We start from the raw sequence: 72089 nt of genomic DNA on the forward strand, positions 1-72089 counted from the left end.
ATACACAAATGTAAACCTCCATTTTTTCTACATAGCTACCAGAAGTCACTGTTCTGTCCATATCCCAGATACGTAAAATGTGTTAGATGGAAATTGAAGTATGGTAATAAAACCATTCATAACAGGGTTTAGTGTCTTTATAATGCTGTGCATTAATAGCTGAATTTTGTTTTGGCCACATAACTTTTAGGACCTTTATTCTATTCCATCTTAATATGTATACTCCACTCTCCCCTTGTTTATAAGTTATAGTGAGGAAATGTGTTGCTTGAAAGAATTATGTGGAATATTTGCTATTCCTGGGAAATAAAGCCATGGCTCTAGTAAATTAATTATGAGATTTGTAAATGGATAGTGTAGATTCATCTTTTTTTCTACTCAACCATTCCTGTCTCTCTCTTGAAAAATACTTGCTCTCTATCTATCATTACACTAAGGCTTAGTAAACATGCAGAGCAGGAAGAAAAACAGGGGGCACCACATATCTGTATTACCAACCTGCCATTATACAGGTGATAGCTAAAAGCAGCCAGAAAACAAACTCATGCATAATAACAAATGTAGAAAATAATACATGGGGTCCCTTATGTGGTGTTTAAAAATGTTCATAATAAAACTATGCTATTACAACATATCATAGGATGTTTTAAGTTTATTACATTCTGAAACATGAGAACCAATGAGGAAACAAAACTGTTTTGTGCCTTAAAATAGTAAAATATGCATCCAACTATAGATTCCTACATCCAAGCTGAAAAAGAGAGGGGTGTGTTTGTTTTTAATAACTAAATCAGTAGATTGGGAGCAGGACTCAGGTTTTATTTCTATCTTAGTGACTTGTGAGGTTGGGTAAGTCTCTGTTCCTCAGTTTACCCATCTGTAAAATAGATATACTAAATTATTATGGTACCTATTTCAATGGGGGTGTTGTAACAATTACTTTTGTAAAGCACCTTGAGAGACTCAGATGAAAAGTGGTATAGAAAAAATACTTCCTTCCTCGCCAATCTACAAGTGAAATGGAGCTATGAAATAAATAAATAATATGCAGCTAGACCAAATTTCTCCTGGACTAGTAGCTGAAGACAAAGGGACAGATTCTCATTTACATTAAGGTTCCTTTACACCACTCTGGCAATTAGTACAACCTCCCCCCAGAACTGTGTCTTAGGACAAGGTAAATTACTTTGCGGCACCTTTATCCTGCCAAAGTGGTGTAAAGAGCCATTAGTGTAAGTGAAAATCTGGGCTCAGAGTGTTTACATTTGACTTTCTATTGCCAATTACCTATTTTTAAAAAGAGCAAATTGAAAACTGTACACTATTTTGGGGATTTGTTTGTTTGCTTTTCTCCACCCCCAGCCTGATTTCAGAGTCATCAATATACATTTTCGGTACAATTAACAATCCATTCTGATAGAGGGACCAGGATTTTAGAGGATTTGAACTGGAACCTTTTTTCTCCTTTGGTCAGCCCCAGTGTAAAAACACTGATCCCAGGCAGTAAGCTGTAGCCATTGCCAGTCAGCTGCTGTTTGAACTAAGCCCTGACCGCAAAATCAAAAGTGGGTCCAAAGAAAGCTGTAAACAGTGTGCAATGAGCCTTTTGAAGGCAGCTGATGCCTCATTTGGGGTGACATGTTGTGGCTGATGAGTGTGGATGATGTGGGGTTTTCGATAAGTGCCTCATCAGTATCCTCATCATGATCGTGTTGCTCAGCCACGGCGTGTGCCCTGACTTGATTGTAATTGCTTGAATCTGCTCCTGCTGCTCAGGAGCGCACAGTAATATGCAATAAAACAGCAAGAAGTGAATGTTAACCATCTAAGTTCTGACATGGCTGTTTGCAGTTCAAGTTCTCCATTAAGGACAAAAAATTATATATACATAATATTATACATAATGAGCGTGTGTGCGTATCTCTATATATACTGTTATAATATATACACACCTGAACTTTTCTCTCTAAAAACTGAAGACTGAATGGAACAGGAACATCAGCATCATTCTTAGGATCTGTCTTTGTGAACTTAAGTGAGATCCTGAGGTTAAACATCTGTTTAGCTTTTCTGAATCTTAATAGTAAATGTGTATACAGACTGGAGGGCTTTTTTTAAAAAAATGCATTTAATCTGTGTTGTGTGTGTGCGCGTATTTATAGACACACTGTATAATATGTGTGTGTGTACATATATAATGTGCATACTCACATTTTGTACAATCAGATTAGCTCTTTAGAAAATATGACCAGATTTTGTTTTTACATTGTAATTGGTTTGGATTAAATATACTATCAACTTTCTGAAAAAAGTTATAAGAATCTTGTGTTTATTGTTCTTTATTTCAGTGTTCTAAAATACAAAGTGTTTGTCTTGTACATAGATTGTAAGCTTGTCAGGGCAGAGTCTTTTTGCTCTGTTTGTGTGTGGTGTCTAGCAGAGTGGTACCCTGATCCATGATTGGGGCCACTAAGTACTATCACAATACACATAAATAATAACACTTCTGGTTTTGCAGCTAGCCAGTGGGAGAAACATAGCTTAATCAATGAATACGGGTTATGCTGATATTGAATTCACAGAAAAAACATAGAAAGTGGAGTGGATCTTTTTCCATACTAATGTTACTATACTATGCCTATTCTAGGAAAATATTATCAGCTTTAGTTGGCAGAAAGGTAATAAAACAAATACTTAATTTATAATGTCAGCCAAGTTTTCAAAGGGGACTCAACCTATCATTCATTTTCTGGAATAGCAGTGTGTGACCTCTAAGGGTCTGATCCTGCAGCACTGAAGTCAGTGGGAGCTTTGGCTTATAAAATGCAACTTTTTTGTGTGTGTGGGTGTTATCACTTGTACATACAAATTATAATATTTCCACATGCAAAACCCATTTGCACTCAATTCATGTCTTGTGTGAACACATGGGATTCATATATATAAATTTCTATTATTTGAGCATAATGCAGAAAAATGTGTAAGCAAAGATGCACAGACAGGGACCACATTTTGAAACTTTGGCCTTTACTTTTATTCCCATCTGTTACTGGCATTTATGTAGCGTTCTGAATGCCTGTCACCTTGTGTTATAGGGCACCCTTGTAATGAAATTCACAATTGTTTTGCTATACTAGCAAAGAGAAAGGTAGTCTTAAAGGGAAAAGCAGGGGAGACAGAATGGTGTTTTCAGACTGGATATTCATTTACTTATAAAGGAAATATTTTGAAATCATTCTTAAAATATTCCCTTTCCCTAATTATTATTCAGACAAAATTTGCCTACCTGGAAATGGCTTTGTCTTTATTTTACAACAACTGAACAATATAGATTTTGAGCTCTTAGTTTTGAGAGCTAAGGACATTTGACATAATTTTAAACGTTTTTGTTCTAATGTGTGTTGAAATGTGTTCTCTGTTGTAAGTTAACCATATTCATCCCAAGTCCTTTTTCCTATCGATTCTATGCAATGCTGATGAAACTACACCTGGAATTCTGTATTCAGTCTGGGCTCCTCTTTATATTAGAAATATTTAGGCAAACAGAAGGGAATTGAGAGGAGAGCAGAAAAAATTATTAAGAAGCTGGAGGGATTTGCTTATAAAGAAAGATTACAAGAATTAAACATGTAGCTTAGATAAATAGGATGCACTAATTAAAAACTACTCAGTCATGTAACTTCTATAATTTCAGTATATGGAACTCATCATTTATATTGCCTCAGCTAGGCTGCATTCTCGTATCTTGTATATCTGACAACTTGTACTATCAACAATTCTGGTTTCCTTTGTTTTAAAAAAAATCTAAATTTGTTCAGCATGGCCAAGAGATAGCACAGGGGGATGTAACTCAAAGAGGGAATGGGCTTCTTTAGCATAGTAAACAGAGAATAATGATAGACAATTTACAAAAAGGAAAATTTAGGCTGACCATCAGCAAAAACTTTGTCCCAGAGTCAGCTGTAGATTGTGAAATATTTTTCCGAAGGGAGTGCTGGAAACTCTGTCCTGAGAAACACTGAAAATTAGACTAGACTAAGGACTGGAAAATAGTATATTGTAAAGTACAGTCCTTATAATTTAATAGAACTTTTCCATCTCTAACTCTATGGTTGTGTTCCCTAATTAGGTAATTTTAAAATAATTAATCAAAGAAAATACTGGTTGGGCCTGATTCACCATTATTACAGTTGTTAATTATTTATACTAAAATAGCACCTAGATGCCCCATTGAAGGTTGGGGCCTCTTTGTGTTAGGGGCTGTACAAACCATTTAGTAAGAATCAGTCTCCATCCGGAAGAGTTTTTTCACCAATTTAAATTGATTGAAATAAATGGCAGTATACTGGCATAAACTAGAGTAATGCAATGGTGAATCAGGTGCTTTGTGTCAGACCCTTCTGAGATGTGAGTACTCTTAAATCCAAGAAAAATGGGGCCCTGAATGAACCTGCTGCTTTGTTAACGTTCTGGGTTTAATGTATTTTCTAAAGAAACTTCTATTTTTCTTAACTATTGCACTATTAGTGTGTGTGTTGGAAGGGGAGAGGGAGGAGTAATTCAAATTGCAGCTTCCACTTGGAATCCATCCAGATGGAATTTTATTTTATCTTTTGGAATAATTATAAGAATCTGTTTTTTAACATAAGAAATACTTCCATTCAATAATGATTAAAGAGATCACACAAAAAGTCATCATATACTCATGGTGAACTGATTGTATATATGCTTTTCCTGGCCACTTGTTCAGAACCAAATACACTGGACCAAATCTTCAGCTAGTGTAAACTGGCATAACTCCATCTAGTCCACTAACTTAAAAGAAACTTTGGGAGGTTGAGTTTTGCCAGAATAAGAACTGCAGGATCAAGGCTAAATGAGGAGTGAGAGTGACTAATTATTAATTAAATTAATTCCCCATTGACATTGTGTAGGAAAGAGTGGCAGCAGACCATCTTTTTTTTTTTTTTTTTTTTTATCTAACAGTAGTGTAAGAAATCATTCATAGTGTCATACAAATGTAACAGGGTAGAATAAGGACATCTAGAGAGCAATTTGTTTTGGGAAAATGTTTTAAATTGGAATTAAATTCCAGAATAAAAATCAGTGTTAGTCTTTGGTATGGTCTTCTTTTGAGTGTTGGGAGAAGAAGGAACCATGATATATTCCAAGAAATAGTGGGCCAGATTCTGCTCTCATTTGTATTAGTATAAATCTAGAATGGCTCAATGTAAGTCAGAGGACTATGTGGTCTAGCTTCTTTTAATTTAGTTCCATGTTCCTGCCTATTTTTCCACATTCCGTTTTTCTGTTCAGAATACAAGCCACATATACAACATGTCTGAATCTCAATCCTTCTCACACCATCGCTTAGGGCACCAAGATGGCTCCACCATCCTTGACTATCCAGAGACTCTCTTTGCATCTTCTTTACATTAAGTACCGTTGTTAAATTTTCCCTTTAAGGAATTTAATGGTGGGATTATTATGTTCAGATGACTCCTCTTACGTGTTCCTCCAGTTGCCCAATGGCATGCTTCCCATTGCAGACACTGGCTTCATTCTTAACACAGCCCAAATATTTCCATTCTGTTTTCTGGATAACTTTAGACAAAAAGAATTATTGAACTCTGACAAATCTCTGTATTTACAGTGTATATCTGCCAAATATATGTGTGATTAAAAGTCTTTATTCAAATGTTACCGCAGAACCTATTGCTGTTTGTTTGCATTATTATAGTCCATGACCTACTTTGCTAATCCAAGATCTTGATCAATGTCACTAAAATATAATTTTAAAAGTGCACTCACTTCACTTCCCAGCAAAAATTTAATGGAGTGCTGTAGTGAGGTCTCCATTTACTGAATTTTCACAGCTGTTAAAAAAAAAGATCCATTTATTAGTTTGCTATGCAGTATAATACAGAATTCAAATTAAACTTCTTGTTCAAAATAGAGAACCCTTTGTGATGCAGTATCCTTAATTTTTTTAAATTTGCAAAATGATTGCAAAAACCAGGTAAAAGTCCATGGCTCTCCAACAAATACTACAAGTTAGCAAGGGTTCTACTGTGTATATTAGAATAGATGAAAGAAGTGTTCAGCTTCTACCTTGTTCAGCCTGTGAATCAAACATATTTTTTTCAGAGGGGGCAAAGGGGCAATCATGCATACTTTGGGGCAGATTCTTTGCCGTCTCCATTCCCTTTGTATCCCTCAGGTGGCACAAAAGGAGCAGAAACAATCCACATGTCCCCTGTTGGTGATGCCTTTGGCATAGGATAGCAGCCATCTCCTATGGCACAGGTGATGTGTTACAAATCAGGACGGAGAGTGGCTGGAGTGACCAAGCTCTAGCTATCCCAAGCTGGTGTCTGATTTATTGGACCAATTAAAATTCAGGGAGCTGTAATTAACTGTCGATTTATAGATTCATCTCCTTCTCTCCTGGTTGGCTGTGTGGGACACGAGGAGCCTCCATTCATTAGGCTCAGACAAAGCCAATCAAGTTTTTATCTTGTTGCCCACAACTGCTACTCATATCTTTCTCCCATGTAATACAGCAAGTGATGAGCAGGGGAGCTGCTGAGCAACTATGGAAGGGAAGAGGCAACAGTTGCTAGGAGCATTCCTGCTTGTACTGGAGCTGCTCCTGGTGATGTGGCTGGAGGCAGTTGAGAAGCAACATCCATAAAAATAGGGCTGATTCAGACACTCCATTGTAAAAATCTCATTTTCTGTTCATAATCAGATACATTTTTTTTATTTCACACAGTTGCCCTCAAGAGCCAAAAGTGGCCTCTTGGCCACAGACTGGACAGCACAGGCCTACATGCATCAAATATGCTTGTAGATGGAAGAGTATTACGAGAATCAGCATTATGGGAATAGGCAACAGGGGATGGATCAATTGATGATTACCTGTTCTGTTCATGGCTAGATGGAGCTTTGGTCTGACCCAGTATGGCTGTTCTTATGTTCTAAAAAAAAAAAAAAAGGAAACGTTAGACCAAATTTTTAAAAACTGGATGTTATTCTGACAATTTAGGTTAATATTAAAAGCAAATAACTTGATTGCTATGGTGGAAAAATCCATTATTACGTAATGTCTTTAATCAGTAATGATGTTTATGAAAGTCAGTGATCAGCTTGCGTGTCAGTGAATTTCGGATGTGAGGACTCAGGTTGTGAATCCGATATAAGTGGCTGTGTGTGCAAGGTCTGCAGAATCAACAGCTTATTTTATAAGGAATCCTGGAAACCCTTCAGTAACATTTCAGTATGTTGCTATGGGCACCAGAGGGAAGCTTAATACCAGGGAAGCTATCTTAAGAAATCATGGGGGATGGTGATAAACATAACAAATCTGATATGGTAACTGGAATGTTCCTGACACTAAAAATAACTGTATTTTCACATTTTATTATAAAGAAATTTTGTTAACTGCATTTTTAGTGTCATTTGAGAAATAACTAATGGGAAAATACAGATAATACTTTTATGAGTTTATTAAAGTTAATTATAGGTTAATTAGTAATGCAGTTTTATAAGAAATAACCTAGTTTGAGATATGGATGCTCCTGAAATGATTTCTCAGCGTATCAGGTATCAAAAAATGGAGGGGGGGGGAGAAAGGAGAATGGCAGTTTCCCCAAATGTTCATGAATAAAAATTTGTTCTCTCGTCAAGTGCAGCTCCAAAGTTTAGGCAAAAATCAGAATGGGAAAGGCCCTGCTTTTATTCAGGACTTTGTTCCCTCCATTCTAACTGTTCCTCCACCAATAGAGGTTACTTAAGGGGTGAGGGGTGGAGGGGGGAGAAACCAATGTAGAGTAACTGGAAGTGTATCTCAAGACAGACAAAGGGAATGTAAAATTAAATTCTTGATGTGAAAAGGATGGGACAATGAATCCTTCTCCACAAGATACCTTTAGAGAGGAATTCAATTTCAGGGCTTTCTTTTGCTCTTGCTTGCTTTATTTTTTCATAGACATACCCTGGAGAAAGCCTGAAAGCCTTTTATTATTTCTTATTTTCTTTCTCTTTTTAGTATGTGATATAAGTTCTTTTTTTATTTTCCTCCCAGTGTTAAAGCAGTTCCCATTTTTCTAGTTTGTTTCTGACACCTAGCTGTGACCAACAAAGCCTCCCATTGAATCACTTCTTTCATCTATTCAGTGTCTTTTATTTCCTTCATCTCATCTCCCCCTTCACAAGCTTACCTCTCATTAACCCTCAGGGTTCCAAACATATTGTATCTCTCATAAAGATACATATTTTTATTCAGTTATAAGCCATTTCTGCTTGCTAGACTCAGTTTTCATAAGTCCATAATGCAATACTTAAGTGCGCAGTACATACTCTTTACATTACAGTGAACAATAAACCCAGACATTAATTTATACCGGAGCATTGTACACTATTCTATTTTGCACTGCTTTTCTTTGCTAGACTGATATTCATAAGAAAACACATTCTTCTCCAGATAAAATATATTTCAATCCACATGTCGGAAATTTGCTTACCATGAAAATGTGCCTGACATACAAAAACCATACAGTTAAAGAGGAAACAAACCACATTTTCATTTTAAAATTCCAAGATAATAAATGTTACATTAAACTGGATTTTCTACTAACAAAACAAGCACTGTTTTTTAGGAGGTGAAGTAAATTTTATCCTGTGTATGACAGCGGTACATTTCTGTTCTCATTTACAGATGTGCAACCACATTGGCTTCTCTGATGATGCATAAGATGTAAGAAAGGGCAGAATTTATCCACATTTTTAAGTATAATCTTTGTGTATCAACAGATATGGAAATATGTCAAATTACTTTTGTATATTTCTCACTTCACTAACCATTGAAAACTGATTATATGTGTGGGCCCAATCCTGCAGTCCTTATTCAGGTGAAACCCACACTGCTTCCTTGGAGTTTTGCCTAAGGACTGAAGGATCAAGTTCTTTGTGAATAGGAGCTTTTTGTTAATTCATCCAGCTCCTTGCCTTCTTTCACTTGTTAATGTTTAGAAGTCATAATTCTCTGTGGCTTTGTAGCTTGTTTACAAAATAGAGAGTGACAATTAAAAAAAAATCTAAAAAAAACCCAACAAAACAACCGCTCTGGCTTTAAGGATTTATTGTCATAAAATACACAAAGTGAAAAAGTAAAACCTTCGAAGCAGGGCACATCAGGTTGCTACCAATGGTGAAAACTAAAAAGGAAAACAAAATTAAAAACTTAAAGACTTAACTCTAACACACTAGTCTCATTTTAAAATGTTCTTGGCAGCAAACCCAAAATTAAGGAAATCCACTGAAATTTGTCACCTTACAAACATATAGCCTGATCCTGCAAACACAGTCAGTCTGGTGTATTACTTATTATTATTATCTACTAGACTGAAAGTGGTTTGGGCAGGGACAGTCTTTTACTATAAGCCATTTCCTCAGTTAGTGTAAACTGGTATATCCCCATGGATGTCAATGGAACTTTTATACCAGCTGAGAAGCTAACACTATCTCTATGTTTACAGTTACTGGGGCGTGTAGAGTATAGACACTGCATGCTCAGCAAACATGGGTATAAACAGCAGTGTAGACATTAAGGCACTGTAAAGACACACCAGCACCCTAGGGTATATACCCTACTATATCATTCTCTCCACACCGCAGCAGTGCCTCTCATGTCTATACTGCTCTTTTTAGCAATGTAGGGTCCTTCTGCCTCCCAGCTGCCAAGAGACTCCTCCCACTGCAGTGAAAGGCTCTGGCAGCAGGAAAGGGCTCTGGCAGGGGAGAGGAAGTTAGGAAAGGCTCCGGCAGGCAGCTCCCCACTGCTCTAGCCTTTCCCCACTGCCTCCTTCTTTCACTGCCATATATAGCTACACTCCAAAGTGTGGGCACAGTCTGCTTTACACTGTGGCATGTAGCTACACATACCCTACATGCCATGGCCAGTGTAGACAAGGCCTATGTGTTTGTACAGCACCTAGCACAAGTGGGCCCTGATCAGGTTATGACCATAGAATATCAGAGTTGGAAGGGACCGCAGGAGGTCATCTAGTCCAACCCCCTGCTCAAAGCAGGACCAAGCCTCAGACAGATTTTTGCCCCAGATCGCTAAATGGCCCCCTCAAGGATTGAACTTACAACCCTGGGTTTATCAGGCCAATGCTCAAACCACTGAGCTATCCCTTCGCCAGGCAATAAATATATATATTGTTAAAAATACAGTGAGTAGGCTCATTATTCATTGCAATAGGAAATACACTAGTAGTAAGCATTTTCAGAATTCAATCATTAATTCTTTGTGATGCAAAAAATTAAAATTCCACATTTAAACCTATACATTAAGAAAATTTGAGGTGCATATAAAAATGGATATGAAAATCATCATGGAGGTAAGTAAGAGGAAACCATATTTTTTAAGTTTTCTTATACTGTCTGTTGTTTGGACATTATTACTGACAATTGCTCTCAACAGGGAAAATTTAACACTGATGAAAAGTTTTGCTTCATTAATTGACATTATATACATGTATACTGAACAAGATGATATTTTTATGTAGTATGCTAAGAAATGTTAAACTGAGTAAATGGACTCTCATCACTCACATATTTGATACTTAAGAACTAATAACTTGGGTGAATCAAAGTTTACAAAATATTCTGTTACATTTAATTATTCAAAATCAAGACATTGTTATTAATATCCTATATTTTTGTTGTTTGGTAGCATTCATGTTGAGTTTTCTTCCTCTAATACTAATTTTTGAATTTATATAGACCCTTTCACCAAAGCACTTTACAAACATTAAATGAAGCTTTTTTTCTTCTTTCACCTTACCATAGATTTCAGATAGCTGAAATAAATTTCTTTATTGTCAACTTTCCTCATATTAAACTGTTCTTACAAAAAAATGCCCATATGAAATTCTAGCACATACATCATGCATTCTTATTAGCATAAACAAATTAAATTACAAATGTTATAAAAATAGCTTGTATGTCCCTAAAAATATTATGTTCATGTAATTAAAGTATGAATTTATATTGCTGTATAGTTTCAGTGTAATCTTCATTAGTCTAATTATCACAAGCTATATCAGTTTTATATCATTTATAATATGTTAGCTTTATACTATATGAACCCTAATTGCCACAATAAAGGTTTACTTGAACTCATTGTAAAGTATCATGGTTGTGACTATAAAATCATGCATCTGCAGTAAGTGTGCATTTATAGAGGACTTACAGCTTTAAACTTCACTTAGGAAAAAGCCTGATACTTACTTTTCTGCAGGTCTTGAATGCAGATTTACTATAAAATAAGTGAATAATAATACTAGGTTATTTTGGAAAGTGTTCTTTTATGCAATCACTGCATTTAATAGAATCACAAAATGGCAGCCCAACAGGTGGTCTTTTCATAGTGTTAAGCCACAACAATCAGAACAAAAAGGACACCAGAATCTAATGTTCTTCAGAATTTAAAAAGCTGTTCACTTTCTTTTGTTAATTTTTAGATTTAGCCATGTTCATTATTGTTGAGTCACAAATGAAGGACATTCTTTTTTGACATTGTGCCATAAATAGACACTGACTGAGGCTGACTAGCCAGCTAGCTGTTTTGTCACATGCAAGCGGAAGCTAATTATTAACAATGAGTATGCATTCTTGGTACTTAAATGGCTGAGGAAAGTACTGGTTTTGACATGCTGCAAATCTGGCAAAGTCTTGGTTAACAAAAGTAGAGTTGACAAAGGATGAAGTTTCTCTTCCTATATTTTCCCCAAAAGTAAGTATTTAATTCTGGCCTAATGAATTTGCCTGGAAGATTGTGTGTCCATTGACGACCTATTGAATGTCTGAAAATATACTTTTGCATTGTGGATTACCATTCACCAAGCCTTCTTCGGGAGTAGCTATTATTTAACCGGTAATTATGAACTTTAGGGGGAGAAATAGGATAAAATATTTGTTACTCAGTATTTTAAAAGTGGCAAAAGCTGTTCAAGTGATCTCAGACTCAACATATATGACAATAGATGGATCCAGTCCTCTGAATTCTTAGTGATGCATGTAGTTTCTACTTGTAGAAGCAATGTAAAGCTGTTCAATAGGACTGCTCACACAAGTAAGGAATAGGTATATCACTAAGGGATCACAGGATTGGGTCCATGTTTTACAACAGTCTATGACTAAATAAATAAGCTACAAGGTCTGCATTAAGGCAGATGTAAAACAAAGCCTAAATTATTTTTATAAGTCTGTTATTTTAATGTGAACTTCTTAAGGTTCAATGTACTGAGTCAGATCCTCTTCTTCTTTGTGCCACTTGGCAGGTGTAAAGCAGGCCTGAAACCATTCTAGCTGGTCCTACAGAGGATGTCCTGTGTGCAAGGGGAAATGCCAGTGGTTCATACACTCCCTTTTCCTGCAACTGGGGAAACAGGGTATGACCTGCTGGGTGAGTATCCCTGTGTCTGGTTGAACCCTGGTTGCCAAAACAGCCCCTTGGTACTGTTGGTAATTGGCACAAGTTAGTAAGGCATTCATGCTGTTCTCACAGGACTCTGACCCTAAGTAGAGCAGCCCTGTAATCAGGGGACACAGAGGTAGCTTGCCCTTGACCCGTCCTCCACAGCTGTGCCTAGCACTCTAAGGCTGCAAATGAAGATCTGATGCAGTATGTGCAATGAGTGTGCCTTACTCTACAAATGTATTCCTACATATAGCATATGATTTCTCGGTTTAATGGACTTTCTCCTGTCAAAGGGTCTGATCCACCTTCTACTGAGAAAAGTACTTACTCCTGTGTGCACTTCTGTTTCCGTGAATAGGGCTATGGGTCTCAACCAAAACCCAGTGAAGTCATGGAAAGCCTCCCACTGACTTAGGTGGGATGTAGATGAGACTCCATGAGCTGAAGGAATCACTAAGCTTGGTTTGATGATTTGCAATTAGCTCCAAAGGTAGAACATAACAATGTTAAAATCTTTAATATCTGATACCTGTAGTAACCTATTTTTAGTAGAAAATATTGACTGCCCTGAAATGCCTTATTAAAAGTATATGTTGTTAAATACAAATAAAAATGTAATATTTTAACCTCAAAATATATATGCTTGCAGCAAGAAAATTTAGTTTTGACAGAAAGATAGACCTTAACGATAGGGGGAAAGTATTTGATACTATTTCTATTCTTATTCTGTTTTAAATCAGCACAATATGCTATTGTCTTTAGGACAATGTATCTAACTTTAATAAACCTTTCAAAATAGAGCTGTCACTCTGGCCAGTGCTCTGAAGATGTCAAAACACTGAGTAAAATTAGGCTTTTTTTAACAGAAAAGTTTTCTTACAAACGATATTTTTTTCTAATCAGGCTCCAGTTTTGAAGAATTAAACCTCAGCTCTGGTTAGAGAAAAATAAAGTGAAGGCTATCTGTTAGGAATAGCCTCTTTGCAACCATCTGGATCTTCCCAAGCTGACGTGGCTTCAGCTTATTTCCTGGACAAGTGACACCTACTTCACTTTAAACTGAAGGTAAAAATGATTCACAAGCCTTTGATACTGCAGTGTCCTTTCTTGCTTCTTTTAATGCTTATAATTTTAAAAAGTAATTTCAATTAAATAAATATAGATATACAAGTTATATATATATACATCACCTGCTATTTCTTCCATTCCTACGCAGTCATATTAAGTTGACAGAGTGACATGACTAATGTGTTCTGATGAGGTATATTTGTGGCAGTAATACCACTGGTAAAAATGACATTTCCTTTACCTTAGCTAGTAAAAGATGATTTTTGTATAGGTTTAAGAAATTAAATTGTTAAGAAAATATTTTTATTCATACTGGTCCTTGAGGAAAAAGTGGACAAAGTCATTATCTTTTGTACTGCAATAGCACCCAAAGGTCCCATTCAGGATCAGGGTACCTTTGGGCGAGGTGGTATGCAACATATAAGAAGATATGGCTCCAGCTCTGAAGAGCATCCAGTCTTAGGCCTTGATCCTGCAGTCAAATCCACAAAGACTGAACCTAATTCCCGTACAGAGCCCTGTTGATTTCAGAAATTGTGAGGATCCACTGCAGGATCAGTCCCTTATGTGATAACTTGCAGTGGACCAGCATTTACATTGTAATTAGGGCCCTTTTTATTCTGAAGCACACCTAAGAACTACATTCTGTGAGGAGACACACTGATTTCTATGCCAAACTGGATATCCTGTGGCAGCATGAGACACAGAGAAACTGTCAGAAAATGGGTTTTATTCATATCTACATACATGGCTATCACCACTATAGTACCTGAACGCCTCACAAATGTGGATGAATTTATCCTCACAACAACCCTGTGAGAGTGAGGTGGTATTATCCCATTTTACTGGGAGGGAACAGAGATACAGAGAGATTAGGTAACTTGCCTGAAGTCATACAGGAAGTCTGTGGGTGTTGTAGGAACTGACTCAGCATCCCAAGTGCCAGTCCAATGCCATAGCACTAAACCATTCTTTCTCCCCAAAACATAACAATATCGATTGTTTTATTCATTTGATATTTAATTAAATCCTTTGTTTTTAAATGTTTTCTTCCATCCATTTCAAGCTTCTACTAAAGTTCAGTTTGTCACAAGATCCAGTAAGAATACTAAAAAAATCAAGGTGCCTCGCTGCAGATTTTAGGGTCAGTCTATCACCCTCCAACCCATCTGTGCTGGGAGCAGATAGGGTGGGGGGGGGTGTGCCTTTCCTTAGACTTCATCTGGCTTTTGGGAGGGGTCATGCAGCAAACATTCATAGCAATAGAAAGTAAGGGTGGTGGGGTGGGGATAACAAAACGAGGGAAGTAAGTGGGAGAATTTTGATGCATTGCTTTTTAAATATTTCAGAGAATGATACCTTGTGATCATCTGTGGTCTTTTCCCTCTTTGCTGTCTGGATCATGCAGCACTGATAAATTGTGCCAGTGCCCTTAAACACTCCCAACAGATGCCTTCTTTCTGAGTCCTACAGTTTCTCATTCCTTTTTGTCATATTCTTCTCCTTCACTGACTCTATTGATGAGGTTGCTTTACTGCAAATATTCAGCTGAGCATGAGATTTTCCTGCTGCACTTGTAACTGAAATATATTACACACAGTAGAATTTTCTTAATTGTGACATCATAGTAGACTGTCTATTCTATAGGTTAAACCACAGTTGCAGTAAACCAAAGAGGCCTTAAAAAAAATACTTGGAACTGGTTAAATCATAGAATCATAAAAATGTAGGGCTGGAAGGGACCTTCAGAAGTCATTGAGTCCAGCCCCCTGGGCTAACATAGCACCAAGTAAACCTAGACCATCCATGACAGGTGTTTGTCCAACCTGTCCTTAAAAATCTCCAGTGACAGGGATTCCACCACCTCCCTTGGAAGCCTTTTCCAGTACTTGACTACCCTAATAGTCAGAAAGTTTCTCCTAGTATGTAACCTAAATCTCCCTTGCTGCAGATTAAGCCCCGTTACTTCTTGTCCTAACTTAAGTGGACATGGAGAACAATTGATCACAGTCCTCTTTATAACAGCCCTTAACGTATTTGAAGACTCTTATCAGTTCTCTCCTCAGTTATCTTTTCTCAAGATTAAGCATGCCCAGTTTTTTTAGCCTTTCCTCAGAGGTCAGGTTTTTTTAATCTTTTATCATTTTTTTGTTGCTCTCCTTTGGACTCTCTCAAATTTTGTTCACCTCTTTCCTAAAATGTGGCACCCAGAATTGCACACAGTATTCCAGCTGAGGCCTCATCAGTGCTGAATAGAGTATCTTGCATATGACACTACTGTTAATACTCCCCAGAATGTTGTTAGCCTTTTTGCATCTGTATAACATTTTTTACTTGTTTTCAATTAGTGATCCACGAGAACCCCATCTTCTTTTCAGAAGTGTCTAGCCACTCATTCCCCATTTTGTAGTTGTGCGTTTGATTTTTTTCCCTTCCGAAGTGAAGTACTTTGCACTTTTGCTGCATTTCATCTTGCTGATTTCAGACCAATTCTCCAATTTGTCAAGGTAGTTTTGAATTCAAACACTGTCTTCCAGGGTGTTTGCAACCCATCCCAGCTTGCAGCTGCAAATTTTATAAATTCTCTCCACTCCAATATCCAAGTCATTCATGAAATATTGAATAGTATTCGACCCAGGACTGATCCCTGCGGAACCTCACTAGACATGCCCTCCCAGTTTGACAACGAAACATTAATAACTACACTTTGAGCATGATCTTTCAACCAATTATGCACCCACCTTATAGTGATTTCATCTAGACAGCATTTACCTAGTTTGCTTATGAGAATGTCATGTGGGTCTGTGTCAAAAGCCTTATTAAAATGAAGTATATCATGTCTATTGATTCCCCACTATCCACTAGGCCAGTAGCTCTGTCAAAGAAGGAAATTAGGTTGGTTTGGCATGATTTATTGCTCACAAATCCACACTGGCTATTTTTTATAATCCTACTATCCTCCAAGTAGTTACAAATTGATTGTTTAATGATTTGTTCTAGGATCTTTGCCAGCATCAAAGTCAGGCTGACTGCTCAATAATACACTGGGTCCTCCTTGTTCCCGTTTTTAAAGATAAGTACTATGTTTGTCCTTCTCCAATCCTCTGGGACCTCACCCATCCTCCATGAATTCTCAAAAATAACTGCTAACGGTTCCAAGATTGCTTCAGCTAGTTCCTTAAGGATCCTAAAATGAATTTCATCATGCCCTGCCAACTTATATATATCCAACTTACCTAAATATTCTTTAACCTTTTCTTCCCCTATTTTGGCTTGTGTTACTTCCCCCTTGTTAATATTAATGGTGTTAAGTATCTGGTCACCATTAACCTTTTTGCTGAAGAACGAAGCAAAATAGGCATTAAGCACACTTGATGTCATCAGCTTTTAGCACTTTTTCCTCTCTAAGTAAGGGCCTATACTTTCCTTTGTCTTTCTCTTGCTCCTAATGTATTTAAAAAACCTCATCTTATTTTTGGAAAGTGTAGGGGTCAATTTCCTGGTGCAAGTGCTGGAGTAACCAAGTAGGAGCAGAGCTCTTCTTGACCTGCTGCTCATAAACAGGGAAGAATTAGTAGGTGAAGCAAAAGTGGATGGGAACCTGGGAGGCAGTGACCATGAGATGGTCGAGTTCAGGATCATGACACAAGGAAGAAAGGAGAGCAGCAGAACACGCATCCTCGACTTCAGAAAAGCAGACTTTGAGGTCCTCAGGGAACTGATGGGCAGGATCCCCTGGGAGAATAACATGAGGGGGAAAGAAGTCCAGGAGAGCTGGCTGTATTGTAAAGAATCCTTATTGAGGTTGCAGGAACAAACCATCCCAATGTTTAGAAAGAATAGTAAATATGGCAGGCAACCAGCTTGGCTTAACAGTGAAATCCTTGGTATGCTTAAACACAAAAAAGCTTACAAGAAGTGGAAGATTGGACAAATGACCAGGGAGGAGTATAAAAATATTGCTCAGGCATGCAGGAGTGAAATCAGGAAGGCCAAATCATACTTGGAGTTGCAGCTAGCAAGGGATGTTAAGAGTAACAAGAAGGGTTTCTACAGGTATGTTAGCAACAAGAAGAAGGTCAGGGAATGCATGGGCCCCTTACTGAATGGGGGAGGCAACCTAGTGACAGAGCAAGTTTGCAGATGACACTAAACTGGGAGGAGTGGTAGATACTCTGGAGGGTAGGGATAGGATACAGAGGGACCTAGACAAACTAGAGGATTGAGCCAAAAGAAATCTGATGAGGTTCAACAAGGACAAGTGCAGAGTCCTGCATTTAGGACGGAAGCATCCCATGCACTGCTACAGCCTAGGGACCGAGTAGCTAAGCAGCAGTTCTGCAGAAAAGAACCTAGGGGTTATAGTGGATGAGAAGCTGGATATGAGTCAACAGTGTGCCCTTGTTGCCAAGAAAGCTAATGGCATTTTGGGCTGTATAAGTAGGAGCATGGCCAGCAGATCGAGGGACATGATCATTCCCCTCTATTCGGCATTGGTGAGGCCTCATCTGGAGTACTGCATCCAGTTTTGGGCCCCACACTACAAGAAGGATGTGGAAAAATTGGAAAGAGTCCAGCAGAGGGCAACAAAAATGGTTAGGGGGCTGGAGCACATGACTTATGAGGAGAGGCTGAGTGAACTGGGATTATTTAGTCTGCAGAAGAGAAAGATGAGGGGGGGATTTTATAGCTGCTTTCAACTACCTGAAAGGGGGTTCCAAAGAGGATGGATCTAGACTGTTCTCAGTGGTACCAGATGACAGAACAAAGAGTAATGGTCTCAAGTTGCAGTGGGGGAGGTTTAGATTGGATATTAGGAAAAACTTTTTAATTGGAGGGTGGTGAAGCACTGGAATGAGTTATCTAGGGAGATGGTGGAATCTCCTTCCTTAAAGGTTTTTAAGGTCAGGCTTGACAAAACTCTGGCTGGGATGATTTAGTTGGGGATTGGTCCTGCTTTGAGCAGGGGGTTGGACTAGATGACCTCCTGAGGTCCCTTCCAACCCTGATATTCTATTATTCTATGATTGCCTTTTACATCGCTTGCTAGGTGTAACTCATTTTGTGCCTTAGCCTTTCTGATTTTGTCCCTACATGCATGTGATACTCTTTTGTACTCCTCCTCAGCAATTTTCCATGTTTCCACTTTTTGTAGGATTCCTTTTTTCATTTTCAGGTCATTAAAGAGCTCCGGATGGAACCATAGTGGCTTCTTCCCTATCTTTCCTTCACATTGGGACAGTTTGCAGTTGTGCCTTTAATATTGTCTCTTTGAGAAACTGCCCGCTCTCATGAACTCCTTTTTCCCTTAGATTTTCTTCTCATGGGACCTTAGCTACCAGTTCTCTGTGTTTTTGTTAAAGTCTGCTTTTTTAAAGTTCATTTTCCTTATCAAGTCTTAAATTCAGCTGGAGCTGTCTGGGACAGAGCTCTGATAAATATTTTCAAACCTATCAGAGCTCTGGTGAGCAACACCCCCAGTTCCTTCCCTCCCCTTCCTGCACCCCGAGGGGCTAAAGCCCGAACCCCAGCGCCCTACAGCTGAAGCCCAGAATGGGGGTGGGGGACTCTGGGAAATAATCTCTGAGACTTTAAGCCCTGGTCCTTATTCTGTTGCTCTCACTCTTTCCTTTCCTAAGTGTTTATCATTTCATGATCAGTTTTACCCAAAGTGCCTTCTACCTTCAGATCAACAAATTTCTCCCTGTTATTCAGAATCAAGTCTAAAATGGTTGTCTCTCTGCTTACTTTCTCCACCTTCTGAAACAAAAATCATCCCCAATACATTCCAAGAACTTAATGGACATTTTGTGTTTTGCCAATTACTTTCCCAACAGATATCTGGGTAATTAAAGTCCCTCATTACCACAAGGTCTTGAGTTTTGGATATTTCTGTTATTTATTCTAGAAATGCTTCATCCACCTCTTCTTCCTCGTTTGGTGGTCTATAGTAGACCCCTACTATGACATCACCTCTATTTTTACCCTTTTATTTTTACCCAGAGACTTTCAACTGGTCTGCTTCACATCTACTTCTGGACCTCAGAACAAGTGTATATCCCTTCTTATCCTTCTTGAACAAGTTATACCCTCTCTACTAATATTCTAGTCATGAAAGTTATCTCACCAAGTCTCTATTACACCAAGTGTCATAATATAGCGTATGGACTAATACTGTCAGGGTTTTTTGTTTATTCCCCATACTCCTTGTATTGGTGTATGGACATCTAAGATGTTGAGCAGATTCCCCTACTGATTTCCTTCTTGTTGCTCCTATGATCCTATTGTAAATTTCCATGTCTCCCCCACAACAACATCTATCCCTCTTAATGTATCTCTTTTAAGCAGAACTCTTGCTTAAATGATGTAGCAGTCATTGCAATTGGTCATAGAATGAATTCCCTGTGAGATGTCGCAGTAAAACAGCTGTGCCCTGTAACTTAGTATCAGTATTTGGAGTGTACTATAGTGTATGAAATTACCTAAACAAAATGTTAGACTTTTTTACTACTAAAAAACATACTGATAGTATATACCAGTGGTTTTCAATCTTTTTTTCATTTGCGGACCCCAAAAAATTTCAAATGGAGGTATGGACCCTTTTGGAAATCTTAGACAGTCTGCAGACACCCAGGGGTCTGCGGACCACAGGTTAAAAACCACTGGTATATGCTATCTTTTTCAGTGGTCCCCAAACTTTTCAGGGGTGCATCCCCCTTACCACTGTCTGCACCCCCCCACCCCCAGGCCAGGAGCAGGGCCACATCTCCTGGGATGTGGGGGAGGGCGGACGGGGTAAGTAAGGGGGCTGGGAATGGAGCTGGAGGTGGGAGCGGAGCCGCAGCCAGGCTGTGAGGGGAGCTGGCAGCTGGGCCCATGGCCAGATGCGGAGCTGCAACTGAGGCTAGGGATGGGGGGGCGGGAGGAAGGGAACAGGGGAAGATTCCCGTCCCTGGATTCACAAGTTCAGAGCAAACATTTTCAAGGTTATAAAGCAAAACTTTCATTTTTTCTTATAGCATGGAATACAGACATTACAAGTTAGATTAATCCATGCAGCAACTTACAAGCATTTCATAGAGTTTAAATACTAAATACATTCTTGTAAGACTAATGTCTACTTTGAACAAAACTAACATACGGGTAAGCTAGTTTGGTTTACAGCTATGAGTTTGTCAGTTCTTAGCTAAAGCCAACAGCCTTGGCCAGAACTGGCACTTGGTTTACCAGCATCACAATTACATGTATACATGATATCATATGTTATAAATAGAACAGGACTAATAGAGATACAGTTTTTATTCTCCTTATTTCACAAATGCACAGAGGGACAGAATACTAGTTTTCAGTGGAATTAATTTGTAACAACAACTCTAGCCTGGCTACTGTTACAAAAACACTATAATAACAGAACATATTGCAAAACTTATCAAATAGGCTATAAATCAGTAGAATAATTAAATATATCTATATATGTATAAACAACTTACTTGTATTTATTGTGGACTCTCTCCACAAATCTATTTTAGTCTCACAGCCAAATAGAATTTTCATGTCATTGTTATGTTAAGTTGTACATCACACCTCTTATATTCCCCTCTATTTGGCCTTGAATAAAAATCAGTACAACAGTAATATAAATGGTATGAAAGTAGTCATGAACAGTAGCCCATCTGCACTGGACAGAATTCTACAAATCAATTAGACGGTCATAAAAAGCTAAACAGATGTGGATGAATCAACTGCAGAAATGAAATGGATTGAACTCTTACATTTATTGTTCATATATGACCCTTTTTAATAACTGAAGATGGGTAAATTACACTAATTAACCTTTAAAAATTAGATGATTTCTAAATAATAGGCTTTAAACAATACCTATTCTTTTCATTGTTGCTGTAAGTGTTTTGTTCATGACAAGGCATAGTTCCATTTGAAGATCTACAGAGGTGATTGTTTAAATGTGATTTTTCTCTTTCCTTGTCAGATTATTTAATACAATGCATGCTCCCTTCTCTCCGACAGTGCAAATCAAGTAGGCTCTGGCGGTAAGAAGAAGTAAAATTCAAATATTATACCTAGTAAAGCAAGACAGGATAATTCATCTACATGGAGGCAGGAGCGGGGCCAGGGTTTTTGGAGCCCTAGGCAGGGGTCCTTCCGTGCACCTGGTCGTTGTCGGCAATTCTGCGGTGGGGGGGTCCTTCCGTGCTCCCAGTCTTCGGGGCACTTTGGCAGAAGGTCCCGGAGCGAGTGAAGGACCCGCCGCAGAATTGCCGCCGAAGACCCAGAGCGCGGAAGGACCCCCCTGCCGCTGAATTGCCGCCAAGGGCGGCAAAATGCTGCCCCCCCCAAATCCTAGCCCCCTAAATGGCTGCCAAGGTCACCTAAATGGAAGCGCCGGCCCTACATGGAGGGCAGGTTTGCATCCCTCCGGTTGGTTTGGACTTTTCCCCTTTTTAGCTAGGGATAAATTGGCTGTTGTGGAGGCAGGATAAGGCCATTCCCATCTCCACCAGCAACCTGCTTCTGCAAAAATGCTTTGCACTGCAAGAGACCAACCTGCTGCTCATGGCCAAGCCTGCAGTTTTCATCTGATATGAGGGCTCACCCTGCACTTGGGCTGATCAGTCAGTGTAGTCTCTGGTCCAGCCCAGAGAGGCCATACTGCTGTTGATGTAGATAGTGGTAGCTGAGGCTTTGCCAAAGTTGTTGGACATCCTGGCAGGTTCTTCAGGAACCAACAAGGCTGCAGATTCCATGCCAGCTCGTGTCTTCAGACCATGGTCCCAACCAAGTCCCTTTGCTCCTTTAGGAGCCACTTCTTCACCTGTTATCCATAGGAGAAATAGTAGGCAGCAGTGGTAGGATTACATGGAAGCATGTAGGACTGCTCTTGCAGCAGGGACTTTTCAACCTAGCCACCTTAGTACCGTGACTGCCTCTCTCTCCATGACACTAGATACTGCAAGGAAAGTGAGGCAATTTGACTCCTGTGCTAGAACATGCTTCCTTGAGGACAGCACATCTGGCATTTGCCTATAGTATTTTCCACACTTCTAGTGTTACTACCTGCCCACCAATTATAGCTGCAGATTTGCCACACCCACTGTAGCACCAGTGGGAACATTAGTGCAAACAATGTGGCTTCCCATGTTCAGTGGCTTCCCATGTTCCTACTGCTATGTCAATTAAATCTACGCAGCTGGTTTTCCACAGATGATACACTCTATACCCTTGATGGGGAAATATTGGAGGATGTGAGAGGAACTTTGTGGAGATTTTATCTTCAAAAGTCTCCTCTCTCGATTTTCATTTGGAAGAGGATAATCTGGCCCAATATAATTCGATACTATGGGGTTGAAAGCTTTTAATTTATTCTCACAGATGCAAACAAACTTCTGGACTTCTTATTCATATAAACATGCTGACGTTCTGTGTTCTGACCACGTAGCTTTTCTTCCAGATAATTTAGCTTGGCATTTTTAGGGTTAACGTTTCTCTGTGGAAGTGTAATTTCTTAATTAAAATTAAACAAAGAGATCACTTATTATTTATTTTTTAAAACTCCAGTACAGCTCAAAACAATAGATTGGGAAAAACAGTGAATGGTTCAAGTTTCCAAAATCACTGCTACTTCCTGCTGATGTGAGGGCTGTTCAAAAGGGTACTTCACTTTTTGGTTTATTTATTTAAATCCTGCACTCAGCTATAAGAAATTAGCCTCCTAGAGATGAATCACTCCCTAGTCAGGGGAATTTGCAGCAAAGAGGCAGATCACACATACATTCCGGAATCAGAAAATAAAATATCAACTGGTTTATTATATTCCCCCATTCAATGTTTAAAATGGAGATGTCATGTATCTAAAAATGATGTGGACTCTAGTAGTTTAAAGAGTGATAACTGTTAGCACCCATTGTACTAGGGAGATGGATTCTTTTGGTGATCTGTTAACATGAAGCTCTTTAATAATTGAAAAATTATATTGCTGTGAAGAGCAGTAATTCTTCCCATGTTATTCTGAAGGCTGGTACTCTGACTGAACTTGGAAAGATAGTGAGTGCTCTACTGAACCCTGCTTTCAGATAGGCTAGAATGGTCTGCTGCATGACAAGGGAGAGAATCCTCTTCAATTATCTGTGAAATGTTCTGTGCTGTGGGTGGGATATGGATTTTTCTTGGCCTCTTGCGGTATACAATGCTCAGGCTTCTAATGTCAGTTTTTAGGCTTCTCAGTCAAAGCATACATCTTGATAAAGTAAACATCAGCAGAGAGAAGGTACAGCTACTTTCAGTACTGCTAGCTGGAGTACTGTACTTTGGAGTCCCAATTCCAAGGAGGACATAGACTCATAGAACTATAGGATTAGAAGGGGCTGCAGGGGTCACCTCATTTAATCCCCTGCCAAGATGCAGGGCTTCCAGACATGCTGAAGAACAGAGAACAATTAAGGCCAGGTCTGTGTTAGAAAAGGTTTGCTAGTATAGTTATACCAGTATAGCTATACTGGCAAATCCCCCTACTGTAGATGGAGTGTATACCAGCAAAAAAGTTCTTTAGCTGGTATAGCTTATACTGGTTCAGTGAGTGAAATAAGTTATTCCAGCAAAAGCACTTTTATTCCATTGGACACTAAGCCTTTTGTCAATATAGAAATGTCACAAAAATACCCCTGCTCCTAGATGGCATTACTATGATAAAAGTTTCTACTGCAGAGCTGGTCCAAGAGATTTATTAAAGCTTTGGTCCTGCAAATTGGTCCATCGTCCATCTGTATGGAACCCCATCGTCCATCTGTATGGAACAACTTGCAGACTGGGGCCTAAATTATGGTATGCATGTGGGCATGCTGTCTAATAATAGTTTATGTGAATAAATTATGGTTTTAGTTTTCTTATATTGTTTTATTGAGATCCTTGGGATGGATGACTAGAAATCAGGCATTTAATTAAGCAATATAATTTCTAATTAAATACATTTTTTTAATTTCAAAGAGTCTGGACATGAGCATGTGGAAATGTTTATAGGGCTATCAGCTGAATCCTTGCATATGGTACTGCGATGGGATGAGGATGTGCTGAATGTGAGAGTCCACTCACAAGAAAATAGTCTGCACAAAGTTACTGCAATACAACCCAGACTCAGGTGCCTTCAGCTAGTGCTCAATTATAGGTCCCCACTGCCCTTGAGGAGAAGCAGTTCTGTGCTACTCAATTAACATACCTCAAACCCTGGGGTGAAATACTGGCCCCAATGAAGTCAATGGGAGTTTTGTCATTAATATAATCAGTGGGGCCAGAATTTCACCACAGGTGTCCAAATGCTGAAGGTCGGGTGAGTTAACAAACCACACCTGCTTTCCCATTAACCCTCATTCTTAAAGAATTTTCTCCTATATATTACTATTATTATTTATTATTGTTGAATTACAGTAGCACCTATGGGCCCCAATGGCAGTTGGGGTTCTATTGTGCTAGACACTAGGTAAAAACATAAGAAACAGTCCCCGCCTCAGAGAACTTACTAGCTAAATAAGGATCTCCTGGTGTTCAATATCATTCAGACTAGATTAGCCAATCTGGTGATCTTCCTACAGCAAAGTCATCCCCATCACCCTGATGCAGAACAGCCTCAGCAGCTAAGGTATAGTGATAGGTCTGATTTCTCAGTCCCTTCGCAGGCAAAACTCACATTTAGCTCAGTGGAGCTGTAGGTTTGAGAATCTTGGGATTGATGCATGAAGCAACTTCTAGCAGCTCTTTCATATAGGAGTATGCATGAGGTAAATTCACCAATATTAGTCACTTCTCTATTCCCCTACAAAATGCTTTCTTTTCCCAGCATCTGCCAAATTGGGAGTGCTGCTAGCACTAATAAAGTAGTGCCTTCCCTGGACTTGTGTTCTTAGTCCATGTTGCCAAAAGTCCAGCTATGTTCTTTTGCTTTTTGTGGGGAGGAAGAAGCACCATTAACTTATGTGGCTGGCTTCCTCTCCACAGAAGCTACTGCATAGCCATGAGGGAATGCAGCCAAAGACAACATGGTTCTGCTGGAGTTATGATGTTGGGGAAAGAAGTAACAGCAAGGCTGCAGAGAGGGGGACATCTCTTTATGTGGTTGTCTCCTGTCTCTGCCCATCTGGTCTTCTCTGCAGATCCCCAACAAGATTGGAAAGCCACACTCCCTGCCCATTCCATGGTTAACAGGGTTTATCTGATTTGAGTGCATGCTTTTCTGGCAATTCAGTAAACTTTGTCATGACATTCCCTGGACTTCCCATCCCCCCGTTGTGAGCTTCTCCATGAACAGGATGCTCTAGCCTTTAGTAGTAATAGTGGGGTTTTGTTTGTTTGTTTTTTTTCCTGATTATTTTAAATGACAAATAAGCTGTATGGGTCTTGCTCTGGTTGCACTGACCAGAAAAGCTATAAACAGAAGAGGGAGCACAGACTGGAAGTTACTCCAAAGGTAATAACAAAATGTTTTTAAGTACATCAGAAGCAGGAAGCCTGCTAAACAACCAGTGGGGCCCCTTGATGATCGAGATACAAAAGGAGCGCTTAAAGACGATAAAGTCATTGCGGAGAAACTAAATGGATTCTTTGCTTCAGTCTTCATGGCTGAGGATGTTAGGGAGATTCCCAACCTGAGCTGGCTTTTGTAGGTGTCTAATCTGAGGAACTGTCACGGATTGAAGTGTCACGAGAGGAGGTTTTGGAATTAATTGATAAACTTAACATTAACAAGTCACCGGGACCAGATGGCATTCACCCAAGAGTTCTGAAAGAACTCAAATGTGAAGTTGCGGAACTGTTAACTAAGGTTTGTAACCTATCCTTTAAATCGGCTTCTGTACCCAATGACTGGAAGTTAGCTAATGTAACGCCAATATTTAAAAAGGGCTCTAGAGGTGATCCCGGCAATTACAGACCGGTAAGTCTAAAGTCTGTACCGGGCAAATTAGTCGAAACAATAGTTAAGAATAAAATTGTCCGACACATAGAAAAACATAAACTGTTGAGCAATAGTCAACATGGTTTCTGTAAAGGGAAATCGTGTCTTATTAATCTATTAGAATTCTTTGAAGGGGTCAACAAATATGTGGACAAGGGGGATCCAGGGGACATAGTGTACTTAGATTTCCAGAAAGCCTTTGACAAGGTCCCTCACCAAAGGCTCTTATGTAAATTAAGCGGCCATGGGATAAAAGGGAAGGTTCTTTCATGGATTGAGAACTGGTTAAAAGACAGGGAACAAAGGGTAGGAATAAATGGTAAATTCTCAGAATGGAGAGTGGTGTTTCCCAAGGGTCAGTCCTCCGACCGATCCTATTCAACTTATTCATAAATGATCTGGAGAAAGGGGTAAACAGTGAGGTGGCAAAGTTTGCAGATGATACTAAACTGCTAAAGATAGTTAAGTCCAAAGCAGACTGTGAAGAACTTCAAAAAGATCTCACAAAACTAAGTGATTGGGCAACAAAATGGCAAATGAAATTTAATGTGGATAAATGTAAAGTAATGCACATTGGAAAAAAATAACCCCAACTATACATACAATATGATGGGGGCTAATTTAGCTACAACAAGTCAGGAAAAAGATCTTGGAGTCATCGTGGATAGTTCTCTGAATGTCCATGCAGTGTGCAGAGGTGGTCAAAAAAGCAAACAGGATGTTAGGAATCATTAAAAAGGGGATAGAGAATAAGACTGAGAATATATTATTGCCCTTATATAAATTGATGGTACGCCCTCATCTCGAATACTGCGTACAGATGTGGTCTCCTCATCTCAAAAAAGATATACTGGCACTAGACAAGGTTCAGAAAAGGGCAACTAAAATGATTAAGAGTTTGGAATGGGTCCCATATGAGGAGAGATTAAAGAGGCTAGGACTCTTCAGCTTGGAAAAGAGGAGACTAAGGGGGTATATGATAGAGATATATAAAATCATGAGTGATGTGGAGAAAGTGGATAAGGAAAAGTTATTTACTTATTCCCATAATACAAGAACTAGGGGTCATCAAATGAAATTAATAGGCAGCAGGTTTAAAACAAATAAAAGGAAGTTCTTCTTCACGCAGCGCACAGTCAACTTGTGGAACTCCTTACCTGAGAAGTTTGTGAAGGCTAGGACTATAACAGAGTTTAAAAGAGAACTGGATAAATTCATGGTGGTTAAGTCCATTAATGGCTATTAGCCAGGATGGGTAAGGAATGGTGTCCCTAGCCTCTGTCTGTCAGAGGATGGAGATGGATGGCAGGAGAGAGATCACTTGATCAGTGCCTGTTAGGTTCACTCCCTCTGGGGCACCTGGCATTGGCCACTGTCGGTAGACAGGATACTGGGCTAGATGGACCTTTGGTCTGACCCGGTACGGCCTTTCTTATGTTCTTATGCAGCTTTTTGGCAGGAATAGTCTTACTGGCAGTGAAGGTTGGGGAGGCGGAGGGAAGGAGGTTGCTCCTGGAACCGCTAGCTATCACTGTACAGTGACACATGAAGTTGCTTTTCCATTTTTAAAATGTGCAGCTGTTTGTTGGTTTTTTTGGTGGCTAATTGGGTCTGTGCCAGTATGTGGCCTCTTTACAATAGTGATATTTTTACTATAGGAAAGCAGTACTATTCTCTAGTAATGGAATCAATGTTTGCCTTAAAAATTATGATAGAATAGGTCTGGCATGAATAGAACCATAGATGGATGATCTGCAGATGGCTACTGCCCTCTCTAAAATCTAGCACTGGTTTATAACACCAGTATTTCCTCTGGTTCTCCTCCTCCGTCAGAAATTGCAGTCAACATGTGACCTTACCAATAGGTATCACCGCTGGTACTAAAAATTGGGAAAAAAATAATTGACCTGTAAATTTCACTGAGGAAGTAATGCTGGAAACTACCTTAACCTTAGTTATAGACTGTTATAAAACCAATTTATTGGTTATAAAAGGTTAAATTAATGTTTGCCGGGGCTATAGAAAGGCTTTACATCCTCTTTGCTTTAAGGACTGAAAATTAGGTTCTGTGATCTTAAATGTAAAGAGAGGCTGCTATAAGGGGGAACTCGGATACAGGTACCAATCATCTAGCCATGCTTTGGTTTCAGTTGGCTTTTAGGTGTTTAAGGCTGAAGTGTTTCGTAAGATTAAGCTTTATTTTATTGTCTGATTTTGTTTGACTAAGCTTTGTGCACATGGTAAATTACACTGAAACGCTTAATAGTGTAAAAAAAAAATGCCCACTTACCAAATATTTTGAAGTAATTTTAATAACAACTTAGTAGTAATGTAGCAAGTAATTACATGTAATAGTTTATTGTAACTGGTAACTAATTCAATTACTAAACAAAACCTGTTACCTAGTATAATTAGAATTTACTATGGATTATTAAATATAAAAATTGTAATAGGAAGAAATAGGATTGATTCTCCTTTATCAAGTTTTTATGGCTCATTCTGAACCAAATCTTTTTTTTTTTTTTTTTTTTTTTTTTAAAGTTGTGGTCAACTCTTGATGCTGAGAATCTTCTGCTTCTGTAAGAATAAAATGTTTGTTCTGCTATTGCTCTGCAGTGATACTAGGTTAATGTTGATGTTAAGTGGTTGAAACACAAATGGGAATAGGAAAAAACACTTTTTCTTTTCTGGATTCAGAATTTCTTTGTCTGCGCTCTAGAGCACAGATAACCAGTTTGGTTTTCTAAAGGAAATGTTTTTATTTTACAGCAATATTTTTCATGCTTTAATTGGTGCTATTGTTTTTGAGGGTTCCAGGGCTGAATCATGTAAGAACGCTAAATTCATAGGCCTGTGTGCTCCCTTCCATTAACATTAGCTGAAGGGTGCCAAACCCATCATAGTCCATGAGTGTGTATGAATTTCTTGATTTGATGGGGGCTCATCTCTTAACAGCATAGAAGTTAATGATGCTCCAAGCAACATTAATTCCCACTCCCCAGTTGCACTCCTTTTGAAGGGGAGAGATTGGCACCAGTAGGAATGTCAACAAAAAGATGATTCTAGAGTGAGACTTGCTGCCGTAAGCTGGAAAGAGGTAGCCTCTTATTGCTTCCTTCACTACCCCTCCCAGATATATATGGGGTTTTGGAGGCTGTGACACCTCCCCTTTCTATGGGCAAATCCTCCGCTGATGACAGTTGGCATAGCTCCATTGACTACAATGAAATGACACTTATTTACATCAGCTGAGGAACTGGTCCTATGACAGAAGATCCTTCAGTGGGATTCACAAGGCAGACTTAGGCACTTACCTGCCACTTTAAGCACTTAAATCCAAAATTTAGACCTCCAACACTCCTGCTCAGCTACTGCTTAACCTTCCTCAGTAAAAGTCCCCAAGGAGCCTAAACTTCTGTAGGAGGGCATGCACACAGCAGTCTCATTCCTGACACTACCAAGCACCTCAGTGCCTAATTCATGCCTGTGCCCCAGTGGGATTCACGGACTAGGTATTCCCTGCTGGGCCTGATCCAGCAGATGTATTCAGAGGCCACCTAAGCGCACACCTACTGGCTGGAGCCCCATGGAAAACAGCTGCTGGAGCCTCTTTTATGCTCAGTAGCCTAGTGATTAGAACACTCAGGATGTGGGAAACCTAGGTTCAAATCCCCACTCTGGCTACTGCAGAGTAGGGATTTTGGGGGTCTCACCTCCCAGGTGCATGCCCTAATTGCTGGGCTAGAGGGTATTCTTGGGGGGTTCTCTCTCCTGTTAAAATACTTAATCATTGGAACAGGGACTTGAACTTACCTCTCCTACATTCTAGGGAAGGGCCCTAACTACCTGGCAATAGACTCATTCATTGTGCCAGAGAGACACTATTTAAATATTTTTTTAAACTGTCAAGCAGCATGGAGAAAACAGCCCTGAGCACTGTGATCCTGATGGTCATCAATATGAATAGGTTGCTTCGCTTGTATTAGCAGTATCATGGTCTTTGGATGGGTTGGGAGACAGCCACAGCAATCTGGATGGAGAAAGAAGAAATTGCAGTTACTTCAGCAGGACACTTTCCTGGAGTGCCATTTCTGGGCTCAGCCAATGAGTGCTGATGGGGGAGAAAAGATAGCAATACAGAACTAGGGTAACCAGGGAGGAAGCTCAACCTTAATGAAATGTCTGTCAAGTTTTTCCATAATAAAACATGCCTGGACAAGATCAGTGAACATTTTCCATGTCTTCTTTTGCTTGAGTTGGAGATATTTCAGATAAGCACCTGATAAAGCCCCTGTCTATCAGGGTCATAGCATTAGAGATTGGGGGGGGGGGGGGGGAGAAAGAAATACAGCACCATTATGGGGACAATAATTATAAAAAGTTGTTTCACCCCCACCCCCTCAGTTTTGGGATGCCATTGCCCTCTGCTCTTCCCAGGCTGGGGTGTGCTTAGAGAGCCCTTTCTGTAGGGCCCCTGTACTCGTGCTAAGTCAGGGGTTGGTAGTGTGCAGCTTAGTAACTGCATGTGCACCCTGTCTTTATGTTGGAGGATATTACCCTGCAACATGTCCCCAAGAAGCAAAGGAAGGTCTTGTTCAAAAAGAATGGGCAAACCAGGAAGATATGCAGCACTATTATTTACCAAGAGTGAAAGGGAAAACCACCTATCCTGGCAGCCCTGAGAAATCTGCATTGCCTTGCAATGTGTTTGCCAAAATAGAGCACTATCTTTCCCTTTTGAGCTGAGTGTGATCAAAATGGCATCTGCACCAGAGACTAAGGGACAAGAAGGTGGGAGCTGAGTGGCTTTGCCCCTATGGAACAAAGTTGTTCAAGTCCCACATAATACTTAGTGGTGGTCCCCTCCAAAGCAGTTTCAGGCTGACTTAGCCCCAACAAACCCAAATGCAATCTACAGCACTGGGGTCTTTGGCTTGGGATCTGACCTTCTAAAGAGATCTTTCCTCCCAGAAGAAGATTCTCCTGGGAAGACCTCTGTAACCACTCAACACCCCACCCACCCCAGGTGTCATGACTCCCACCCCTCCGCTCTAACCACTAGACTTGCTGTTCTGCAAGTCCAGGCTTGGTTACTCTGAGCATGTGGCTCTGCCTGTGTGAACATGCCATGAGTTAGAAGCACAAAGGGTGTACCCAGCTGTGTAACAGTATTTAAGAGGGGAAGTGACATTGAGTCTAGAGTACCTCAAAACAGTAGAGGGCACATAATTAAGTCTTGTGCAGCAATGCCATGTGGGATACCAATGGCAGAGCTTCCAGAAGCAAAATATTGTTACAGCCACACAAACCCCATGTGGGGGGAGGGGGGGGGAACCCTCATTCAGGAATAGTTAGTTATTTCACTTCCAAAGCAGCTTTAATTGATGTGGGATAAGACACCAGATAACTCAGAAAAATAAAACACTTATGTGGATGCAAAGCAGTTTATTTAAAAAACAAAACAAAAAACTGTTGGATGTAGGGCCTTGTCTACACAGATCTCCTCTCACTGACTTCATACATTTAATCAGCTTATTAAATGAATGGCCTGGTCTAGATTAGGGAATGTTTAAAAATACATTAAGTAGCATTTAAATAAAGATTAGCTCATGGGTTAATACCTACTGTAGAAACTTTTTTTAAGTGTTTAAATCCTAGTTAGCTAATTGTGGTCAGTCTTTACAGGGCTATTGAAAAGTGGGTGCAGTCTGCCTCTATACACCTGTGTATCATTTATCTGTAATCACATCTTTGTCTAGTGATGTATTATGGGTGTATGTATTTCTGAAGCCTGGGAGAAAATGACAAACATTTACCAAAACAATTTGCTCTTCCTGTGCATACTCTTGATTTTGTGTTACCATATTTCTTTTTCGAAGATGACAAATTCACTCACACATTAAGTATTTTGTTTTATTTCACAAAATTACTTGTTACATGAACACTAACATTTTAGTTAAGGTAGCCCTTTTGAATATTATTATTCAAAAGATTTTTCCCTTTGATCAAGAAAAGCACAGATGAAATACAGATTTTGCAGAGTTAAATTAAAGCAGTTTTTCACAGCTGAATAATAAGGTAGATCCTCCTTTACAACAGAAGGGAATAGATTTTTAGAATGCTACTTGCAATACATTCATCATTTTAAAGACACAACCTAAGGAACTTGATATACATTTTTGGGCTATACTATTGCAAGTTTCCAAAAATATCCAAATGAGAGTGTTAATATGTAAGCTTTATTTTCATTGGGTGAAGAGTACTCGTATAAGTCTATAAGAGTTAAAACGAGATGAGATTTAGGAAATTTCATCAAAGAAGATCATCAACCTCCTTGGACTTTGCTTCATTCGTTTTTCTCAGTAATGCTTGTTTAAGTGCATTGATCTTCTCATCAAGTTCAGCCAGTGAATATTTCTGTTTTGAAAAAAAACCCAATAATTTACACATTAGAATTGCTACACAAATGTTCAAGCACAACTTCACATTTTACTACAGGAGTTCTCATTCCATACTGAAACTCTTGATGTTTCAGTGCTAAGATGAAAATACTGTACATTCAGAAATTTATTTGAAAACTGAAGTTACCTACAGAGATCTTGTAACTACCTCAAATTAGCAGGAACAAAAAAGGCTGAATATTTGACTCTTCAGCAACAGAACAAACAATGGTTAACTATTTTAACAATTGATGAAAAGTATATGACTTCTCAAATAGCTACACACTACTGCTCGACAGATTGTCTACTAAAATATTTTTAAAATTTGTGCACTGAAACATATGTACAACCACACAGCTGAAAAACTGGTATTTGAAGGGAACTCAGCAACCCAACATATAGCTAACTACACCTAGAAAGCAATTACGCTGGCTGTGCACTTTGACAATACTGTAGTAAAATGTGGAACTACTCTGTAGTTGAAGCATTTCATAAATTAAGGTAAGTAAAAGTTAATGGCACTTACATGGGGTAGTTGGACTTTCCTCCTTTTGCCAGAAAAATTCTAGAGGGAATAAAGATTAACCACAGTCTTAATACATAGAGGCAGATCATGGTGTTGTGGAGTCCTGGGCCAGAGCAAGTGGGGGCCCTTCCCTACCCCTTCCACCAACTTTCCCCCTACCCCGGGGTCTTGCCCTGCCTGCCTGGCACTCCAGCTGATGAGTGGGATCATAGTGTGGGGATGCCCATTTTTCCGGGGCCCTGGGCCACAAGCCCTATTGGCCCAGTAGCTAATCCACCACTATATAGCATCCTCAGAGGATTCCTTAGTCTAGAAGCTACAAGATCTCTTATCACTGATACAGGAGTAAGTCTTCAGAGCACTGAAGGGAACACTGACCATCATTCCATAGATACCAAGAAATCCTCTTCAATTAAGTGAATTTTAGGGGTGGGAGAAATCCCAAGCAAAAATCAACCAACCTACTGCTTTTCCAGAGAACAGCCAGAAGCTGCTCAAACTTCTTTACGCTGCACAGCCTGTATAACCCAATTATATCCTAAACGAAGGCCACCTTTAGAGGTAAAGGGTAGTTTGATATTTAGTGGATGCCTTGTCCATGCCAGTGTTTCTCACCACTGCTAGTGTCAATGGTGCAAACATTCATGCAGACACAGTACCAATATACTGCTGGAAGTTTAGGCACTGACCTACACTAGCTGTACCACTGCTAGCGTAAATTCCATCCAAACACCTATTGGTACCCAGAGAAGATCCCAAAGCACTTTGTGGGGGGAAACTCAACATGATAAGCAGAAAGCTCCCTCCTGCACTACCTTTAATTTCCAAATAGTCTCAAGGTGTAGCTCCATGTACAGCACAGAGAAATCCAAGTAAAATCTTAGGGCTGCATTTAAAATTTAAAGTATTGCTGTTTTACTCTTTCTACCAGAAGGCTCCCTCATCTGCTGGTGTAATTAGGAGAGATATTCAGTCAGGAAGTGAAAATCCAGGGGAGAGTCCATTTTAGTGACACGGGAGGGAGAGCAGGAGAACTGAAGAACAAACATTTTCCCAAGGTAATTAACATGTAGTAAGAGCCGAGGTAGGGTTCCCTCCTTTGCCCACTGGGTATACCCTCACTATCAACCCCATCAGCAGCTCCCTCAGTGCTCCAGGGTAACAGCTGAATCCCAGGGCTCTTCTCTCTCTGACAGACAACCTGTGGATCTCCTTTCCAGAGGATGTTGAAGGCCAAGACTATAACAAGGTTCAAAAAAAGAACTAGATTAAGTTAATAGAGGATAGGTCCATCAATGGCTATTAGTCAGGATGGGCAGGGATGGTGTCCCTAACCTCTGTTTGCCAAAAGCTGGGAATGGGCAAGGGGATGAATCACTTGATGATTATCTGTTGTGTTCATTCCTTCCTAAACACCTGACATTGGCCACTTTTGGAAGACAGGATATGGATCTGGACGGACCTCTGGTCTGAACCAGTATGGCCATTCTTATGTTCCCCCTTAAACAGGGCAGATGGCCTTGTTGGGCACCTACTTCTCCTCAGTCCCCTACAAAATGTCCCTTGCCCCCTTCTGAAATGCAGATTTCTGCCTCTACGAGCCTCCTCAGTGACCTGGATTCCCTTTACTGAAGAAGGAAGCCTTCAGGTGGGGCACTTTTGAGCCACGTGCCTCCATACTCTGTAGCTTCTACCCTAAGCAGATTCCTGTCTCCTACATTTCCAACAGGAAGCTGAAGCCCCCTAGGGGGGTAAAAAGAAATTAAAATTGAAAGTTTAACGGGCAGCCCAAATGTGTGTTTTACTGGCTAGGAACTTCAAATATGAGTTAAACTAAAGAATTGGATCCCAGAATCGGACACTTGCTGAAAAGGCCTATATTACATGAAGTTTTGAATCTCTTTCAATAGCAGTTCTATGTATTTATAAAGACAGTCAACTTGAAACTAATCAATTTTAAAACTTTTAGCTACTAATATTCCAAATAATAAGATTTCTGTAACTGGGCATTAGAGAAACATCTTTTCCAGTTTCACTCTGCATGTGCTAGTTTTTTGTGAAGCCAGCTCAACTGTTTCCCACTGTGGTTTAAGCCTTTCATATAGTGCAAAAATATAAGAGTCTTTCATGCACCTATAAACTCTCTTTTTACTTAACTATGCACTGTTCTGCTGGGGGAAGCATTAAATTTGTTTGCTAATTTTCCATATTTCAGAAAGAGGCAAAAATATACACAACTTTCACCGCTTATGCACAATTACTAACAGAATTTGGTCTGAAGACCAGCTTAAAAAAAGCACTGGACGACATAAAATAATCTCCAAGCAATTTATCTTTCTTCCCATGCCCCATGCTTTTGTCTGTCACCCCTTCCCTATTCCAGTATTGCCAATTTCAAGAGCTCAAAAATCATGATAAAAAAATCATTTTCAGACAAAGATTATATTGTTTTTTCAGTCTCTTGATTTTTGAACCTCCCCCTGCCAATCCCCACTGTGAGAGAGACAATTAGTTTTGCCAACACTCCCAAATTCATTGGGAAAGGTGATTTTGGCCCCTGCTACAGAAGCTTTCACCCCCATCTCCCCATAACCTGCCCAGCAATTAATTCTGTCTCCCACCATCACTTCAGCTCCTGTCAGTCCCCCTACCATTAGTCAGTTCACCTCAGTTCAGTTCCCCACATTAGCCTCACTTCTGCTCCTCCTGGGGTTCTTCACACCCCTCTCCCAGGCTTAGGGAAGCTGCAGCAGGGTCCCCTCTCCCCCTTCACAAGCTGGCAGATTGGGAGGGGGAGGAACAGAGGTATTATCCTGTCCATCTTTCTCACAGGAGGGAGTGGAACCGCCTTGAGCTGCATGGCTCTTTGCTCTCTCCTCCTCCTCCTCCTCCTCCTGTGAGAACAGCGATCAGAAGGGACTGGCTCTGCGAGGGCGCTGGAACTTCTCGTGTCATTGAGAAAGGAATTCCAGCATCTCCTGAAACCCTGTCACTTGCAAAAAAACATTGAGTTGGCATTAGCGCTGTTCCTCACACCAGTTCTTGACACTAATTCTCTATGTTCATTAAAATGTAATCATATTGTGTATAAAAGCAAGACATCGTCACCTGAATGAAAGCCATACTTTCGCTCAATTTAAGTTTTTGTAGTTTAGAAATTTCATATTTCTATGGAAAAAAGTGTTTATGCAACTATCAAAATAGTATCTACCAATATAAATAAGATCTATTTCCTATATCTAAGATTTAAGAAAACAAAAAGCCCCAAACACATTTAGGTGTGCTGAATAATGGAAGTTAGAGAGAATTACTTACCACAGAGAGAAAATATTCAGGGGACATTCCTTCCAACTCAAGAATTTTATCTTCAAGCTTTTTAATTCTCTGATAAATATCTCTAGGTACTGGACCACCTTGATGTAACAGTCCAAATAGGAAGAGTCAGGAAACCATCTGAATAACTAACATTACTATAAGCTTAAACTTTATAGTAGGGCTTGAAGAATTCACCTACTAGCCAGAAGATGAGATGAAAAAGGTGGGAGGGGGAAGGGTAACCAATATGGTCTGATGAGAAGCCAAGTCCTATTCAGTTGCCAGGAGAGGAAATGTTGCTGGAAGTAAGGTGCTGTTCCTGGACCCTACATGGAAGCTCATTCATTAGCCTCCAATGTGTGGTGAATTTAAAATTCCATCCTCTCTACCTAGAGGGAGGGATAAGATTTGCCACTTTCCATTCTGCAGCTGCAAAGAAGGAGTCTCAGCTTCTTTACCCTTCTATGTGGGTTTTTTTTTTTTGGAGGGAGGGGCAGGGGGAGGATTGGTGCCTCAGTAACTCTAGTCCCTGGCTCCGTCTCATTGCTTCACAAAAATGCAGGAACATGAAACTGAAGCTAGCAATGTTTTGAAAAGCAGTAGTCATACTGACTAGTGTGCAGAGGTTCTGGAACTGTCTGCAGAGCTATGAGCAGAGGTACTGGAGCTGTCTGCAGACTCCGAGAAAAAAAAAAAAAACACTATCAGATGACACGTGAAAGTTATCTTTCCAATCCCCAGGGCTAGAAATTGTTTTTAGTGAATGTAAGTTCTGTAGAAATTGATGACAAGCACTAGTGGTGATTGGACAAATGGATTTTTTGAGACATACTTTAGTTCTAAAACCCTTATAGCTTAGAACAGCAATGATTTTGAAAAAAAAGTTTCTTTTAGGCTTAATTTTAGGTCCATCTTCATGCATGTTGCATCTAGGATTTAAAACAAAAAACAAACAAAAAAAACCCCCCATACAGTAGGCTACAGGAGACTTAATACTGGTAAATTTTAAAAGGCAAACCCATTAGTTAGTAACATGTATTTTACTCTATTAATTAATCTTCTGTTCCTTCTGATAGCTGCCCATGTGCAACTAGACATTAGCAGGCACCTCATGCACCACCATTCTACTGATTATGTGGAAACCTACAATCCCATGTGGTAGTGCACCAAGCATCACCACTTCAAACAGGACGCAGCTAACGGCCATCAGCAGAGAGCAGGTGGTGACAGGTCACCTATGGGTCCAACATAGATATCTAGAACTGCACTGGAGGGAATTCACCATTAGAAATGAAAGAACAGGTGTCCTGCCGACAGTTGCCTAATTCACTGCGGGGGAGCAAGGTCGGGGGAGAAGAAGTGTTTGAGAAAGACAGCCTGCTGTTTCCTGGGATTTTACCACAGCATCTTGGCCTATGACTCAGCTGTCTCGTCCATGTACTAAACAGAACTGACCATACAAAAACATGCAACGTGATGAGGCAGATTTTATAGTACTCCAATTTATAGATTGCTATGTAAGTATTTAGCCCAGTAGCAGCTTTCAGGATGAAAGGTAAACATATGTGTGGTACCCTGGAGACACATTTAATCTGTTTTTTTTTCCAAAGTAGTAACTAATGTGGCCCCACCATGCTTTTATTCCCTCTATTGGCTGCCCATCCACATCTTTACCTTACATCAGTTCCAGCTCTGATCTGATTCCATTAAAGAATCTAGCCCAACCCTTGCCAAGGCAGCATTGAAATAAGTATTAAAGCTGTCGTTGAGCTTTAACTTTCTTCTCTACTTCTCCACACTTCTCTACTTTTGGAGCACACCCAGACCGTATTTGGGAAGCCAGTCACAAAATGTCATAGCAAGTCCTGGTCAGGGTTTCAAATAGTTTTTCCTCCCTGTTTCCCCTTATGGCTGGGAAAGCTTTGGCAGGGAATAAAGCTTTCTTCCTTCAAGACTGCTCTCTTCTTAGCAGCTGTTATTTAAAACTGCTCCCCTTTCACTCCTCCTAGCGCTGCTGTCTTTTACTGCAGTGGTAGTAGAAGGACAGCAGTGCTAGGAGAGAGCTACTCTGACTGCTGGTGAGCAGAGAACAACCCTGCAAAAATCCTTCCCCCCCCCGCCTTTTCTCCTCTGAAACAAGAAGCAGGGAGTGGGTATCTAAAGCAGGTCACATTGTGACACCTGGAGATTTCCTGTGCAGTTGCTAAGAGAGGAGAAAGATGAACTTGAGGCTTTTCCCAGGGCTGTTGACTTGGCCAGGAGTTGAGCGGAGATGGATAGGAACTGAGTTGAGACTGAGATAGCTTACCTTACCTTGCAGTGTTTCAGCTGGCCTGACCCTTGTAGAGAAAATTCTGCCACCTACTACTACAGAGATGTGCTGAAAAGCATGCAATCCACAGTCACAGACTGAACTTGAAACCTTGCCTAACTGTACGATATTAGTGATAATTACAGTACAATCGAATATATTAATCACACAATTAAAGCATATGGTACAAACCTGTTTGTAACCGTAAATGAGCTTCAATGTTTTGCAGTCTTTCCTCTACTGCTTGGTTTCCACAGTCACGAAGCAGGATACTTGCTTTATGATTGGACCTGTGTGTTCCTTCAGATCTAGTCTGGGGACCATAGGTATTTACAACTCTAGAAACTAGGTTAAAAGAGGTTTCACGATTACCACATATGCACACGTAGTTAGTTCTTTTCATATCAAGAACTTTTTCATTTAAGTAATAATGTAATAAAAATGTTTTTAAAATCAATAATTTTTTTTAGTACAGTAGTTTTACTAACTTCACTGTGATAACCAAGCTAACTTTACTACAACTTTTAATGTGATGAAAGTCCCAAAGACATTGAAGACTAGAGGTTCAAAGTATACTGCCTAACTAAAAATTAGGTATGGATAAAAATAACTCAAAGCTTTAATTTCTCTTTATCTGAGGCAAATGGCAATTTCTCTTCACACTTTCCTGTGGCAAACATTCAAGAATGTTTTGAGTCAAGTTTTATTTGTCTTTTAGCTGCTAATCTCAATAACAGCAATGGTTAGATTAGTAGCTGAAAAACAAATAACATCCAATCTAAATTAATGATTGGCTAGAGCTAGTGTGAGTGGGAAGAAAAGTCGAGAAAAAGCCATGACCTAACATTATGGGCTGCATTACAACTACCACTATGTTAACAAGTAGAATATAGAAGGAGAAACAATTACAAGAATTAGCAGAAATATTAGCAAAGGAGTTCTCAATGTTTTGTTATTTGGGTTTGCAACTTGAAAGTCTCGTTGAATCCTTCGCTGATTCTGGATGCTCAGATAGCTGTGGCCAAACATGTTTGTTTCCAACCAAGTCAAAATCTCTTGAGCAATCTGTGTGGACTTTGACAAACAACATTATCCATTCTTCCGGGTGGTCTTACTGCACTGTGCTGTACCTGAACACCATTCAGGAAACTTCAGATGGTGCAGCATGCTACTGTGGGCTTACTGAGCATTTCAAGCAGAGAGCAAGTTACACTTGTGCTCCAGAGTCTGCATTGTCTTTGTTTCCAATTCTTTTCCAGGTGCAAATAAATGTACTGGTTTTCACCTATCAAAAGGTCTGAACAGTATGGGTCTGGGCAACCTTTTCTATAATACTGTGCTGAAGTCAAGACACTTCAACTAACAGCCTCAGGTTTAAAAAGGAAGGGACCTTAAAGCTGGGCCTCACTTCTCCAATCTTCCTCCTGGCACAACAGAAAATGATTAAGCTTTGCAACATGCTATGACGCTAATCTACTGTATTATCCTAGATTTTTTCTAAAAGGGTGATTGAGTGGGTAGCACAAGTAGACTTTCAATTTTCAGGAGGCGGGGTACTCTTATTGTTGTATTTCAAATAAGTTGTACATGTCCCTAGACAGCAATGAACAGGCACATTTTTGCACACTTAAGTTCAGCACTTGGGAGATCTTGGGTCAATTCCCTGCTCTTCCAGACTTCCCGTGTAACTTTTGGCAAAGCACTTAGCTTCTTTGTGCCTGGACAGCAGTACTTCTCTACCTCCTGTGGTGTTGTGAGAATAAATATATTAAAGACTCTGAGGTGTTCAGATACTACAGTGATGGGGACCATATAATTCCCTAAATAGACAGAGTATAAGGATTATTTTATACACCTTTTTTCCCTGTTTTTTCCAGTTTTCCCCCCTTTTGAGATTTTTTTGGGGGGAGAACCTTGCTCGCTGGGTTGTCCCCTCCCATGCAGTGCTGCTGTACCCTCTCCATTAGCAGAACAGTACTGGGAGGAGATGGCAAGGGTTTAAGACCTCCCACAACACTGGCCAAGGATCTGAGTGGGGATGGAGAAGAGATCAAAACCTTCCATTCAGGATGGTTGGAGCAGTCTCTTCTTCCGCATCTGGCAGTGCCCACTCAGCAGCAAGTGAAGGAGCATTTAATAGCTGAGCAATCCCTGTGATAATGAAGAAAATGTAAAGCCTTGCAATACAATAATTCTGTAATTATAACTTAAGCTGGGCTTGCCTCCCATTTCAATACAACTATTTTGGTTAGAGGGACATTCATAATTTTTTTTTTTAAATCAAATCCTTAGCTATATTGCTAAAACCAATTTAGAATATTAAATGCAAATAATTAAATTTTTCACCTACAAACTGGGATTTTTGGTTTCTTTTTTTTAAATCTCATCTCAGACAATGAAGACAGACTAGTTTATTTTTGCTTGTAGTAAAACACACCTTTAGGTTCTCATGCACTAGCACCATGCTGCTGGCTTTTGGGTGGAAACTGTGCAGGGGGAATGATTCAAAACTGCTTTTATTAGACTGAAAGTCAATACAAACGTTTCATTGATATTTTTAATGTTCTATACAAAAATGTACACATTTCAGTTGAGCCACATTTGATGAACATTGTCCAGGTGGGGACAATGCCAGATTGTGGCAAATATATTTTGAGGACAAAAGTACATAGATATTAGCTAATTACTGCTTACCCTTTACGTGACTCTTAAATCCAGGATAAGGTGTGAAAACTGCATCTGTTCTGGCACAGCTGTTCTCTAACGAAATTTTTTTAAAAAAAGAGAGAGACCTTAAGTGCATATTTGTAAATTAAAATGCTCTGACCACTGGCTTTTTGGCTTTTGGCATATCAAATTTAAATTCCTCTTCCTCCAAGGTATGAAAGGCCTAGGCCCCAGTCCTGTGAACACTTATACACAAGTGGACCAATTGAGTTCAATGGGACTACTCACCTATATAAAATTATTCATATGTGTAAACGTTTGCAGGATTAGAACCATAATCAGTTCCAATCTACTTGTGTTCTAATTGTCCTCATCTCCTTGGTCCATTTGTTTCTCCATATCTTCTACTTATTGCTGCCTTTTCTTTCAATCCCTACTTTAGGTTTGGTTTTCTATCTTTCTGTCCATAAACTCTTCTCCCTCTTCTTCAAGTCCCTCCTTAAAGCTAGTTTCTTCCAAGAATCCTTCTTAGTGTAGCATCTTGTTCCGCTTTCCCTTATCTATATTGATGTCTTGTGGCTTGTCATTATTATTAAGAGTAGTAGTTTTGTAGCTTGTAAAATTTTAGCACCCGCCCCCCACCAAGAACTGAGCCCATCTCTCATTTCCTTTCATATTCTAGCATTTGTATTTTATTCTTGTCCATGTACTTAGAGCTATATTAATGTTTTATAATAAAATGAGCATAGAGAAGTTCTAGAATCAGCTCTTCTGCATGCAAGCTTACTTAATATAACTTTAAAAAGTGACATTTTATTATCTAGCACCTCTTAAACAATCTATTAACCTTTAATGTTTGTCTAACTTTTTAGAATGTTCTTTCATTCCAACACTTATGAAATTATAAAACAGTGATCTTTGAGATCAAAAACATAGCATGCCCAACAATTACTTGTGATATTTGGGTAAACAGATACTGGGAAGATACTAGAAGACATAGGAAAACTGCAGTATTTTACTCCTTATTTATAAATAAGTCTCTTCAAAACACTTCTATAATTGTTTTGCTCTGGATATTATCACTGAGTGTTTAAGTAGGACACATTTAAAAAACAAACAATTTGACTTAAGACCCTTCACATTTTTTCTTTTAATTCAACCCTCTAGTAATTTAAATAAGTTACAATGAAATATATTCTCTTTTAATCAAACTAACATTATACTTCTCTAAGTTTGGACTTTCAATATACAATTGGTAAGACATTATTTGCACTGCAATTCTCCTGCATTAACTTAATTTAGTGTTCCTTTTTAAAGTCAACAATTACAATAACTTCATAAAGTAAGTATCTTCACATTAATGAGAGCATCTGATTATAGACTCTGCAGTTTTTAAAATATAGTAACAGCTCCTCTTCCTCAGTATGGACTCCATGAAACTTAGAAAGATCAGACTAGTTCTGGGAGAGTAATCTCTGCATTTTGTCTATCCAATAATTTCCACATCGCACGTACAAATGGTCTTTAATTTAAAAATGAAGTTACGTTTGTTTTTTAAATATAAGTGACATTTTAAAACAAAAATAATATTTAAATTTCTAGGAAGATTAAACTCTGGTTGGATAATTACCTTGATTACAATCAATAACATTGCAAAATTCCCTGACATTATTTTCATTGATCTCAGCTTGTTTCCTCTCAATGAAGGCTGATATCCTCCTGTCAATCTGCAGGTAATAAACATGGTGACATGTATCTATTTCATTGTTGTAATTCAAAATGAAAGAAAAGGCATTTCTCAAATCTAGGCAAGATGGTCACTTACTTCTGCTTTTCCAGCTTTTATCTGGACCACCTCTGAGTCAAAATTAATATGAGCCTCTTTCAGATCTCCTGAATCATAACTTGTATATTTTTCTTCTATCTGTGACATACTATCAGATAACTGTGAATTTGTATCCAACTTCTTGCCTTCAGTTTTATCTGCATCTTCAACAGGGACTATATTTTCCTCTTTAATCATTGACTGGAGTTTTTCTAAAAGAGGCTGAAACAAAAAAGGATATATGATAGGGTTCAAAATGGCAACACGCTTCTCATTACAATTTCTAAAATAGACTAGTTAAAATAATTTGAGACACCATATAATATCAACCTAATATACAATCCAATAAAAAACTAAAAATATAGTACTTCCAAATTTTATGTCCTTATGACCACAGCCTGTTACATGTTTGTATATGAGAAATTGAAAACAAATCCAAAATGTCTAAGCAAATCTGTCTGCTGCTCATCTGTTATAAACCAAATCAAAGCTTCAGCCTTCGCCACCAATGACACTTAATTAACATGTCATTCAGATGCCTACTCAGAACACTAGGCTTAGTATTTTTCCTCCTTAACATGAGAGCCAATGCTCTCACTCTGTAAAGCCCTTACTTTATCACTACATCACTAGAGATTCTCCACTTGAAACTGCAGTTGCCCAAAGTGTATGAGACAACACAGACACGAAATATATATAGGTGTTATGCTGAACAATCATGCTTTTCTTGATATGGCTGATTATCTACTTATATTACGAAATTAAATGAGAGAAAGCACTGGTAGCCGTAGCAGCAAAATAAATGCTTATCATTCCACTGGATGTTCCTGCACAAGATCAAAAAACAAGTTGTACTACATGTCTTTCCCCCTGCACACACACTCTTAAGTCTTCCCTGAATTTTATAGCTTCTTTCTCCCCTACAAATCTAGGATTAACTATTACTTATAACAGGACAATTTCTACCAGTCTAGTTTCCTGAAAAGGAATGAAATTAGTATGTCTAAATTTAAGGAGACAGCAAGTAATTTTTACTTGCTTTTAATCTTGCATTTTGTCTGTTTTTGTTTGTCATATTAAAGACTCTTGATGTGTAAAACAAAGGCCCTTTTTTATCCTGTAGACTAGCAAGTTAACAAGTTCCTCTAATTTTACCCCATCCCCCAAATACAATACACTTGGAATCGTTTACTGAACAGATAATATGAAAAATTGAAATGTATTCAAATCACCACCTTCTTCAGATGTCAGACCACGAAGCAGCAAGGGCTCAATTCTGTTCAGCTATTGACTGTCCAAAAAACCCAAAACCAACCCCCCCCTCTCTCCCCCCCCCCAAAAAAAATCACAATTAAATTACAGTGTAGTTGCTACTTCTGATAGGGCCAAAAAGTTTCAAATAGTTAAGAAAAATGCAGTGACTGGCTACTTGGCAAAATGAGACATTAATGTCAAAGAAATTACTTTCTTGTTAAACATATTTTCAGCATAGGTTTTAATTGCAGTAAGACACTCCAGGATGTGTCATGCTGGGATAATGCCACTTCTTGAACCACTGAAAGCACTCCATGAGCCTCAAAACTCACCCAAGGCATGGAATCATTATCATAGCATGAGACACACCTGCCGTGTCTTATTGCTTAATTATAACCCACCATAGATGGAAATGTATTGAATTTACAATGCAAGTCTAGAAATCAATGGGGCTGCATTTGTTCAATATGCTTACCCATAGTGGCCCGGTAGGCTATTCCCACAACTGTTCTGACAACTCTGTAAGATAACAGGTTTGAGAACCTATGAAGTGTAGAGGAATCCCAAATGTATAATATATTTGCATGCTTCTCAAGTTAAATACCACTACTTCAATACTAAATCAAACAATTGAAATTATGCAGTGTATATAATCTAGTTACATTAAACGTGACCAAAGAGATCAGCATTTAAAAGTGTCCAATAAAATATTTACCTGCAAATATAAAATATGTTGCTGAAGTGCACTAAAGAGCAATGTAGGCTGGAGTGCCGAAGTACTTTGAAGCTTGCTCCAATCGATTACAATTTTCACCACATCATCTCCAAGGTTAAGCTTCAAAAGGGCAAACAAGCATCATCACAAAAATTACATCATTATGCTGTGTTACAGAATGTCAGAAGTATATGGGACTTCTACAGGGTAACAAAAATTCTCAGCCTGTTGACTGCATTTTTATGTGGGAGAAGAAGAATGGTTTAAAAGTGTTAGTCTTGCATTGAAACTTCAATTGTAACTGACACTCCTCAAATAAATCACTGTGTATGTTTGCATGAAGTCTGATTTAAAAAAAAAATACTTTAGTTAAATCAATGCCATTTTTATTGCATTAACTTAGCCTTTTAATCTCTGTCAAGAGTTAAGTCAGTCTATCAAATCAGCTTCTATCAACTGTTACAATAAAATATTTTGTTTGTTTCTTATTACTGTAGTTTGCTTTTATTTTAGCTGGTTTAACAGCATAGCTAGTGACAAGACCAAGCCGCCAATATGCTTGTTTCATAGAGATTATTGCTTTGCAAACAGTGGAACAAAAATAGGTAAAATGTGTGTTTAATTACCAGTATGTTAAAATAAATTATGGCCTTGATTCTTAGGTGTGCTGAGAAGTGTGGGCACTAAGCACTCTTCCAGATCAGGTTTTAGTCTAAAAAGAATTTAAAATTACATTTTCTTTTGCAAGAAGCCTACATAAATAAATAACCTTTACCAAACCCTAGGTTACGCAAAATACAGACTGTGCAGCAGGACCTTCTCCACCCCATGAAACCTACTTCAAAATCAAAGTTTAACTTTCTATGCAACTGAACCATTGCAAACTCAGACTACATAAACAAATTCCATGAGATTATACTCCTTAGTGAAAACAATGATGTAGAATTGACAGATTATGCACATATTGAAGTTAGCTTTTAGAAACTGCATCTATTAAATCTCTAATCAATGTGCATGTTTATAAAAATAATTTCATTTTACACTACTAAACTTTTTGTTAATAATCACTAATGAAATACATGCATGCTCTTCATTTCCACCTCTATTTTTGTTTCAATAAAACTTGTTATTCTCACAGGGCCTAATCCTGAGAAATAGCAAGCACTTGGCAACTCCCACCAAAGCCAAAGAGGTTGTTTTCCAACCAAATAAGGCATTAAAGACTCCCCAAAAGTGAATGAAGAACTCTATACTTAACCATAATTCCTATTTAAATCTACAGGGGTTACAGGACTCAGTGACACTCAGAATCAGGTCCAGAATTCCTAATTCATTCACATACTTTTGCTGCTTGATCAATATGATGCTCACAAATAGTGCAAGCTCCCAGTTTTTAAAAAGAAAATTAGACTATAGCTAGACAGATGATTATGAGTTTGCATGCCTGAAGCACAATACCTTTAACATATCTCCCCTCCCCCCCAAAGTAGGGGCCAGCTAATGGCATCAAATGTGGGTAAGAAAACAGAACACACATTTAGTTCTTGAGGATTTCAAGATAAATTTTTTAAAGGGCTGACAATTGAAGATTGAAATGATGAGCAAAAATTCATCTAAAGCACAACATACATAAGGAGAATCAAATGTGAATAAAGTAAACAGAATGCTAGCAATACATTGGGAGGCAAAGCAGTCAAATATTAAACTACTTTATATATTAGCAGTGAAAACAAGAATCACAATAACAGTGTTATTATATCTAAACAAAATATGAACCTGATCCTGCATCATTAAGCAGGCAGCATTCCCATTCCTGTTCTGCTTGAGTAAATGTGCAAGATCAGAGCACAAGCCAATACATGGGAAAGGAGATGGGGGACTCACCAATTCTTATAGTGGCAGAAAAACTAGTGAAATAATGAGTCTATTTTTCTTCTTACTCCACCTCAAAATTCTAAAAACTAACAACAAAGTCACAATAGGTTCAAGCTTTCCATCTTTTGGTTCAGCTAGACATAATATCAAGTATTTTTAGATAGATTTTAAAGCAAGATTTTATTCTTTTTGGTATTTAACCTGCACATACCGTATCTGGAAAATTCATGTTTTGGTAAGCATGCTCATTTTGAACATTTTATTTACCTAAGAAAGTGAAACTTAATGTACATTTTATTTAGTTCATGAGATTATTTATCTACATCTATGGTGCCAATCAGGCATACATGCATACACACAAAAAGAAGAACAGGAGTAGTTTGTGCTAAATATTTCCATAAAAAAAAGTATACAGTACACATTATTTTGGATATTGTTACTTATAGTGTCTGCTAACAGTCAGTGGGGGTACATATACCACATATTATAGATTAAAAAGAGTACTCCTCAACGTTCCCTCAACAATCCCTCTTTCCAAATAGTCACAGCAACAGTTGTATGCTTCACTTGATATTTTGTAGCTCCTATTTAGGCAGTTCAAAGTGCAGAAACTTAGCAAGATTTCTGAGTGGGAATAATTTAGGGATAAACAGTTAAAGATGGTAAGTGAAAAGGTTGGGTTCTTTTATTCATAGTCGTGCTTTAGTCACAAGTAAAGACTAACCCCTATCTTCACCTAATTTACACTTTTTTTGTATGTATATAATGTTTTCACCCCTCAGCTCACAGAGAGTTGACACTAATAAATACTGAATGAGCAAATTAATCTGTCATAGTAATGTTTCCTCTTGCCTTAACAGTACTTGTAAGGACAGCGATAGACTGAAATGCTGCAACTACTATACTAGCCTTGGCTGACATCTATTTTGTTGCAGTTGACGGTGACTTTAAGTCACTCCATCACAATGGATATCCCTATGGCTCGAAACAACATCAACAGACTAGTAATTTTTAGACAAGCTACCCCTGTGGTGGAAGCAAACCACTGTCATTAAATTCTATGAAATCAGCATGTGGTCCTTACTACACATGTACTACTAGGCCCAGAATCTAAAATGCAGCCCTATAAGTAGCCAAGCTTCGGGTAACCAGTGAAGTACTGAATAAGGGATGGAGATTAACCATTTTTAAAAGAACATTAAGTTCAAGGATTTAAGCTGTTACATAGGGTGTGTCATCTTTAGCATCAGGTACCTAGCTTACATTATGTATATGTGCCAGCTCCTGTTTCTTATATATGAGGTCGACATTTCTGCAGTGTTGAGAAGCACAAAAGGAACAGTGCTCTTTATGTTCTATGACCACTGCTATATGCATATTACCATACTTTTTTTTCTTCACCCACTCAGTTGTTGTGATTAGTGAAGAATTATGGAAAATGCTGTCCACAATACAAAGGGAGGCTTTTGTGTAACGCTAGCCTGATACATCTAATACTTAGCACTTTACCACCTCTAAACACTGTATAAACATTAACCAATCCACACAGCATTCCTATTAGAGAGATAGGCGAGTGTTGTTACAGATGGGAAAAACTGAGATAAATAAAGGTTAAGGCCCAAGTTTTCAGACCCTTTATTTTGGGTGCCTCAATATTTGAGTGCTTCGATAACTATCGTCTGATTATTAAAGGTGCACAGTAGCTGCAGCACCCACTTGAAATGGCAAGAGAGGAGACTTGGTTTTGCCAATACCAAAAAACGTCAGATAATGTTTAACGGTTAGACTGAGGAACAGTTGGGGAAAGTAGATACCTACTTTACAAAAAGATTAAGAAAATGTTTGAAGTAGTATATATATTTCTCTCCCTCTCCCTTCAGATGTATCTTCTAATCTTGGGCCCTAAACACTTGTGCATGATTTAACTTCACAAATTTGAGAAGTTACACTGATTTCAGTAGAGGTACTCATGAGCTCACAGGATTGGGATTTTTTGGGGGATTGTAAACAATTTCAGGCAAGGACTGTGTCTGATCTTGATCACAGCCTCTGAGCACTACTGTAATATCACTACTTAATGACAGTGGGCTCTCCTCACCTCTAAAAACAGGCCCTAGATTTTTAATCTTAAACACCCCAAAACTGAAGCCACTTCTAAAAATACGGCTCAAAGAAACTTGCTCATGCCCCACAGCAGCAAAGTCAAGCCAAAAGTCTAAGCAGTTCTAACGTCAAGTGTCCTGATCATTTTTTTCCCCAAGTTATAATGGACTACTTAATGGTTTGTGGACGACATTCATACTAACCTGTTGTGTGTGATAAAATCTACACACTTTGTCATAGGAAAAATATTTCCTTCATAAATAAATTCATAAATTTAGGCATATACTTCACAGGCAATAGTCACTTTTTTTAAAGCCACAGTTAACAGCAACACATTTGCTTTGCTGTTAATATGAAATGAAGTAGTGATGAGAGTCTGTACACCATCCATCACTCAAGCAGCAGCAAGATATTTGATCCTTGGTAACAGCAGGTACTAAACGACCATGAAAGCAATCCCAGATGAAAGGATCTCCCCCCAAATAAGGGAGCCTTTACTGGATTATGAATTGCAAGTCGATTTTTCACCAAATAAACCCAAACTGTCCTATCTCCTGCCCCCCAGGCACACCCCCTGCTGCCTCTGGTTACTACTTTCATCCCCTCTCCCTGGACAGCTGCTGTCCCCTGTCCCTCCCTCCCCCCACGCTGAGGGGTCTCCCCCCACCATCATGCCCCCCTGCCTGTAACTCTGCTGCTCCGCCCCAAACGGGGCCCACCTCCCATACCTCTGCCGGCAGCGATTCGCACCACCCCCTGCCCTACGGAGCTATTGCTGCTACTACTACTGCCGCCCGCCCCACGGCAGGGTCTCCCCGCCGCCCACCGCTCTGCCCTCACTGACCTGCCCCGTCAGCCTGGGCAGGGAGCGCAGGGCGCCGCTCAGCACCTCCCTGGCGGCCGGGACGGCGAGAGTCTCCGGCTTGTGGGCATCGGGCTGACGCTGGCTAGACTCCCCGACGGCGGCCATGATACCCGGCCAGACTGCTGGCTGCGGGGACCATGCCTCCGCCTCCTGCCGCCGTCGCTCCGAGATGACGAGTCCCGCGGGCGGCCTCAGCGCGGTGGAGAGCCGGGTCTGTCCCCGCCCACAGGCCCGACTGACGGGCGGAGGGGCCAATCCTCGACTCCGCTCTCGGGCCAGGCCTGCGCTGGGCAGCGAGGCCTGCTGAGCCCTGGCTGAGTCGGGGGGGAGGTTCTATCGAAGCAGGGAACGGCCCGCGAGCAGAGCCCACCCCTGGTACGGAGCGCCCACAACCTGGAGCCAGCCAGTGCTTGGCCCCTGTCTCCCGGATGCCCGTGCCTACCCCGGGACTGGGGTTAGGGGGCAGGCTCCTGCTTTGCCACCCAGCGGGTTCAAACCCCCTGAGTCAATCAGGCCCCTGCGGGCACCATGAGACTGGCTTTCAGATCGTGATCCAGTACGTGAGGGGTTCCTGGCTTCGCGTGTTGAAGCGTTGCAGGGTCACCCTTTCAATCTTTTCTCTGCAGCCACACGGATTAGGGACTTATTTTTTTTAAATGAAAGATGAGCTCCGGGGTAATAGCCTGGGGTTTTTTAGAAAACACCAAAGTATTGTGACTAAATAGACAATGTGGGCAACATTGTTTTTGTGGAGTTGTTGTGCTGGGATGTTTTGGGGTCCAGGTTTGTGGGTTCAGTAGGAATGGCTGGATTGGCTCTGTTTTGACAGTACAATTTGGGGTGGGTAGATCCAGCTTTACCTTTTTGTTTGGAGCAGCTGCCTGATCTAACCTATGCCCGCCACCTTTCTTTACTGTAGAGCAGTGTCACACCCATCCCTGCTTTCTTCACCTGCTTCTTTCAGAGACACAATAGCTTGGACTCAGTAACTTCATTATTTTGGGAGGATGGCTGAGAGCAGTGACTTGCCACAGGCTGGCTGCGGAGGTCAGCTTCATGTGCTACTGAGTTTCAATGTAAATAAACCTGAGCTCCACCATGACTCAGCGTTGGTTCATTTGCATTCCCTCAAAGCTTTGCCCACCTAGTCCTGCTCCACCACAGCCTGGCCCACTTGCACTCACCCTGCTTCGCTCTCGCCCACCCTTTCGCTCTGTAGCATCCTCACCCTTCCTGTGCTGCAGTTTCAGCCACCTATACAACGTATTGCCATAGCTATATCATTGCACATAAGTGCCTTGCAAGCATGCACATACACTTCATCATAGCATAACCTAGCACACCCAGATCTTCTTTTTATTTTATTTTATTTTATTTATATTACAGTAATATTGTCTAGAGACCACAGTTAAGAATGAGGATTTGTTTTGCTAAGCACAGTTGAAACATAGGTAAGAGCTGATTAATGTCCCAAAGAGCTGAATAGACAAGCCAGATATAAAGTGAGACAAAGGGATATAACATACAAGCATATTGAACAAAATGATGCTTTGTAAACAACATGTTAATTACACATTTTTGTAGCTGTTGCTTGGTTGGGTTTTTTGTTATAGTTTTTGGCTGAGGCTTATAGGACAGGAGTAGGTAAGGAGGGAAGTCAGGAAGGAATTAACTGAAAGGAAAACAAAGGAAGAGAGAAGGGACATTGCGAGGTGAGGGGGAGAATGAAAGAAAGATAGGGAGAAGAGAGAAGAAAGGATGGAGGGCAGTACGAGTGAGTCTGAAATTAAGAGAGAGAAGAATGTCTAGAGTAAGAACTGATGGTGTCATCTGTGTCCAGAGTTCTCTGCTGAAATTGCTTCTACAGTTGCTCCTGCTGTCTTCCTCTGGGCTGTGTCCACTTGCTCCCCAAACACCTTTGAGAAACAGTGGCCACTGTCTGGGGTTCTCTGCTTGGTGTTCCCTTCTGGCTCCTGGCTTATGTCCCTGTAACCCTCATTCCTGTCCCTGTTTTCTCATTAGTTGTCCCCCATAATTATTTGAGCCCTGGGTTCAGTAGCTAAGGGAGGGGCCTTCAGCTGTTGGTGGGTTTCTGCTCACCTGTCTTCCCAGGACTTCAAGAGGTGCTCCTGCTGGCTTCAGTCTCTGGTCCCTGGGCTGGTGCCATGCTGGAGTTTTTCCTTTTCCCTGAGTCTACATGGCTGGAGGTGAGGGGAAGGCCTAGTTCCCTCAGAATGGGGCCTTCCTTGCATTGTTTAGGGTCCTGAGGAATCATGGGGGGAAAGGAGTAGCCCCAGCTGGATCAGATGTGATCTCCCTCCCTACAGGAGCGCCGCCAGCTTTTCTGCCGCCCTAGGCGGCGGAAGGTCCCGCTCCAAAATGCTGCCCCCCACAGAGGTGGCGGAAGGTCCCGTTGCCGAAATACCACCGTGGTCGCCGCCCCCTAAATTGTAGTACCCTAGGCAACCGCCTAGGTCGCCTAATGGGTTGCCCCGGCCCTGCCTCCCTACTCCTCCCAAAGCTATGCCAAAGGAAAAACACAGTGAAGACTAGGTACTATGAGATCAAACCCAGGGTGGGATATAAGGCTGACATTGGTGAGTTTACCTTTTGATAAAACTAAAATGCCTTGTCTTTACTATGTTTTTACTTTAGGGTAACTTACATGCATTAGATACCCTGAGATAAAAAATGCAGTGGTTTTTCAGCAGTAAAGACAAGCCCACGTTTTTGCTATCTGTAACATGGGGATAATAATGCTTTTCTAAATTAACCTCACAATATCCATGTGAGGTAATCACTGTAAAGCAGATTGAGATTCTTGAGTAAAAGGGACTATAGAAATACAAATTAATTTATTATTAATTATTGTTATTGCAGATATTTCTAGGGCATTTCTCACTGTAGAATTTGGACAAAACTTTACACCATTTTATTTAGTGAAAATATTTCCTAAGAAATACTCTGTCTCTGTATAGCAACCAAGCCCACTACATTGAAAAAACAGAAATAGGGAAATACTGGCCATTTCCACAGGAGATTAATTTCCAAGGAGGATTCCAATGTCTACAGTTTGCAAGTTGGTTGAATGAAGAGTTGCATCTTACATGAATATCTAAGGGTATGGCTACACTGCAAAGAAAAGCCTGAGACACTGAGTCTCAGAGCCCAGTTCAATTGACTCAGGTTTGAGGGGCTCAGGAGCAAAAAATAGCAGTGTACATATTCACACATTGGCTGGAGCCCAGACTCTCAGACCCTCTCCCCTTGCTGGTTTTCAGAGCCTGAGCTCTAGCCACAGCGGGAATATTTACATTACTAATTTTAGTCCCACAGCACAAGCCTGAGTCAATTGACCTGGCTCTGAGACTCAGCACTGTGTTTTTTCTTTGCAGTATAGACTTACTTTCTAAGTTGCTAGACTTGGGTTTAGATGGATTTCTGGTGGTCAGAGCCAACATGGGGTCCTGAAATCCTGTTTCTAGAAGTCCTCCTAATTTAGAGGAACTATAAATGCAAAGGACAACCTCCATTTTAATTATTTTTATTTTGAAAGTACTTTGGTAGCTTTTTCCTGCAAATATGTCCTTGAAAAAAGAGATAGAACACTAGCTGTGCAAATAGAGAAAATACATCAGTTAGTTTGGAAAGAGGTGGCAAAAAAATATTTTGGAGGCCTGCCCAAAAATGTGGAGTGAATTCCAGAGCCAAGAATGGCCAACTGGGACTTTCGTGCCACAGACTCATGCATCAGAGGGGTAGCCGTGTTAGTCTGAATCTGTAACAAGCAACAGAGGGTCCTGTGGTACCTTTGAGACTAACAGAAGTATTGGAGCATAAGCTTTCGTGGGTAAGAACCTTTTCGTGGGAAAAGAAGCAGTTTCTCCTCCCTTGGTGTTCACACCTCAACTGCTAGCAGAGCACCTCACCCTCCCTGATTGAACTAACCTCGTTATCTCCACACTGATATATACCTGCCTCTGGAGATTTCCATTACTTGCATCTGAAGAAGTGAGGTTCTTACCCACGAAAGCTTATGCTCCCAATACTTCTGTTAGACTCATGCAGTACAACCTGTAGGATAGACAAGATATAAATGTTGTGACTGGATAAAAATAGGGCTCTCTAAATTAAAAAAAAACCCAAATCCATCAAACCACAGCACTTTGAATTTCACATGAAAGTGACTTGCTAGTCAGTATGAAACGCAAGTATAATTTCTCATTCATCTCTGTTGCACAAGATACAGGCAATAGCATTATGCAGTGGCTGAAGTTTCCAAGTGGCCTTCAAGGGTAGGGTGAAATAGCACTTACTACATTTGTCAGCCTTGAAGTGACAACAGCATAGGTAACTATAGCAAATTCCACTTCTGAAAGAGGTTGCAGTTTATTGGCCAACTGAAGATAAGAGAAGGTGTATCAGACCATTGTTGCTATCTGGGAACAGAGCTGTATCCAGTAAGATTGGAACCACTTTAGCAATTGATAGATGGATTCCCTCAATTTAGTTTTCAGCTTTACTAACTAGCAGAGACTCAAAGTATTTCCTCTGTCCACAAGCATTTTATTCTTATATGGCAAGTGCTTTTGAAGTGGCGAAACAGTTCTATCTGTAAATGAAGAAAAGGACACGTAGATCTGAATATCATAAGAATATTGGTGGTGACGCTGATCTATGGTATCTCACAGTCTCCCACAGTGGCTTCACGTATATGAACATAAGGAGTAATGAGACTGATTCCTGTGGACTAGAGATCCCTAGAAGAAGAAGAACAGTTGTCCAACACAGCCGTCCTTGATCTTTGAAAAGAATGAGCAAAGCCCATGTAAAGTACTTCTATCTGTCCCATTAAAGTATTGAACATGGCTAATAGATCTAATAGCACCAGTGTGGACATCTAACCTCTGCTCATTCTCTTTACAAGATGATTAACCACTGGGAGTAATGATTTTGTTGCCATATCCAGGTGTGAAGCCCAACTAATTGTGGGCCATAAAAAAGGGAGAATATTGAGTGTTACTGTAGTTCAGGGGTGGGCAAACTTTTTGGCTCGAGGGCCACATCAGGGTGCGAAACTGTGTGGAGGGCCAGGTAGGAAAGGCTGTGCCCCCCAAACAGCCTGGCTCTGGCCCCCTATCTGCCCCCTCCCACTTCCCGCCCCCTGACTCCCCCCCTCATAATCCCTGACCCATCCAACCCCCCCTGCTCCTTGTTCCCTGACCACCCCCTCCCAGGACTCCTGCCCCAAACTGCCCCCCCCAGGGACCCCACCCGCTATCCAACCCCCCCGCTCCCTGTCCCCTGACTCCCCCTGCCCCCTATCCACACCCCTGACTCCTGAAACAGTTAAGTGTAAAATTACAGTACAAGATGTGCTGATATTCTGGAAGCTATGTGGCATTAGACTGGAAAATATGCCACAATGTACCAGTTAATATCATAAGGTGCCCAATAGTAACATTTTGGGAGATTCTGTAATAACCTCAAGTTGCTATGGTAACTCATTGACGTAGATATTAATGAGAATGAGGGGAACTAAAGGGATAGCGAGAGTTGCAGCACCCCTAAATTAGTGGGGTGTGGAAGTATGGATAAGGATAAATGGGTTGAAACCCTTATGCATATGTATGAGCCTTAGCAGGCGTAAGCATAACTAAAAAGGTGTTGTCGGGGGAGAGGGAGGAACACACTAGGAGATCCCAGGATGACAAACTGGTGGTGATGATGATGAAGATGATGACTGACACTCAAGGTCCCACCACAGGAGATGTGAGTGATGCCATTAATAGGGTAAATACTATGCACTTATCTCTCTATCTGCTATTGTATTTCAGGACTTGTGGGATTGTTTATCTGTTTAGTGGATTTGTTAATAAAGGGACTAGTAGTAAATTGCAATTGTTTCTTGTGTGCTTGTAGGGTCTCTTAATCTCATGATACAGATGATAATATTCCTAATGCTGTAGCCCTCAGGAGATTAACCTTTATTGATTACTGTGGTCTAAAAGATTAATCAGTAATCAATTTCAATCAGTTATTAATCAATCAATCAATCAATCACCCATCCCTCAGTAAAACTACAACAGAGAAATAATGCGTGGACAGAAAATAAGAAAATGAAATCAAACTGGGCAAAAGTATAAGCTCATACAACTGAGGAAAATTGTTTGAAACAGGCATATTCCGTGGAAGGAAAAACCTGAAAAGCAGTAATTCTAAAAGACACTTAAGAGTTATAGTAGACAGTAAAGTAGCCATAAGTTTGTTATGGGATATGGCAGTAAAACTGGTCAACTCAATTCTGGTCTGCATATAAAGCTGCATCTCATTAGGGGGGTTACTGTAGGACTCTGGTAGGACCATATCTGAAATATAGAGGTACATTCTGGGCATGTCATTACCAGAAATATATTTGCAAATTGGAGAGCGTTCATAGAAGAGTGACAAAAATAGATACAAGGGTTGAGAGATTAGCATACAAGGAAAAATTAAAATATTTAAATATGTATAATTTGGCTAAGTGATAAGATATTTGAACAGTGCAAATACCAAGGAAAGAAAGGAATTTGGAATGGTTTTCCTTTGATATTTTCAACATTGAGGAACTGAAATATGATAAGATTAGCTCTCATGAGGCTTTGGTCCCAGAAATGGCTCCCTGAGGCATTAAGAAACCTGTGAAAATATTAACACAAATATAAACACTAGGCTATTTGACTTCATCCAAATACTGCTGTCTTTAACGTTGTCGTCTTTGCAATATTTATTTCTTTTTTATTTATCTATATTAATAAAATGATAAGCTCACATACCAAGCTCTGGGTGCCTACATATAGTTTAAAATTCATAATAACATTTAATTAATATACAAAAATGTACATCAGCTAGTCACCACTCTGAGTTACAAATACAGTACCTTCTAATTAACATAATACTAATACAATCTTTTCCAATATTCAACCTGCCCCTTCTCCAAGTCCCCAAGAAAAAAGATGTACTTTGCAGAGTGTTCAAAAGCTTCAGCTTTGTGAAGACAGTGTATTCCAGAGCTGAAGGGTCCATGCCATACCAACAGCTCCTTCCCTTACATCAGAAAAGTTCCAGCCCAGGTGGATATCAGCCAACTGTAGCAGCATGGAAGTGGGAGAGAGGTATCCTTCAGATAAGTTAGACCTATTTAGGTCTTTAAGGTATAAACACCTTGAATTCAACTCAGAAGCACACATGCAGATCACAGAACACTAGTGTTACGTGTTTTCAGTATGAAGCTTTGCTTAAAATGCAGGCTGTCATATCCTACACTAGCTTTAGATTCTGAATGGTCTGATTTAACTCCAAGTAGAAAAACATTATAGTAGTCAAGACTCAAGGTGAAAAAAAGGATGGACATAGCAAGGTCCACGTCCGAAGTAAAAGGTCATACTCCTTTGTCCAAGCACAAATGAAAAAAAATACTCTTAAACTCAACTGCTATCTGAGCATCCAGTAGTAGCCATGGCTCTAACCAAGACCATAAACCCTGATTCAGTAAGGTACTTAAGTGTATGCCTCACTTTAAGCACATGAGGAATCCTGTCTAAGACAATAGGGTTACGTCTCCACTGCAATTAAACACCCGCAGCTGGTCCATGTCAGCTGGCTCGGGTGTGATGGGTCCTCTCCGGGGTGCCACTTGGAACTGGGGTACCACTGAGCCCCCTGACCCACCAGCTTGGGCTCCCTCTCACACTGCACTGCTGTGCCAAGCTGCAAAGCCCTCCACCCAGCACTTTCACCAGCATTCGCACAGGTAGGGACACACCTAGCTGCAGTTACTCGCAGGCTTTCTAACCACCAGCTTCCCAGCCTGGGACCCCAGAGCAGAACCGTCCTACCCTGAGCAGAACCGTCCTGCCCTGATAAAAATCAGGCCAGTATATGAATTTAATACCCAATCCGCCTCTCCCTCAATGTGAAGAGAACAATGCACACTTGTGGTAACCAAGCAGAGATTTTCCCCAAGCACTCCAGTCAAAGCTCACTGGTTTAGTTTAAAACAAAAACAAGTTTATTAACTACAAAAGATATATTTTAAGTGATCATAAGTGAAAGCAAACAGATCAAAGCAGATTACCTAGCAAATAAACAAAAAACGCAAACTAAACTTAATATACTAAATAGATTGGGTATGAATAGCAGATTCTCATCCTAACTCATGGTACAGGCAGACTTGTAGATTCTTAAGGCACAAGCTGCACTTGCTTTGCACCTTGGAATCCCCAGGTGTTTCATAAACAGGCTAGATATCCCTTGAGCCTGAGTCCAGCACTTCCCCCAGTTCAGTCTTTGTTCCTCAGGTGTTTCCAGGAGTCTTCCTGTGTGGGGAGTGAAGAACCACGGAGGATGTCACTCTATGCCTTATATAGCTTTACCGTATGGCGGGAACCTTTTGTTTCAAAACTTAATTCCCAGTTCGGTTTGTGGAAAAATATTGACATCCCAAGATGGAGTCCAACATCATATGGCCTGGTCACATGTCCTTGTAAGGTCATAGCAGCCATTAGTTACGGGCTATCTGTAGCCTTCTCAGGAAGACTCAACAGGTGGTAGATTAGCTTCTCCTAAGGCCTGTTGTTTTCCCTAATGGCTCGTTTTCCTGAATAGGCCCTTCCCAACCAGCCATCTAGACTGAAAGCATCTTGTCTAGTGGGAATTATCCAGGTGTAACTATATTTGAAATACAGATACTTAGTCAGTATTCATAACTTCAGATACAAAAATTATACATGCATACAAATAGGATAATCATATTCAGCAAATAATAACTTTTCCAAAGACACCTCACATGACTTACCTTGCAAAAATAAATAATAATTATGCTATAAGCATATCATCAGAATATCACTATGAAGAATATGGGGTGCAGTGTCACATTGGGCTCCTGGGGCTCAGATTGTATGGCTACAAGCTCTGCACACTTCATCTTAGTGGGGAACTAAGTCCTTTGCTATGCGTACAACCTCTCTGTCCTTTGCTACAAAACTACTAAGCCTTTCAAATTGACAATCACCTCCTGCTATAGCAGTTGAGCTTGTAAATTTCTGTAACCAAGTAACTGGGCAGTTATTACATCTGTCATTATGAGACTGATCCAATGAGCACCTGTCCGTTTACTTCCATGGAAATTGGATCCAGGTCTAAGTGCATAGTTAACAATTTTATTTCAAAGGCCAGAATTGCTGGCTCAATAAGGTATCACATAACCTAGTGATTCTCTAGCCTTTTTGAATATTTCATTATATATGGTTGACAAATGACTCCCTTTTTATATTTTTATGTTATTTTCTTTTTGAGCCATAGTTTTTAGTGTGTTGGCTTGGATTTGTTGAAAAGGGGCCTAAAGGACTTAGACATCCATTGCACAATGAACTGCAAGAATTAGGTTCCTAACTCTCATAGGCTAATTTGAAAATCCCATCCTGTATCTGTACCACATACTACATTTTTCTGTTACTTCTGGCTGATTATGAAACAAATAATACTTTAAAATATAGGCTATCTATCTAAGTGCTTATACAGCCACCAATATCATAGTAAATTGACAAAATAAAAAGTCACATTCATCTTTTCACTATATATATTTTCCTATTGGAGCTCAAGGAATTGTTAATGGAGTCTTTGCCATCTTGGGTCCTGATCCTGCAAACATTTATGCACGTGCTTAACTTTATGTACATGAATATTGCCGTTGGGACGCGACAATCGATCCCCGAATCGACGCTCTTACTCCACCAGCGGAGGTGGGAGTAAGCGCCGTCAACGGGAAGCCTCAGAGGTCGATTTTGCCGCCGTCCCTACAGCGGGGTAAGTCAGCTGCGATACATCGAATTCAGCTACGCTATTCGCGTAGCTGAATTTGCGTATCTTAAATCGACCCCCCCCTGTAGTGTAGATGTAGCCTCAGTGGAGAAGGTGAACACCAAGCTAGCCTTTGCACCTAAATCTGGGGTTTCCAGGTCAGGATGCGGCATACTGAAGCTACTACTTGTGTTGTGAATGTTCAGAAACTAGCATACAAATACCTGAAGAATATTTTGTGTGCATAATTTTTATATGGAATGATATGCAGTAACGTATACATTATATAGTTTCATCTTAGTTTTTATTTTTGTTTTAAAGAATCTGAATAAAATCTTTAATACCAACTGTTACCTTTATATAAGTTCTATGCTTAATTAACCCTGTGCAGTACCCTTGGAGTCAGTGGGATGGTACTGATAGCTGAGGGTAGAATTTGACCCAAGAGCCTGTCCCTCTTTTGACTTCTCACATGTAAATGAAAAATTAATATTTTGAATTCTATTTCTACAGATACAGCATTATTATTATCCAACTAATTTGGAGTTAAAAGATGAGAGACTCATGGATCTCTCAATTTCTTATTTATAGAACTTGGACTGTCTAACTGTAATAAGAGTAATCAAGAGGCCCCAAATTGGTCTGAAATAAGAAATACAAATGCCAAAAAGAAAAGATAAAAGATGACTTTGTTAGCTTATATCACATGGCCCTGTCTTAAAATAAGGATGCTAGAATCGGTTGTCTTCATAGTTCCTTCTCCTTGGTATTTATTAATTGATCAAAAGCATGTACAGAACTTGATTCATACAGGATGAATCCCATTCCATTTTTTAAAAAGTCTTTTGGTGGGAGCAAGCAGCCTTTTTTAAAAGTGAGAAGAGTAACTCCAGGTTAGTAAAACAGATATGGGAAATTCTGAGAAGTCTCACGCTATACTGAGTTCTCAAAACTGTCAAAGAAAATTAACATAGTTACTGTATTTTTCATTTACATTTTCTGAGGCTGTTTTTCCATTAGATCTTTGTAGATCTTGGCTTCAACTGAATTTTATATATATATACACAGCACTTTAGGTGAAGAGCTTTAATAATAGGAAAAACATTTGTTATTGTATGTTTATAAAAATTGTTTTTAAAAGCATTTTTAAAAGCAAATCTGTTTAGCTAACTAATTTTCAGAAGACACGTTGGTGCACTTTGGAATATTTCTATCTACAAGACGTCAGGACTTCAGCACAGTCTCACAAAGAACTACACAGAGGAACTTTTTCATATTTGTTTATTCTTATTTAGCCAAATTCTGGGCCCCACCGTGGCTACTTTTTGCTGTACTGCCCTTGGATTATGACATAAAGCCAGCATAGTTGGCCACAGGAGGCTCACTGTAATGGAGGGAGGATTCCAGTGATGGTTTTACATTTCTTTATCTTTGCTGCTTCCATAGGGGACATGGCTGGAAGAAACAGCACATGCCTCAGCCATTTTCATAGGCCCTGATCCTGCAAACACTTACTCATGTGCTTAACATTAAGCACTTGTGTAGTCTCACTGAAGTCATTGTTTTATGTTTCTATCTGGCCCAAGTGAAGTCCGTGGGACTGTTTGTGTGCTCAGAGTTAAGCATGTGCATGTTTGCAGGATTAGGGACATAGGTTTTAGCATTTAATATGTTCTGATTTTTTAAATGATTCAAATCGGTGTTGTCAAGAAAAGGCACTTTTTTTTGTGTTAACAATTTGTGTGAATTAAGGTTACATTAGGAAACTTAAAAAGAGTAAAGCAAAACAAACTCTAGAGACTTAATGTGTTCTTTAAAGCTAAAATGATCACCCTATCTAATAGCCTAATAGATAACATTGGCTACCAAATGACACTTGTTCCTCAGGCTGGCTGGAAATAGAATACCCTGGAAGTCATGCTGTTAGCTTGAAGTGGGTCTTTACCTCACAGCTTAACAATTTTTAGTGGCTAGTTATTGAATAGTACCAAGCGCATCCTACTGAAAATTGCAACCTTCCCAGTTAGAGGGTGAATTTAGTGATCACAGCTGGATGAGGAAGGGATAGGATTATACATGGCAAAACCAACCTAGGAACAAGTGATAGGTGAAGGTGGTAGCCTTGGAACCTTCCCTTGGGCTGGCTAAATTTTTGTTCCAGTTACTGGCTTTGGAGACATGAGAGCTCATTTGCTCAGTTTGATGTGGTCAAAGGAGTGAAGAAGACTCCTGTTATAATCAGAGGCTTGGTGCTGCTCTGCCCCTAAACATTTTTTAGACCAAGACTAAAGTTATGAGTTTTGTGAGTATTCTGTTGTTTTATAATTTAACGCTTAAAACTGAAGTTTCCTTTATGTCCTTTCTGTTTTTATGCCTGCAGCCTAGAAGATGGACATTTTACAAACCATAATAGACTGCTCCTTTCCCAGGTATCTCCAGCTTGTTTCCTTTATCTGTGAATAGGAAATGGCTTAAAGGCACCTGTGTTATGAAGGTCCCAGGGGCAGCTGCCTGACTAGTGAATGCCTGATTATGTGTTAACATGCTTTGTCAGATATTGGCAGAATCTGTTCTCTTCTTTTGCCTTTTCAGCAAGGGTGCCATTGACAGACTGGCTACCCATTTATAGAAATGTTGTCCATCAAACTGTGAGGAAGGACAATGGTGTTTTTCTGTGGCCAGTGACTGTGGGAAACTTTTCTTTGGCTATTCAGGCAATTTTTGTAGCTTGCTCTGAAGAGGAGAGACTGATGAGTGCAAAAAGTACAATTAAGCAAAGCCAGACTTCAATTGAAGGCTGTAGTGTAGTCTGCTGTTCACATTTTTTTTATTTGGAAAAAAATCTATGGGTTTTCACGTTGCTGTGTGGCATTCAGCGGGGGGCTATTACAATCCTAAATTTTTTTTCTAGACCACCTAATTCTAAGTAAAAATTAAATGTAATGAGAGCCACTTGGAGTTCTGAATATTTTAAAGCATAATTCCCACAGAAGGGATTCGACCTAAACTGCAGTGAGCATCAGTTGGCTAATTATAGCTGCATTTTATATTACAGCAGGTGTCAGATGCAGTCATCTCAATAAAGTCCACATAATACTCTGGGAAATAACAAAAGCTTTTCTTTGAATGTGGGTACTAATTTCTGCTAGGTGTCATATGAGCTCTGATACTTCTTATTGGCATTAACAAGAGCACTGCTGCACTCAAAAATGCTTTTTGCTTAGGATGAATTGATACTGTAAAGCACTTACTAGTCAGACTTGGCAGATGTCAGTAGTTAATACTAGTGTTGCTGAAGTTGGAATATAATGCAAAGAGTCTTATGTAAATACTTTTAGATGATGGGCTGGTTTTGAGAAGGAGTCTGAGCACTGCACCAACTCACTTAATGAAAGCTAAATAGACAGCAGTGGGATATCTGCATTTACTTCAGCTCCTGTTTTATGTTAAGTCCTCTACAAGTAAAGGGCAGATGGTAAGGCAGTAAACTAGGTGAACAAAGATGTTAGACTTGATAAGCACTTGTTAGGTTCACAGTAGTTTCCTGAACTTGTGTTAGTGGCAAGTTGGAATTAGTGAAATGGTAAGGATGGTAATTTTTGTGTCTGAGACACCCTGAAAGTTACATCTTCCAAAAAGCAGCAGTAGATATGTGTGCTGAGGCTACAGTCCGTGTATTACCTGTGTTTTTAATTGAAGGAGGAAGCACTCAGAGCCTGAAATGGATGCTTTTTATATATTTATAAATCAATTAAATACTAAGAAAGGGGGTGGGGCATATGCAAATTAGGAGTGGTGACTGCCTCATAATGCAGTTGAAGGGCAATGGACAGGGGTAAAAGCAAGTGCAGCAATGACTGCACAAATGATTTTGCCTTGTCCAGCTGGTGGTGGCATCGGCATTTTCAAAAACCGCCTCATGTATTAGAACATGCTGTAAGGCCATAGGGGCTGTAATGTTACCTGTGGGGACTCAAGAGAATGCTTACCAACCTCAGGGCAGACTATTAGGAAGCAGGGCACAAACGCCAAACTGGTTGTGAGTTCTATACCTAGATTTTACCAGCTAGGGTTGCCAACCCTCTAGGATTGGTCTGGAGTCTCCCAGAACCGGTATCAATCTCCCAGTGACTATTGAAAGCAATCCAGGAGATTTTAATAGACTATTTTTAAAAAATGACATTACGTCATGTGTGTGTGGGGGGCAGGAAATATCTCCCGAAATAGCTTCAGTCAGCATTGGCAACACTGTCACCAACCAGTTATAGTGCCAGAGTAGTTTACACTTGATAACAGCCTTAACTTGGAGTCACAGACAGTCCCTTTGAATACTCCAATCTATCTTTCCCCGCAGGTAAATATAGTCTTTGTGATAGCTAGTCCTTACACCAAGAATCACAGCAATATTTAGGTATTCCCAGTCTCAAAGGACCAGTCACTTACACCAGGCCAGTTGCAGCTTGCATCTCACACTAAGGACAACGCTTGTAGCAAATCCTATAATAAACTAACTAAAGATTTATTAAGTAGGAAAAATAAATGAGTTATTTCCAAAGTTAAAGCAGGTAAACATATACACACAAGTGAGTTACAATCTTAAATTTCAAAAGGTAATAGAAGCTTCTATAATAAGCAGGCTCTATATGTTCTTTAGAGCTAAGCAGCTGGGGATCTCTTTCTTATGCCTAGAAAATCTTTACCCCTCAGAGTCCAAGTATCCTACAGATAACTAGTTCCTTTTGTTTGGGGTTTTTAGCCCCCTCCTGCCATGTGCTCTGAGCTGCAAATTCAGATGATGGGAGGAATCCACTTACATGACTCATTTCCAAGGGGGGAGAACAGAACAACAAAGTCTTTTGTCCTTTTTAACATCCGACAATAGTCCATGCAGTGTTGATGGCCCTTTTCTGTTGGGAAGGATGTAACACCTTCTGTTGTAGATCAGCACCTCACACTAATTAGTGTCTCTTTCCTGTTTAGTGATTTACATAGTTAGAGTCTCACAATAGAACCACTCAAATATTACCTACAATATTGGATACAGATGTTATAAGTGAGATTAATGCATGCAGCAACTCACAAGCATTCAGTTAATAATTAATAAAAGCATTAGTCTAAACACTAAACAAATATAATTCTAATACCTATTTTAACAACACTAACACACAGCTGAACTGACTGATTCCAGCTATGTATTTGTCAGTGTTCAGTTGAGACGTGGCAACTTTGGCATGAGCTGGCACCTGGTCTACCAGTGTCACATGGGCTCCAGCACAGAATAGCAAGATATTTCTAGTTCTCTTGCACCTGATGTGGTGTTGCTGGCCACACTGGATCTGACAGGAATAGTTCCTCATCATGGCCAATAGTTGGGAGGGGCCTCCCAGAAACCACTGCCAAATGTTGGGCTAACTGGGAAGGCAAGATAAAGGAAAGGCAGGTGCCCAGCATATAGAATCAGAGTTGAGAAATATTGGTAGGTAATGAAAAAGCAAGATCTCCTGAGAACCAAGTCTCAGGTAGCAGCAGCAAGCCAGGTAGCCAGTAAGTTCCAACATAACCAATTTTTATATCTCAACAGGCTAGATTGCATCCCACACTGGGCTTCTCTTGCCTCTGCCATACAAACCTTTGGAGAAATGCAGAAGACACAGAGCCAATGTAATAACTCTTTAATATAGTGAAAACAATTTTCATTAAAAACCAACAAACAGTGAAACCGAAACAAAAACAAAACGGAGGTACAGAAATTGGGGTGTTTCCTCAGCACCCTCTCTGAGAGAAAAGAACCCAGCTTACAAAAACTATTATTATTATTATTATTATTTTATTTTATTTATTGTGGTAGTGCCCAAGAGCCCCAGTCATAATCAGGGCCTCATTGTGCAGGACGCTCACTATACAACCACATTGGAATACTCTGTCCATACCCTAAAGAGCTTGCAATCTAATTTAAGAGAAGATGCTGTAGGTGATTGTAGCAAACAAAAGGAGAGAAGTGGGGGAAGGTGACCATAATACAAACACATAGATATGCAGACTGACAATGTTTAAACAAGCATAATCAATCCCCACTTTCTTTCATCCTAGCCAAATAAAACAAGAGAAAGAGAGAATAGAAAAGGAAGTTAAAAACAAACAAACAAAAAACCCTCAACTGAACCCTCATTGGCTTTCTGCTCTATCTATGGGGACTGCCTTAGAAGGAGCTCACAGATGTGAGATATCTAGCTGTAAGAAAAAGATAGATATGTACGTAAGTACAATTACAAAAGCACAAGTATATTAACTAGCCACCATCCCCATGTACAGATGAATTTCCTAATTTATCCCATCCAGATTCTCACTCCACCTGAGCTCTTCTGAAACCTACTGATAGCTTCCCGGCTCTTTGAGCTCTGGTCAAGTGAAAAATTCTCTAAGTTGATCTTAATCTGGAACACTCTCAGGTATTCTGAAAAGCATGGGGAAGGTAAGAGGGAGGTAGAGGGATCTCAGAAATTATCTTTGCACTAGTTATGTCTTTTGGTGTGAGATAGTATAGCAGGCCTTTATGATTTGAGGAGACCACAATGTATGGAATCAGCAGGCCCAGAACATTTCAGTTTTGCCTTTGTGCTCCTGCTTTTTGTGTGGGCAAAAGTTTGCTAATTCTCCTTTCTCATTTTCTTACTGATGCATGCCGATTAGGAGCATACGTAATTCTCTCATTGTCATATTTAACCTATTTGCACCTAGCTTTGTGTTCAGTGGTTCAATTGCCTATGGATATAAACAAAACTATAGGCAAACTAGAGAAATGTGGTCTAGATCAGTGGTTCTCAAAGCCGGTCCGCCGCTTGTTCAGGGAAAGCCCCTGGCAGGCCAGGATGGTTTGTTTACCTGCCGCGTCCGCAGGTTCGGCTGATCGCGGCTCCCACTGGCCGCGGTTCATCGCTCCAGGCCAATGGGGGCTGCGGGAAGCGGCATGTGTTGAGGGATGTGCTGGCCGCCTTTCCTGCAACCCCCACTGGCCCGAAGCGGCAAACCATGGCCAGTGGGAGCTGCAATTGGCCGAACCTATGGACGCGGCAGGTAAACAAACCGGCCCGGCCAGCCCAGGGGCTTTCCCTGAACAAGCGGCGGACCGGCTTTGAGAACCACTGGTCTAGATGAAATTACTATAATGTGGGTGCACAACTGGTTTGAAAAAAAGCATACTAAAAGAGTAGTTATCAGTGGATCACAGTCAAACTGGGAGGACGTTTCAAGTGGGGTCCTGCAGGGTTCCATCTTGCGTAGAGTACTATTCAATATTTTCATTAATGACTTGGAAGATGGAGTGAAGAGTACACTTATAAATTTTGCAGAGGACACCAAGAAAGGAGGACAGGATTAGAATTAAAAATTATCTTTATAAAGTGGAGAATTGTTCTGAACCCAATAAGATGAAACTCAGTCAAGACAAATGCAAAGTACTACACTTAGGAAGGAAAAATCAGACGCACAAATACACAATGGGGAATAACTGGCTAGACAGTAGTACTGCAGAAAAGGATTTGGGGCTTATGATCACAAATTGAATGAATGATCAGTTTTATGCAGTTGCAAAAAAGGCACACATTCTGGGATTTATTAACTGGAGTGTTATATGCAAGACATAGAAGGTAATTCTTCTGCTCTGCTCAGCACTAGTGAAGCCTCAGCTGGATGACTGTCTGGTTCTGGGAACCACCGTTTAAGAAAGATGTGAACAAATTGGAGAAAGTCCAGAGGAGAGCAACAAAAATGATGAAAGGTTTAGAAAACCTCGCCTATGTGGAAAGGTTGAAAAAACTGGGCATATTTAGTCTACGGAAGAGAAGACAAAGGGAGGACATAACAACAGTCTTTGGTGGTTATAAAGAAGACAGTGATTTAAGTTAGAAAGTATCCCCAATATCTAACTCTAAGGCTAGTTAAGCAATGGAACAGGTTATCAAAGGAGGTTGTAGAATCCTGACCACTGGAAGTTTTTAAGAACAGGTTAGACACACTTCTACCAGGGATGGTCTAAGTATACTTAATCCTGCTTCAGTGTGTGTGGGGGGGGAGGGGGGGAAAGGACTAGATGACCTTTCAAGGTCTCTTCCAGCCCTACAGTTCTATGATTTCTTTGTCCACCGCTATGTTGTCAAGTTGGGCTGCATCCTGCAAGTGCAGGCTGAATCCCACATTCCCAATGGAGGATACAAACATCTTGGTGACTTGGTTTATGGTATTGTGTATTTCCTGGGAATAATGTGTAGATTAGGACCAAGAGAAATAAGCAATATTTTCCAGGGATGAGCAAGTTCTTTCACATCATGAAAATATTGTTCAGTTATAAAGTACTGGCCCCATTAGGAGCACAGAAATTATTTATGCTGCAATTTATACCCCATTGCATTTTCAGGGTCCAGCACCCAGAATCTCCTCTGTCTTAAGCTCCCTGCTGGATCAGAACTCCTGAGAATATACTTATTGCTGGGTAATGTGCCACTACCTCTGTTATAAAGTGTTGCGTATTATGTAAAATAGAACTCCCTTCCTGTTTCCTTAGGCAGTCTTATTCCATGCAGAAGGTTCCCTGAGGGGAACATGAGTGCTGTTGGCATCACCCAGTGTTGTTTTAAAGGAAGTTATTGTAAAAACTAGCTCTCCCGCCAGTGGCTCTCAGAAATTGCTGCTGTTGCAGATGACAACAACAGAATTGCTTCTAATTCCTGTGATTTCTTCAGCGGATTCCTGGCCAGGCATCTATTTGTCAGGCAGCCTCAGACAGTAGTAACTCTTACCACCATAGGTATAACATGGCTTCTGTGCATATAAGTCTCCAGATCCTTCTAACACCTGATAGGTTCAGGATAGTTTTGGGTGTTCCTGCCACAATTGTTCTTCTGGCAGGTGAAGTCAGCCAGATAGTGAACTATAAATCCTGTTGTTGGGATCTTGTTGGACTCTACTTTACCCATAGGTGTCCCTCCTCCTTCCCCTTCAGTTAGAGCCTTAGGTTATCCTGAGTGTTAGGAGAAAGGTTAGGCTGCTGCAGAATGTATATAGTTCAGACTGTTGCTGAATCTGCCAGTCTTTGCCTGCTCTGGATAACATGGCTGGTCTAATGAATCAATGCAGTGCTGCTGGAGGAGGGCCCAGGTTCTGGCACTAATATTCAGCACTACAGTTCCAGGTCATGCCCTTGTGCATCCCTTTGGAAATTCCTTGGATGAATTTCCAGCCCATGCCTCTCTAAGTAAGTGAAGTTTTTTGGCCAGTACAATTCAGTGGAAGCCCAATTATATCCTTCTTTGTAAATGTTTAGAAGGTAGAAATACCATTTGCACTTTTTATTGTGGCTACAATGGACAAATATGGTGATGCAAAATCATGGAAAATTTTATGCTTAGTGTATAAATATTTATCTAAAACTAAAGTAATGAGACTAGTTAATTGTTTTTCATCATAAATACCGAAAGACAATATTAGATTTGAATTCACTCCAGATTAGTTAAATATTGGTGTAATTCTCTGGAAAATTGTGGGAAACTGGGCAAAATCCTGGGCTCATTGACTACAAAGGGGCCAGGATTTCACACGATACGTTTATATAGAGGCTTTCAACCCAAAGAATCCAAGAACATGTTTAAATTATGTAGAGTACATACAGCACCACTGGCATGCAGCAACTTCTGACATGGATGGAGGCCATCTGTCAGTATACACAACACTGCGCAGTAGTGAAGTGAAGAGATATTTTGGTCAGGGACTCTTGGGCCCACCCCTACTGTTAGAAAAAGTGCTGTGAAATCTGTTGTTATCCTCACCACTGTCACCATCACAATAAAACTTTGCACTTATACAGCAACTTTCATTCAAAGAACTTAGAGGATTTTATAAACATTAATTAATTAAGCCTCAGTATCCCTGTGCATAAGTTTTTATAAAGTTTTATGTATAAACTGAGGAACAAAGAGGTTAGCTAACTTACTCATGGGCATTTAGTTAGTTTGTGGCAAACAGGAGTTCAGCTTAAAAATTTTGACTCCCAGTTCACTGATCCAATTTCAGTGCAACTTACACACTGATATGTATACCCATCATTCCAGAGAGACTCTCTGAGTCTTCAGACTGCCTCCAGCAGAGAAAGAAAGAGCAGCAAGGAGAGCCAGGGAAAAAGCTACCTGTCCTGCACACCCTACCAGAGCAGATCTGATCCCTGCTGCCTGGGAGGAAGAGATGCTGACTGGTTGTGGGGCTTGGATAGCATGCTGGACTGTGTGTGATTGTGTAACCCACACACCTTCTGGGTGTGGAGTTCTGTCCCATCTAGTGGCACTGAGACCACTTAGAGAGAGAGAGATAAAATGAGTCTGCTCTACAGCATTTGCTAATAGCCAGTTGGCTTTTAGCTCATGCGATAGAGGCTCAGGCACTAAGCTCCAGAGGTCCTAGGATCAGTCCGCCCCATGGATGACTAGGGTTTGTCAGTGTTACAATTGGTTTCCCTAGATAGGCTTCAAATGCACCCAAGAGCTCTGCTGCTGTTTGACCTTTTGGATCCAGAGTCAGATTCTGGGGGCGGGAGGGGGAAAGTGCTGTTGTCTCATAAACACCATCCATTCATGGCACCAAAATGAGGCTACTTGCTGCAGCCTGTGCAGAGCTATGGTCCTCCAGTCTCTGACCTGGCAGCTCCCCCTTAGGACACAGGTAAAAGGGGGGGGGGGCAGAAACTTTGGGAGCAGGGGAAGGAATCTGAGGAGGAAAAGCTTTGGGCTGGAGGGGGGGAAATAAGCTTCTTAGGGGGAAAGGAACTTTGGGAAGTGACCGAGAAGTTAGGAACTTAGGGTGTGGGTGTTGATCCTTGGAGGGAACGTGGTGGGGGAGTGAAGGATGAGCAGGGGTAAGGAACCTTGTGTGGCTGGTACAGGGAGCAGTCCAAGGAGACATTGAAACTTGGAGAACCAGAAGAGACCGAGTTGGAGTACCTTGTGGACAGGTGGGAAATAGGGAGGGGGAAGGCAGGATTGAACCTCTTGGAGGTGTCCTCATGCTACTGTGGGTGAGAGTGCATTGTTCCCCCCACAACTTTATAGGCAAAAATACTTTACTGTCTACAATGAACATTTCTAACTGAATGGAATGCTATATGTCAGTGGTTCTCAGCCAGGGGTACGTGAACCCCTGAGGGTATACAGAGGTCTTTCAGGGGGTACTCAGCTCATCTAGATCAGTGTTTCTCAGCCTAGGGGTTGCAGCCCTGTGGGAGATCATGGGACAGATTTAGGGGGCCATGCAGGCCAGCATTCGGGGGTGGCAAGCAGGGCAATTGCCCGGGGCTCCACGAAGCTAAGTTACATGCTTCAGCCCCACTGCCTGGGGCTTTGGCTTTACACGAGGCTCACAAGTGAAAAACAGGCTCAAGCATCACACTGAAATGTACATACAATATTTATATTCCAGTCGGTTTATTTTATAATTACACGATAAACATGAGAAAGTCAGCAACTTATCAGTAACAGTGTGCGGGGACACTTTTGTATTTTTATGTTTGATTTTGTATGCAAGTAGTTTTTAAGTGAGGTGAGATTTGAGGTACACAAGACAAATCAGACTCTGAAAGGGATACAGTAGTCTGGAAAGATTGAGAACCACTGCTATATGTCTAGAAATACCATCTCTTTGGGCAGAAATCCTGTGGCCTCCTGAATGGCTGGGGAAGGCTTTGTGTGCAGCAGAATATATGGGGGAATGAGGAAGTGAAAGTGACAAGCAGAGGGACTCCATAGACCCCTGTACTGCATGTTTAGAGCTTAACAACTGCTTTCTCCAAGGTAGGG

The 72089-nt window shown here is 40.1% G+C and overlaps 1 protein-coding gene across 2 annotated transcripts; it reads right to left on the minus strand.

Annotated features, from left to right (window-relative positions):
- Positions 1 to 32415: 32415 nt before the first annotated feature.
- Positions 32416 to 50575, minus strand: MBIP (MAP3K12 binding inhibitory protein 1). Of its 2 annotated transcripts, XM_054027239.1 has the most exons (9): positions 50392 to 50575; positions 45570 to 45689; positions 43601 to 43822; positions 43406 to 43502; positions 41803 to 41868; positions 39301 to 39453; positions 36798 to 36895; positions 33483 to 33521; positions 32416 to 32933 (listed from the first exon to the last, which is right to left on the minus strand). In XM_054027239.1, the coding sequence occupies exons 1-9, from the start codon at positions 50515 to 50517 to the stop codon at positions 32829 to 32831; spliced, it is 1026 nt and encodes a 341-aa protein (XP_053883214.1). In that variant the 5' UTR covers positions 50518 to 50575; the 3' UTR covers positions 32416 to 32828. The 2 variants fall into 2 exon arrangements, with proteins under 2 accessions (XP_053883214.1, XP_053883215.1); XM_054027240.1 differs by lacking the exon at positions 45570 to 45689.
- Between the last annotated feature and the right edge of the window lie 21514 nt (positions 50576 to 72089).

The sequence above is a fragment of the Malaclemys terrapin genome, chromosome 4 (genome assembly GCF_027887155.1).
Source record: "Malaclemys terrapin pileata isolate rMalTer1 chromosome 4, rMalTer1.hap1, whole genome shotgun sequence".
NCBI classification, from domain to species: Eukaryota; Metazoa; Chordata; order Testudines; family Emydidae; genus Malaclemys; species Malaclemys terrapin.

Excerpts from the sequence above, each read along its gene's own strand:
- MBIP (XM_054027239.1), bottom strand. The coding sequence starts at position 50,517 with ATGGCCGCCGTCGGGGAGTCTAGCCAGCGTCAGCCCGATGCCCACAAG. Across the intron at positions 43,823-45,569 it reads AACATATTTTATATTTGCAG|CCTCTTTTAGAAAAACTCCA; the intron begins GTAAATATTTTA and ends TTTTTGTTTCAG. Across the intron at positions 36,896-39,300 it reads TCATTTACGGTTACAAACAG|GTGGTCCAGTACCTAGAGAT; the intron begins GTTTGTACCATA and ends TGTTACATCAAG.